The sequence below is a fragment of the Larus michahellis genome, chromosome 11 (assembly GCF_964199755.1).
Source record: "Larus michahellis chromosome 11, bLarMic1.1, whole genome shotgun sequence".
In the NCBI taxonomy this organism is placed as follows: domain Eukaryota; kingdom Metazoa; phylum Chordata; class Aves; order Charadriiformes; family Laridae; genus Larus; species Larus michahellis.
The window spans coordinates 3,344,731-3,405,678 of record NC_133906.1 but is presented as its reverse complement, the minus strand read 5'-3'; the positions used below and the strand labels follow the sequence as shown (position 1 = coordinate 3,405,678).

General features: G+C 49.6%; 2 protein-coding genes and 1 non-coding gene across 4 annotated transcripts; all 3 read right to left on the bottom strand.

The window, feature by feature from the left end:
- Positions 1-1,116: 1,116 nt before the first annotated feature.
- ETF1 (eukaryotic translation termination factor 1) lies at positions 1,117-30,731 on the bottom strand. 2 transcript variants are annotated; one of them, XM_074603902.1, is made up of 11 exons: positions 30,598-30,731; positions 29,419-29,554; positions 14,327-14,502; positions 13,354-13,493; positions 9,873-10,011; positions 8,731-8,921; positions 8,070-8,199; positions 7,122-7,277; positions 6,476-6,540; positions 4,887-5,034; positions 1,117-3,380 (listed from the first exon to the last, which is right to left on the bottom strand). In XM_074603902.1, the coding sequence occupies exons 2-11, from the start codon at positions 29,502-29,504 to the stop codon at positions 3,298-3,300; spliced, it is 1,314 nt and encodes a 437-aa protein (XP_074460003.1). In that variant the 5' UTR covers positions 29,505-29,554; positions 30,598-30,731; the 3' UTR covers positions 1,117-3,297. The 2 variants fall into 2 exon arrangements, with proteins under 2 accessions (XP_074460003.1, XP_074460002.1); XM_074603901.1 differs by lacking the exon at positions 30,598-30,731 and adding an exon at positions 29,644-29,780.
- A 5,067-nt stretch (positions 30,732-35,798) lies between these two features.
- On the bottom strand, positions 35,799-58,057 carry HSPA9 (heat shock protein family A (Hsp70) member 9). Its single transcript, XM_074603495.1, has 17 exons — positions 57,897-58,057; positions 56,541-56,599; positions 55,043-55,130; positions 54,750-54,931; positions 54,143-54,267; positions 52,541-52,614; positions 52,345-52,451; positions 51,370-51,532; positions 50,588-50,680; positions 48,681-48,890; positions 46,131-46,358; positions 45,195-45,299; positions 44,028-44,145; positions 41,595-41,689; positions 39,253-39,345; positions 37,413-37,553; positions 35,799-36,584 (listed from the first exon to the last, which is right to left on the bottom strand). The coding sequence occupies exons 1-17, from the start codon at positions 57,972-57,974 to the stop codon at positions 36,525-36,527; spliced, it is 2,019 nt and encodes a 672-aa protein (XP_074459596.1). The 5' UTR covers positions 57,975-58,057; the 3' UTR covers positions 35,799-36,524.
- Positions 45,805-45,875, bottom strand: LOC141750082 (small nucleolar RNA SNORD63). The gene has a single exon (XR_012589560.1). It is a non-coding gene; the product is annotated as a small nucleolar RNA SNORD63 (small nucleolar RNA).
- Positions 58,058-60,948: the final 2,891 nt, after the last annotated feature.

Sequence of the window (60,948 nt, the reverse complement as noted above, 5' to 3'; positions counted from 1 at the left end):
ATAGCTTCTCCCGTGACGGGAGTGGGATGGGATGACAATAATCCATGATGGGATTATATATTTATTTATTTATTTAAATATTTTGTGCTGGTCTCAGCCCGATGCTTTTATCTGCGCCACGAGCGGAACGGCGATCGGTTTTCTGTGCCGCGGTGGTAGACAGCAGGAGACGCGTGCGGCAAAGCGCTTTGGCCGTCAATTCTTATTTCTGCTCCAGCAGAAAAACGTCACATCTCCAAAACTTGGGCTATCCGGAGACGGGAGGACCACCGTGAGCCAGGGTTCTCCCGGCTGCTGCAACCGCAGATCAAAAGCGGCGTGAGGACAAAAACTGGCTTCCACCCGAGCTCCCAGGAAGACCCATCGCTGGATAAGCCCGGAATGGGAAGAGGCAGCTGCACGGCACAGATCCCGCTCCGTTCTGGCGGCGCGAGAAGGCGGATGCTCAGCTTCAGGCAGAGCAAGGCCAGAGCAGCTGGCTGGTGATTTAAAGCAGCCATTAATATTCATAATAACTTTTACATCTCGCCTTCCCGGCTAACAAGAGGAGGCAGACCCTCTCCGGGAAAGGCATCCGCACACCCGGCCGGGGCGCAGGAGAAGCGGAGGGGGCAGCCCCACGCAGCCGGCACGCTGGGCTGGATTTCTCCCGCACTAAGAGGCAGCGCAGCAAAGGCTTCTTAAAAAACAAAAACAAACAAACAAACAAACAAAAAAACACCCCACCCCACCCCCCCCAAAAAACCCCCCACCCAGGTGTTCTGGGACTGGAACATTAAGGGTAGGTGCAGGGTATTTTTCGTCTGCCTGGGTTGTTCAGAAGACCACCTTAGGCAACACCCGCGGCACAACTCGCTCTGAACTCGAGCTGTTGGGTTCCCCCCGCCCCCCGCCACACACCTCCCCACCCCCTTCTGAAGCCAGATTTCTGCTGCAGCTTAAAAGAACGAAAAAAAAACCGAAAAAAAACCCCAAAACAAACCCCAAACCACAATGTTCAAGCCCAACTCTTGAAACCGGCTACCTCGAAACTCAAGTACTGACCCCAAGCTGGCACCGAGCGGGGCGTAAAGCAGGCGCTCCCTGCGCTAAAGAAAAGAAGTCAGGAGTCCGTACTATATTCTTAAATATGGTTTAATACTCTTCTCCATTTCTGTACATCACAACACCAAGATATCACTGCTTGGGATCTCTCTGCAGAGGCTATATAGTATGCGAAGGCTAGGAATTTTCACCCCCGTTTAACGTGTTTGTATGTGTAAGTGTAATACATATCAGTATATATTGATATACACATCAATATATAATGCAATATATATCACTGAAGAGAACACATTGATTAAAGAAATACAAAAATTTGGCATCATTTCCAAACTTAAATAGTAAAAATAAAAACTACAAAAAGGAGCTGCATACCCTAATGTATCATGTGAAACAACAAGCAGTATATTCAAAAAAAAAAAAAAATAATGTAAATTTACATCCAATTTTTCTGGTCTTGTCATGTCACATTAGACCCATTTACAATGGCAAAAATCCAGACCGCACCCCGCTGTGCAGACCGCAAACGTGCTCAAACCCGGGGTTTGCACACCAATCTACGGCGGACCCAGTCACGCCTTCCGTGAGAGATTCCAGCTTCCACGTGAAACCGACGGCGGAGCCCTCTGCCAGGTTAGAAACCGGGGTTACAAATCCCACCGCTCACCGCGACAGGCATTTTGGACCTGCGAGAACAGCGTGGCAGAAGTTTGAAGACAAACCCCCCCGCCCCCCAGCACCACCACCTGGCCCCCTTCAAGTGAAACAGGATTATTGGAAAAAAAAACCCCAAAAACCTAAGCAGACCAATAGGCAGGTATGCAACTTGGAAGAGAAGCTGCTTTTTCGAGGGATGCACCAGGAGCGACAGAGCCAGCGAAGGACAGAGCTCCCGGGGCACCGTGACAGCGGGGCGCCCCGCGGAGAACCCGGTCACCCCCGCAAAGAAGCAAGACCTGCGCCTTCTCTCGTGCCCATCGGTGTTCCCTTCACCCCTCCCCGGCCCGCGAGGCCGCCTGAAAACCCCTTCGCCCTTTTCTAGCCGGTTGAAATGCATTCTATATAGCAGGCACGACAAAAAAAAAAAAAACAAAACAAAAAAAAAAACCAACACAGCTGGAATTTTTAACCCATTAAGGGCGTTTTAAGAGCTCAGCATCAGATTTACAGGACGCTTGTGAGCCAAGAGAACGGAGCGCCTTAGTGCTGGGAGACGGAGGCCCCAGTGGGTCAGGCCAACATTCAAGGTATTAGTATCAAATGCTCCAAACGCACCAGCACTAAGGTTTCCATCAAGGATTCCCCCTTACTAATTATTCCCGTAAAATTACCCGCTTCCGCTAAAGCGCTGTGGGTTCAAAATTCACATAATCAAGGAAACCTTATGCAGTCCTAAAACAAAAATGCAAAAAAAAAAAACCACACCCTACTGAGGAACAAAACAAAGCAAAGTGTACCTTACTTCACTTCAACTGTATTTTTATTTTTGTCAAGACTGGAAAAAAAAAAAAAATAGTAAATCCTGAAGGCTGCACTGCTCAAATCCAAATTAAGCCCAAGACTCCAGCAGCATTTTCAGCGCAATCAGTGAAGTGCGTTTCCTAGTTTGTCAGAGCAGCGCTTCCGCAAACAGATTAAAGCACGTTTGGCCGGTGGGCCTCCCCAAACCACCTGAATTTGCAAGCCACGCGTTACAAGCCACCACTCGAGGGAAGCGCCTCCCCGCTCTTTGTGAAGAGAACGAATGGCTCCAATTTCATTACGTTTCTTCTTCCGCAGCCTAAGCTGAGGATGCCATGTAAATGGGTCACGCGGCCGCAAAACGCGGCGGTTGATTTTCTCCAATCAAAGGGAAAAGAAACAAACCAGTAGGATCTTACTTCTATTAATTTTTTTTTTTTTTTGGAAGGAAGAGGTTTACAGCAGTTAATGTATCATGAAGGTTAAAAAAAAAAAAAATCGTTTTCATAAAATACAAGAGCAACCAATTTCACCATCGAGTAAAAGTAAAAACTGGGATTCTTTTTAAATTAGTCCAGAGTGGCATATAGGAACTTAGTAGTTTGCTGCTGTACTGACACTATGACAAATCAAAGTGTAGGGTTTTGCTTTTTTAAATCCAATGCTTGTGGATCAAGTTCTGGAAATGTTCCAATTCTAAGGCAGGGATCTGTTGTGTTTTTCTACCATGAGTTTTGCTCCTTGGGTTGGATGCTGGAGGGGCGAGGCACGTTTTGCCGGACCCAGGTCGACTACCTAGTAGTCATCGAGGTCAAAAAATTCGTCGTCTCCTCCTTGGTATTCCATTCCCTGGAAGTCCACTCGGTACCGCAAGATACCTGGTAAAAACAACAGGGTTTAGCTTCTTCAAAACGCAAAGAGCTAGAAAGGCGTTTTAAGCAGTTCACTGAGCCCCGGCTCTGCGCGTCAAGCGGTTTCTCAATTAACATTTTCGGAAGCTGAGTTAGCACTTGTATGGCAAGTCAGGCTCCAACTGGCAGCGGACGTGCAGCCCGAGTGAAAACGCCACATCCCTGTTACCGCCTGAGGTCACTTATTGCCAAAAGAAATACCTACCTGCCCAGCACAGACCAGGCTTCTTCCGGAAAAGCTGGTCTAGGAGGACCCCCATCTCCAAAAAAAAATAAAATACCGGTACCAGATCACCTGTCCTAGCACAACCGCTCAGAGGGAGGCCTATCAGTTAAATTCAGAGGGCGCCTGGCACCGAAGTACCTTTTACAATGGTGTAAAAGCAGGATTTAACGGCTGTCTTCCCGGCCTCTTCCCACCCCAAACACCGACCGGGGTTTTCTGGGAAACCTTCATCCCTGGAAACGTTTACTGAGGTGAGGGGTATTCAAGGAGTTATTTCCTTTCAAGTCTGCAGGGACTGGAGCAAAGAGTACCCCACCACGCAAAAAGGCTGGCTCTGGCAGGACAGGAGGGACTCCTGGAATTACAAACCCTGAAAACTTAGAAACCCGTTGCTCCTTATGTGGCAAAACAATTCAAAGCTCGTTTCCTTCTGACTGGCGTTCTTCAGCCCCTAGAAATGCTTCTTTACGATACACTCATCTCTGGTTTACGTCCATCGACCTGAACACAGCAAGCGGCAACACTCGGTTTATCAGCAAACAAGCAACAGCTTTGTCCCGGAGTCCCTGCTCCGGGGAGGACAAGGGGCACGGCAGGCGTTTTTGCGCTACCCCGCTAGTGATTTTTGTCAGACTGAAACACGCGAGCTATCGGCACCTCTGCCAGACTTCGCTGAAACTGCTCAGTGAGCTCCAGAGGGGGACTGAAGGCTTTCCAAAGCCTCATTTCTCCCTGGAGTTGGGCTAAAAATACTTTTCTTCCGCAAAGAAGCGGAAGACCAGGGGGCAAAGTACAGGGAAGCTCCGAGAGATGAGTAACAGACATCCAGCTGCTTCAGAAACCAGGCTGGCGTTTGTCATGCACCACTTCCACGCAGCAGGGCATGCTCTGCCCCAAAACACCACCAGCGCAGGGACGGAGCGAAGCAGCTCAGGGCCCTTCTGGAATTCAGCTGGAAGGAAGGACAGCCCACCCTCTGAGCGCTCTGAAGGACAAAGGGATCTGAGGAACACAGCCCGAAAGCCACGGCCGCCCAACACGCAGCATCACCTTGCTGAATCTGGAACGAATTCACCTGGAGACCCCTGCTGAACACGATAGTTTCTTAAACGGGTATTGTGACTAATAGGAGCAAGATTAATCTGTGGAGCTTTCCGCTTGTGTTGGCACCAGATTATCAATTCATCCATTAAAAAAAAAAAAGAAAAAAAAAAGAGAGACAAACATATTTTTCTCTTGCACTTTACCTCCAATTCCTCCAAATCCTTTCACAAATTGGGATCCTTCCTGTGATTTGTCTGTCACAATTTCCAATGTTGCTCCAAATTTCTTGTAGTTGTTTGCAAACCACTCCAGCAGGGGCATACTTTCTATCAGTTCGTGTTCCTGGCCAGTCTACGGCGACATTTGAGGGAGGGGGGAAAAAGAAAAACCAAAAGTTACGGTCATTGCATGTTAGGTATTGAGAAAATTCATATCAAAAGCTGTCTTTAGCTTAACCACCGGCTTTCTAGTCCCAAGCCGGACACCAGCCTCCCTGCTCCGCAGCCCGACACCCTCGCCAGGGCCCAGGCGGTTGGCGTTCCTGACACATCTGTGTCAGGCAAGCGCTGGCACAAGCAAAAGGCTCCTGGTGCTAAGAAATTCAATACTGACAGGCCTTGCTTTGGGCCTCCATACTAGAGAAGTTGGTGCAGAAGGGGAAAGGCCTCGTTTATTCCTCTGCTCAACCGTCACCTCATGCTACGCTCGTTAAGTTTTCCGTATTTCTTTGGATTTACTTTACAAACAGTCCATCGCCACTCATCTAACTGTTTACTCTAGGAAAATACAGAGGCAAAAAGTATAGTTTTCCCAAGTAGGAGGTCAAGCGATGATTGGCACAGAAACGCTACCTCATTGCGGATAACGTTACAAACCTTCCGCGCGCAGAAGGAATTAGCCATTACCCCACCAGGAGGGAACGCAGCTGGAAACGGCTACCCTGGCAGTCCTCACGCCAGCCAGAGGTGACCACCCTTTTTGCAAGGGACAGGCTTTTTTTGCCCACCTTAATCTGCAAAATAATACAGCTCCCCTGGCCCGCCAGGGTCTTTCGGCCTGTACAGGCAAGAAAGTCCCAGGCAGCGAATGACAGATCCACGTTTCAAATACACTGAGAAGCAAGCGCTCCCTTGCGCTGAAATCCACGTAATAGTTTCTAGCCTCGCAGTTGGTTTGTATTGACCAAATCGGTGCACAGTAAGCAGGGAGTAACGTGCGGGACCTCAGCCTGTGTGTTGCACGGTGGCTACCAAACCCTTTCAGTGGACAAGCTGGAAGAGGGGAGGTTTAGATTAGATCTGAGGCAGAAGTTTTTCACACTGAAGGTGGTGAGCCCCTGGCCCAGGTTGCCCAGAGAAGCTGTGGCTGCCCCATCCCTGGAGGGGTTCAAGGCCAGGTTGGCCGGGGCTTGGAGCACCCTGGGCTGGTGGGAGGTGTCCCTGCCCAGGGCAGGGGGGTGGCACTGGCTGGGCTTTAAGGTCCCTTCCAGCACAAACCGTTCTACGATTCTCCGGATGGTCTGGTGGTGGTCAAAGGCCCCATATTGCCTGTCACTTCAATTCATTCACACAATCTTGGAGGTGGTAGCAGGAAAGATGGGAGAAAAGCGAGTCTAGAATCCAAGGATTACAGTGAAGGTGAACAGGAAGAGCCACAGGTGACTGTCTTGAAGTCTCATTTGAGTGCCAAAAGGTCATCACGGCTCTCGTGCTTGCAATAATCTAAGCTCAGACATTCAGAATGCTGCACCAGTACACTGGGAATAAACCTGCGAGCCCCAAAGCTGAAATACCTCTTTATCTGTGAAGTGGGATTTATCCTTCTCTTGCTCTGGTGTCAAATACAGGATCTTCTCCTCTGCAACGGGAGAGAAAAATATTATTACATTGAATAAGACGACCAGATGTAGGTTCAAGACAGCAAGAGACTGACAATTACAGCACAGAGGGTTTGACGGTTGACTCTGCCGTCTCTTTCTAGCTGAAGCTCTACGGGAAACCAAACAGGGCACACCAGTAGAGAGTAAGCGTAGTGCCAAAACCCCAGAAAGGCAGAGGTCCTGCTGTAGGCATGTGGTTTGGCTACAGTCAATAAGCATTGTGTTTTTGGCCAGAGGGGCCAAGTCAGTCTCCTCTCTATAATGCACTGGTGTCACATTTACACTTCCACAACTGAAAGGCCGGTTTCGTACTAGCTCTGTGACAAACTGCCACGCCAGCACTGCGATTCTCCACAGTGGAAGCTTGCTCATTTCAGACTCTCCCCCCCGGCCCCGAGTAGCTGGAAAGCTGCAAGTTAGTGCCCTGCCTACACAACATTCCCTTGACCAAGTCCTTCAGGATCTACTTAGGGAATTCCTCCAGCGTGATCTATCCAAGTGAGATGGCTTAGGTGTTAAACCCTCACGGACCTTTAAGTGTCACAGAAGCGCTACCTACCCTCCGTGCCTTGGCAGTGCAGAACGTATCTCATTATATCCAGATTTTCATAGACTATCAGGATCTCTACTGCTCCCATTTCCAAAGCTTTTAATGTATCTTCAACGCCAAAACAGTACTTCCCCGTGTCCTGACTGATTTCGTCGAAGTATCGTCCTGCAGCCAGGATACAAAGAGACAGATTGTCATGAACACCGATCACGCACCTGGATTTTTAACAATCCTGATCTGAATGCAAGAAACTGGAAAAGGAGATTGCAATGCTGCTGAAGGAAGCAAGGGATACGGTAACATGTCAAAGCATGTAATTGAGGACATTCATCGGCAGGAAGTCTGCTCTAACTGTCAGGAATTTGGAGGGAATGGGAATGGAGGAAACTTCAGTCCCTGTCAGGAATCTCACTCCACTGAAAGGCTTACCTTGGCAGTGAAACAATCAGTTGGACTAACCCACCAACAAGCACTATTTAACTTCACTCTTTGCAGTGTCCGGTAGCTACTCATGCCCTCTTGTAGGCATGCCCTCAAATCAGCAACGTGTGTCTGCTGACAGTCAAACAAGGGATCGTTTCTACTGCCAGCTTAACACAAAACTAACCTTAACTCTCTTCTTGATGAAGGTGGAACCAATCTGAGAAGACATTTTTTCCCCTCCCTCCCAAACGTCACCGGAAGGCTTCAAACCAAGGCGATCTCTAATGAAAAGATTATCAGAAGACACAAGAAGCTGGGGGGGGGGGGGGGGGAATCAACAAAAATCCCCACTCCTTAAAGTCTCCTTAAGTCCTGCAGCATTTGAGGCGGCGTCCAAGTAACAGAAAGAATCACTCCAAGTCATGCTCTGCCCAACTTCAAAAGCATCGCAGGGCCGAGGCAGCACCCAAAGGCATCAGCACATGCAGTCAAGCACATTTGGCTCGGGAGAAGGCCAAGCATGTAGCGACATACCTATTAGTTTCTTCTCTTGAATGAATTTCACATTGGAGAGGACCTCAGTTGACAACTCGATTGCTTGATTGAATCCATTTTCTCCTCCATACGAAATGTCAACTAGTTTGAGCACTTTGGATTGCAACCGCTAAACAAGAAGAAAGCGGAGACATGAGAAAGAGTCTATTAGGCAGCACTGCCACAAGACTACTTCACAACGCCACGAGAATAAGTACCTGGTAAGAGTCAGAGCATTAATCTATTTTGCTTCACTTGCAAGCAGAGGTTCTGAGCCAGAGGGACCTCTGAATGCTTAATATTGAAGCCCAGTTTTCAGGCAACAGGGACACAGAGATTAGGTTTAGTGGAGTTTAATTGCAATAAAGCTTCTGCTTTAGCTTTGGGAACACAAAGAATGTGAACGCCAGTTCCAAACCAGGGAGGACAGGTTTCTTATTAGCACTGTTATTGAGAAAGGGAGATCTCACCTCCTTGCAGGAGGTATTAGAAAAGGGAGACCTCTTTAGGATACATCAGCTTTTTAGTTTTGATCAAATTGCTTAAGACACCAAGGTTACATTCCTCCCCAGATGCATCTTGTACCAGAGCTACCACCAATATCACCATGTTACTACTGACAGCTTAAATATTTGGGCTTTGCTCAGAAAAGGTCACTCACCTGATCAAACATGTCGGATTGACTTAATTCAGTTTTGAAGTCAGCTGATCCAGCTAAAACGAGACCAGCCACGTTCACCTTGTCGCCAGAAATGAACAGTTGCACAGCCGTCTCCGCTACCTTCCTTACGTAGTTGTGTCGTTTTTCCATTCGCAAACGAGCAAAACGCAAGGCAGACTGACCTCCTCTACCTTTACGAAAGAAGAGATGCGAGGGTAACAATTTGGAAGTAATTTCATTTCGGGGAGGTTATTAGTACACGGTCCCAACTGGGCCCTGAATAACTGAAGCCAAGGGCAGATGCAGCCTTTGGAATTAGTTTGCCACGAGCAGAGCCAGGGGCACTCACTGGAACAGCAAGTGAATAAAGAGGGTTCATTCACAACGAGAGATTCTTCTCCACGTATTCCACAGAGGGAAATATGTTGTTTGTGGTTGTTGGATTTTTTTTTCCTATACAGACTCACAACTCTCTATAGAAATCTTGAACATCTGTGCACATTTTCTATGTCCTGTACCTTCGTTAAAAGCCATTTCCTTTGTTACGCTGCCTCACACACTTCTCTGGCTGATGCAATGCACCCCAGCAGTCCCGGCTGCACAGGCTTACTGGGGGAGACGTTTCTATTTCATTTCGTCCCATCCTAATCTACAGAGAAGGACGGCAAAGCGGGAGCAGCTAACAGACAGCCTGCTGAATCCATCAGTGGCTCACTACAGCACAGCATCGTGTAACGGAACCACAACTCCGCTCGCTCCGTCGGGCTTCGGTGCTTCTCGCAAGGAACAGCTTCTTGCTTTTCACCGTGGTTTGCATGCGACACCATCAGACACAAACTTTACAGGCACTACCAAGTGCCATTACTACTTGCGCTAGTAATATTTAATTAAGACTGTCCCAAAACCAAGGAAAGGATCACACGCACCAAGAAATAAGAAGCGTCACTTTAAGAATATCAACCGCCTATTACAGTGATTCATTAATTTTGACAGAAGGCTCAGACTAGAGGCTTTGCTGTCAGATTTCAGGGGAGCAAAGACTTGAGCAGAGCTGAACACCTACAGGCCAAGTCCCCTGCTTCTACCCTCACATCCCACCCCGCGATATCCCGCGGCAGTCTAGGGAGAGACCAGTGCGTTACCGTGCTTCTTTGGAAGATCCACAGTGAATTTGTGCAGGACTTCTCTTGTGTTTCCTTGAAGAGTTCCAAAGAGTGCACCGCTACCATCTATTACAATAAAGCCAAACTTGCTGTCGTCGGAAAGCAGCGCTGTAAGAGCCTGGAACAGGAAACGGTGTTGTCAGCAGTAAGCACCAGTTTATTAAGGACCTTGGTTCAGAAAGGCTACCAGAAACAACACACCGCAATAAATTTAACTCCACGGGTGGTCGCTGCTATTTTTTTTTTTTCCCCCCACAAAAAAAACCTAGAGGAAGAGCAGCAGATTCAGGAGTTGAGACTATTCCAGATTATTATCTCACGCAATGCTGCCAAGAGCAGAAAGAAAACTGATGTTTAAGCTTGATAACTATTTTCACAGCACTACCAGTTCATCGCATGATGTCACGGGCAGGTGTAATACCAAAACCCTAAGGACCAGCTCTGGAAAGTATTAATTGAAACGGATCACACCTCTACGAGGCTGCATCACCTCTTCGGTTGGCAAAACTGGAAAAGTGATTTTTCCCAAGCATTCCAGCCAGGAAAGCAGAACTTGCTTAGTTCACTGACCGGGCCATTCGTCAGTTGAGTTTTATGCTGCAAAGCACCAGTACAGACCAGCTTTCAACTCGCCAACTACCACAAAGGCTGGTTTGCCGCACCTGCTGACTTCCAGGAGTCCCAAAGGTAGGATGATGAAATCTACAGTGGTTACGACAAATTCAGCCTTACACGGCAGAATTAAATTACAGCAGCAATAATTATCCCGTGCGTAACTGGCTATAGAGAAGACAGCCACAATATTTGCTGGAAAATGAAGTTATCCTTCAATTTTCTTCCCTTTAAAGAAGGCAGATAAATTTACCCTGTAAGGATTGTTGACTAACAACTAAAGCACTGCTTGGTATCAAGGCTTTTGACTTACTTTTGTCCAGTTCCCTGCCCGGCCCTGGTTTTGGTGGTGTGGGACATCCACAAGCACCCAAACTCCACACTCTTTTTCCAAGAAAATCCATCAGCTACTGTTCCCTCGAGGGCAGCCTGAGCACATAGGCCCATTCGGCACACACGCTTCTGTTCACTTATAGGCGCCCAATAAATGTAATAGCAAGAATCCCCTTTCTGGCTGGCAAAAACACATCAGCAGGATGGAGAACTTGTCAAATTCCTGACTGTTTTAAGTCACCAGTTTAATACTGAAAGAGCGATGGTGTTGGTGTACTGCACAGGACTTAACTGCCTGCACGCCTGCCAGCTTGATTATCGGGCTGGATGGAACGAATAGAAACCATCAGTCATCTTTATCCAAAATCCACACCACCAAGTCTACAGCTTTCAAGCTTAAAAGAAACAGACACTAAGGTTTAATGGAATCTACTGGCCAAAATAAATATTCTGTATTAATTCCTCAGCAGTGGGATGAATGAGAGGAGGAAGTGGCATATTACATTGCAATCTATTTCACTGGGGCAGAGCCAAGCAAATCGTGTGACTGGAATGAGTGCCCCAGCCAAGGTATCAAAATAAGTCATTGTAAATCCTACCCTTCAGACACACATGAGGGTTCATATCCCTCTTGGGAAGTTCCTTCGGTTTCACACAGGCAATAAAATATCTAGAGGAAATCTTATCAGATACTCTTGCCAGGCAGCAGATGACTACAGCTCCGATGTTCCTGATTCCCTCTTATTTTAATAAAGTATCCCATGATCAGTGATTCCCCCAGTTTCGCCTTCGCTAATTCCATGTCAGCGACTCCACTGTTTGACCTATCAAGCACAAAGAAGGGACTATTGCATTTATTCTGTTCCTTCAGCCTGGGCCAAGTTTCCTCTTTGCAGCTTCACCTAAAGGTGAAGATCACGTCCCTTTCTGGCTCCTCGACATGCCCTCACTTTCATAGGGAATTTGTTGATGTACCGAGCCCAATGTCCTATCTGTTGAGTTCTTGTTGCGCACTGGGGGGGAACCACTGGGTTAAAAGCATGGCTCTACAACCAAATGAGACATACACAAGTCGAGACTTCAGTGTAACATCATCTCAAGACAGCATACAGTAGGCTTTTACAGGTAGATGTGATTCGGCAGTGCAAACAATACCAAATAAAACAACTGCGTACTCAAAAGGCACAGGAGAGCTAAGAGCCCATGAAGAAAGGTGCCATTAGTAATCACAAGTGGTAACAATTACCACAAATTCCCCTCAAGTTATTGCCACTCTCTTGCCGAGCAACGCTACACACCAGCAAGAGTGTATTTACAGCTGCCTCCTGGGAACAGCCCACTGGGTAGCAGCTACTTTTTTTTTTTTTATTGAATCAATGCCCTGAGGCTGTAGCTGCAGCCAAGACCAAATTAATCCCTTTCCTGATAGGGCAGAAGGCAACCTACCACTGTCCACCCACTGCCAAGAACTGCAGGGACAAATATCTCCCTTGGCTTTGCACCCCTGGCTCTCGCCCGAGTTCTCTTATTTACCTCCTGCTTTCAATTGCCGGTGGACATACGGGCTCAGCAGAACTCGAGAGCTGTACCTGTGCGCAGTTTTGTATTCCTGCTAGGTCAAAGATGTACTGGGATTTCATCCTTGGTGGGGAGACAGAATAATAGGGACGTACCTCACCTGTGCAACAAGCACACCTTTCCTTCCTGTACTCCTACCCTTTGAAACCCAACCATGGATCAGACCCCCAAAACCCCAAGCAAACAAGAGCTACATCACTGAAAGGCCTGTCACGCCCATGTCACACAGGTTTGATCACAGGCAATTACGTCTCCATCCACACATTTATCCTGGTGAACGCCATAGACACGAAAGGCAGTCAGTCATCTACTACAAACATTGAGACCTCGGCAACTGCCAACCCAGCCAAAACAGACTTAAACGCAATAAACTGACGTCATGGAGTCAAGACTACTGTAATCCACATTACTTTAAATATGCCTCAAACCGTTCGTTTAACTAAGATAAGTAGATGTTGGATAAAAGTAATCCCACTTTACCCCAGATAGATTAGACACACGCCAGCTCTCCATCAAGGGTCTCAGTTAACACATCTGATATCAAGACTGGCAACACTAATATTATCATTACTTTAAGGCCTGGCTTGGAGTAAGATCTATGGGCCTCTGAGGTTAAGAAAAAAACCAACAACTTGCCTCCAGTTAGAGAGAAAAGCTTATGTCGGTGGGTTACGCAAACTCAGCAGTTACTAGCTGGGCCATAAATTCAGCTGTAGTAGGAGCTGGACAATATCTCAACTCCTTTTAGCAAATATCACACATTTCTGAATACTGGCCAGTCACAAGCCATCCAGTGGCTTCACCAGCAGGATGTCTTAATTAAAGCCTGCTGTTCTACAGACCACGGACCCAAGCACACCAAGGACTGTTCCAGTGAGCCTAACAAAGCAGCCTGACTGACTACTACAAGACCAGCAGGCAAGAGGAGACTTCTTACCTCCGTGTGGAATTTGTTGTCACACAAATACAACGACGTATTGATTGGTTTGAAAGGTTCGAAGTCAATGTTGACTTTCTTCTCTTTTCCTTCTTCTGTCACAATTGTTCCACAGTAAACAACCAGACCATTTGGAGGTACTACAAAGGACACAAGGTAATTTTAGATCACCAGGAAATATTGCAAGCTGTACCCATCCAAAACTAACTCCTAGGCCTTGACAGTAGAGGCAGAGTTGAAACTGAAGTTCCCAAGTTTTTTTACTTTCCATTTCCACCCCCCCCCCCCATTCCCTCCCGTATCTCTACAATGGAAAACAAAGTAATTTAGTGCACCTATATTGAACAGCTTGGAGTGGGAAGCTAAAAGGTAACGCTGATGGAAAGACTTGCAACAAAGCCGCAAGAACGTGTGTACCTGTCCGTTAAACCCATCAGCTTGCAAGCTCAGAGAATCCAGGAAAAAGCCGAGCATGCCTGTGAAGCTTTCCTAGTTCTTATACAGTGATTTATAGACCGAGCACCTCAATGAAGGCCACTGGCCAGCGTAAAGACAGTAATGACGAACTCTTTTCTAGTACTCATTTTCGTTGGGTCTATTTCCTCCCAAAACGGTGGCAGCTGCATAGTGGCATGCAGAAGGCATACACAAGCTTCTGCTTGATGGAAAAACCACTAGTTTAACACGAATGAACTATTATGGAACAGCTCTTAAGGCTGGCCAAGTTTAGAAGGGTCAGCACCGCTAAGGACAGAATCACGAGCCCGTTTATTAAAGGCAAGGACCATCTTACTATTCTAGTCCCAAGGTCTACCCCTGAAGCAGCCATCCGTGGGCAACATACCTGGAACATCAGTGCAAAACAGCAGCACAGGCCAACAGATTTGATTAGCGGAAAACTGCATAACGCAGGAACTTAAGGCTGCTTCCATGTAAGGGAAGTTTGCCAGCACCCATAGAAGCTAGGAGTTACCTTTGTTATAGAGTTTCAGTCTTTGCTGTACAGATGTAATGGCTCCCAGTACTGAAAGGCGATTCACTCGAGACTTAATGTTGGAGGCAGTGCCAAACTCATCCGCTAACATTTTTGCCACTCGCGAAATCTGGTCTTTGGGGGGAATGATCAACGATATCATGCTGGTACCATTGCTGAGAAAGGAAAAACAGAGGGGTTGTGAGCAGCCACCAGGCCAAGCAGCAAGTGTATTTACACCATATTCCACGCGCGCAGCTGTCTCTCCTCCCTCCCCTCGAGGATGTTGTTGGTGTAATTCCCCTTCCGCTGCACAATAATGGAGAGAAAAGAGAACAAAACAGGCTCTTCAGAGGATTTGACTCCATAACCAAGCGTTCAGGTTAGCCACTACCAAGCAGGTCCTCCAAAAGCTGCTTGTCTAACCTGGGATACTCCTCTGGAAAAAAAGAGCATACGTACAGGCTAAGGGCTGCAAGCTAAAGGCGTGTAGGCAGTCCCTGGCAGAGATTATTTAAAACAATGCAGCCACATACTTTAAGGACATTTTTAAGCCCATTCCATTTGTTCTCAGACAGCTGGAGCGCTAACCAGCCCAAGTGCTGTTTTAACACTTTGTTCTCCTCAGATTAAGGCAGAAAACCGAACTGGAAGGATCCTTTTGCAGCAGTTAGTCTTTTCTACTTTCCCGCTAGCACTTTGCTTTATAGACAAGCTCACCAACTCTGGCAGCTGCTTTAAATAAAGCACGCTTAAGTACATGACTGATAGCTCAGAAGCGCCAACCCCAGTCACCGAGTCAAGAGATAAGACCCCACAAATCACAGAACTGGCTTAAGTTAAGTGAAAAGTTGGATATTCGTTTCTCCTATGGCTTTGGGGTGGATCCTGCAGAGGTCTTAATCCCCAAAGCAGCCTCATGGTTCAAATCCATCCAAAGCCAAAATGAAAACTGGGGAAGTTCCTGTCTGCCTTCCAGCAGGTACCTCGCATTTGCCATGGAGTTTCCCAGATGTCCGAAGTGCTGCTTCTGCATTGTCTCAAATTTAACCCAGACCTCATACTTCACATTAGAGTAATGGCATAAAAATCAAATACCTCATCGTGTCCTCTAGCCCTCCCAAGGGCAAGCCAGCTAAGCTCTGCAAAAACACCTTTACTCAGGATTCTGAGTCAAATCACCAAAACAAAATGCTTTTCAGCCATAAAAAAAAATAATAGAGGTTTTGCACATTTACACTTCTTACGGCAGGACGAGGCTAACACGGTACCTGCCTGCTGCTGTTTCAGATTGTCATGCACTAGCGTCCTGCCTGAAGTGTTTGGGCTACAGAGACAGCAGGGAAGTGCTTTAAAAAGCATCACTTCATTAGCCTCTTTACAAGAGTTGCACAGCCCTCTTCCAAAGATCTTCAATTCAGGCCAAGTTGAAACGGATGCTGGTAGGTCAAATAACTCCCTGACCTTAAAGGCAACTAATTGGTTTTAATATCCAAGATCTCCATACACACTAATCAAGAAAGTCGCAACGAGACGCTTGCACGCATTATTCCCAGAAGGAGCTTTGAGCCATGCTGACAGCTATCAGACTTCCAGGTCACCCCAGCCAAGAATACTCCATATACCACTCAATTAAAGCAGTTAGCTACCCCAGCGAACGGCACAAGCCTTAGGGGAGATATAATGGCCTATCATTCCCAGCAGGCTCCTTTGAGCAAGAGGCTGGTCAGAATGAAAGCAGCTCTTCCCGACTTTTCTGAAAGTAGCACTCTTGAGGCAAGCTCACGCAGTTCGTTTCTTCCTCTGAAAGAAGAATTTCTCAGCCTTCCCACAGATTAGAAAGCTCTGCACATCACGCCTGGCTTGCTGCACGAGCTAAGGGCATCCCCGTGCGGCACGCGGGAGATGGAACCGTTGGTCACTCCATGGCTCTCCTGCTAGGAAGAGGTTTCCTGTACTGAGGATTAGAGGGGAAAGAAAGAGAAGACAGTGAACTAGGTGAGAAGGTGGCAACAGCACGGAGAAAGACTGGGTGTGCCCTCCCAAGACCAATTCTTCAGTAAAAAAGCACTCGTAGAGGTACATTTCATTTTTAATGCAAGCCACCCCTCAAATCCCAGCCCCCGGCCTCGTGTTATGTTCCACCGCCCCAGAAACACTGGCATTAGCAGAGCCACTGCCCAGAGCGCAGCTCTGCGCCCTGCGAGCTGGCTGGAGTGTACCGAACCCACATCTCACAGAGGCCACTATAACCGGTGATTATTTATATTACACACAGCGTCTTATCTATAAGACGGAGTCACGTGTGTCAGTCAAATCACTGCTCCTTAGCAACACCCTGCCCAAAGCGCCCTACCCGAGGTAACACAGCAGACTTCACAAGCCCTCTTGATTTATTACTGCAAAGAAAAAAAAGGAAAAGGGGCTCTTAGACGATGCATGCTCCCTCATTTAAGTCTCAAACTAGTTTAAAACAGCACACTACTGTGCTTGGTCCAACCCTTCAGCAAATTCCAGCCTGGATTTATATCCAAAAGCACCTTCCATTACCAACATCAAGTGCATTTCTTGGGTTTGACGTGCTTTCGCCACTATTTACCCAGCCAAAGCTATTTCAGGCACTAACCGATTCCAGCAGAATCCAGCAAAACAGCAGGCAAGCAGCTTGACGTGGGAGCAGCGGCAGCACCTCACGGCACCCCAGGCTGCCAGAGCCTGGAGCACAGGGAGCCAGCCGGCTTGTCACCCTGCATCCCCGGGCACCCAAACAGCCCAAGGGGGCAGCCCTGCCGGCATGCTGCTGCTGCCGCCTGCTGGGTACAGCTGATCCACCCAACTAGGAGTTCGTTAGGCAGCCAGCTAATTGAAGGTAACAGTCAGCATCCCCTGCTCATCTCCCTCTTCCTTAAACACACACGTGGTCAGGATCTGCTCGCTAAATCAAGACAGGTTGAGACCAGCAAGACACCAGCTCAAGCAGATCTGCACACCAGTGACCAGGATGGCTGCAGAACTTCCTCACACATCACTAACACCATTTTCTCCTACCACAGAAGAGCGGTTTTCCCCTCTCTAAGCAAGCTTGTACCTGTATGTGACCTTTCTGCAGGATGGCAAGGTCTAAAAAAAAAAAAAACCAACCAAAAAAACCCCACACAACTGGCTGCATCTGCTCAATTCACCACAATGAGAAAAAAAAAACGTAGCAAAGAGTTTCTAAGAAAGCTGCCATTCAAAAACACTTAGGAAAAAAATAGGTTATTCTGCATAGTGATACGATTTGCAGCTTTCCTATCGGTCTTTGCAGCCACTGTGCCTGAAGAAGACGACAGGTATTTCTGCAAAAATCCCATTCCTCCTCCTCCGCTGGCAGATGAGCTGCCGCTGGGTTCTAGAGTACATTTACTCTGGGAGCGAGGAAGGGGAAATGATGCTGGCTACGGCCTCCAGAAAGGGACCTTCCCAAACAGCAGGCTGAAACCCAACAGGCTCTGCCGCGCGTGAAGCACATGGGACATTTGCTGCCTGGCAGGCCACTGCCAGCCACGAATCCCGCAGCGAGCACACTGCCAGACAGAACTTCATTAGGGAACTGTTACAGTGAACAATTAAACAATCAATCTAGATTAAAGGCAGTGCTCACACTGGCAGCTCGGGATCGAACACGCAATGAGCTGGTTCTTCCCTGTATCATCCCCAGGAAGGACGGACCCGAAACACTCCAGATGATACGCTGCTCAGCAGCATCCCGATTTCAAAATGCTGCCTTTTAAGAGTTTCGGTGCACCCAGGACAAATTATACCAGATCAGCTGGAAGCTAATGCTTTCAGACTGAACTGAGCCAGGAAGTTTTAAGCGGCTGGAGACAGTTGCCGTCCCTATTCTGGGCTAAGGAGTGCCTGCACAGCAGCCAAATAGCTGCCGTTGTAATGCAAGCGCGTGCATCAAGACCCAAAATGCTCGGAGAGGTCTTGCTTTGTAAGAAACCGGCATCCCATGCTCGGAGAGGTTTGCTTTGTAAGAAACCGGCATCCCAGACCGCAGGACAGCACAACGTGTGCCACTGCACAAGGAACTGGCAAGGAGAAAACAATTAAAAGCATCAAGGGCAGGTGTCCACACGCTACAAAGAAACAAGGGGGCAATTAAGTGCCAACCTCTAGAAAGGTAGAAACACTTCAGTGTCTGGGTACTATGGTTACTACTCACGCTGTGCCAGCCCTGCCAGTAATTGGCAATTAGCTCAGATTTAGCGTGGCCTGGAAGGTACCAGCATTAGGCATCTCTAGGATAGATGATGATGATGGTCGAGGCCCTGACTTTGCTCCTAAACCACTGCAAGTGGGCTCCAACCTTGCTCCTACAACCCGCCAGAGAGCTGTTTGGGGGAAAGGAGGAAGCAAAAACAAGCACGTTTTGCTCTCTTGAGACAGCAAGTTCTTTAGAAAATTGAGATTTGTGGATAGGACAGCCTCTTCTAGTCTTAAAACTTCGATGTTACTATGGTTTGAATTTCAGACAACCATACCACAAAACAAACAGCCTTCCCAGTCGCAGGCAGGCTTAAGAGCAAATGTTAACAAGCTCTCACAGCGAGTGGCAGTGTGTGCTGTGCCAAATCACTGCGAATCTAGCCCTGAAAAGCTGAAGGACGTTTTGCCACTATTCCTGCAAGCAGGTACTACGGCACCCAAGCATCGTTTTCCCTGCAAGATCTTCCTGCACTGCCTAAGAGATATCGTCCCACAGCACCTCACCGTGCCTTAAAACAGCTGTGGCATTGCAGACCACGAATGGTACCCCTGGAGTCTATTTAGAAGAAGAGCAAGGATTTCACATAAGACACTTACACCAGCTGGATCACTGTGTCGAGTCCCAAGCCACGTTTGGCACCAGGCGCGGTGCCCACTGTGTACACATTTTATGGTTCAGCATGAGGAAGCCACCACAACAGAAGGCAAGTGCACAAAGCGAGCAGTGTATCACATTTGAAATAAGCTGCCAAGTATATCCCGTGGATGGGTTTCATTACAGCTGACAGTTGAGCCTCCTGTCCTGGGTGGCCATCTTCATCTACAGGAATTCGGTTTCTACCCTTTTGCCCGTCAGAAGGAACAGCTGAGCAGATCCTTAGACCTTCAGCTTTCAGCTGAAACTAGAAACTGCTCTAGTGGTTTTCTAAAAGACTCCTACCATCTTACACAGCGTTACGACAGTAAGATGACTGCCTGCACGGCCGCATACCCACACAGAGTGCCAAACGCAGCAAGCACCACTGCAGGGTGGCTACCCTCGGCTTGACAGACAAGAGCAATCCCAACCAGAAGTCTGAGGAGGAACAGTCACTCAACCTGTCTCCTGGAATTTGGGATATGCGCTGGCAAGGGAGAGCATTAATTTAACAGACACGCTATAGAAATAGCAGCTACTGGCCTATCCTGTGGTATCAGAGGAGACTGGACAGACGGCAGCTGAGCTGTAGTTGTTCCACAATGAAACATTTTACACTGACAGCACACTGTGTAACGTGGAGATACAGAGGCGAGGAAGGTCAGCCATTCTCTATGACTCAAAATGAGCTTATTTTTACAGGGCACTAGCTTCATGACGTCTTCCTTTGCCCAAGAACCAAGGGCAGCACGAGGCCTATACGTGACTGCCAGAGACTGGCGGGAGCGTGGAGCAAACAGTTTTCAGATAATCTGACTGTAACCACATACCACAGCTTTCTATGAACGTACAGGAAGCTTTCTACAAAATAACTGTTACCACAAACTGCTTCAAGCAATGTTACCTTCCCAAGGTAACATCTGTCGGTCTCGGATGGAGACTCCATTCAAGAGGACCACGGATTACTGGGTGCCCATCACACGTACTGAGGAGCCCAAGCTGCTGGGACAGACAAGACTACCGGAGTTATACGATGGCTAGACCAGTTCCATCGCTAACACATCCACAGCCAGCTGCAAGACAGATGCCAGCAACACCTATGTAATCCAAGGCAGAGCTTCACCAGGCACGGACCACAGGTCCAAGAGAAGAACACTACTTCCGAACAAATACCCACATAGTCTTTCACTGAAGCATCACGTGCCTGTAGCGCTAAGTTGAGAGCACAGTCCACAGAAGCAGGGATCTAAGTAGAGATTATTTAATGTTTTTTTTTTTCCATCCTGTATCTGATCAGAGATGTTGAGTGAAGCGCTATAAGAAGTGAGCGTCCTTTGGTATAGGCAAGTACAGAATTGCTGGTTTGGATTCTCTTACAAAACACAGGCCATTAGACACTCCCTATTCATACAAGCCCTGTATGCAACAGCGATGACCTTGCTGTAGGGAAGTTCTATCCACATGCTCTTACAACTTATGAGTTATGGCTGTGAAGTACACAAACAAGTCACAGCTGTGCCCTTTAAAGACTTAATGTCTTTTAATAAGACAAAGCCTTCATCAAATAGGAAGTGGCTTAAATCCACTTGAGATGCCAAAATTAAAGAGACAACAGCAGATGCAAAAGCTACGTAACTTTTCCTGGAAATCCTGTCAGCCTGCTAGGAAAGAGCAGAGACAATCTTAAGAGCCTAGGATCCCTTCAGTGCTTCAGAGGCAACGTCATCTGGAAGCTTACCCAAAGACTGCATTGCCTGTACGCAAGAACGTCAGCTGAATGCTTTGCAACAAACACAGCCAGCACGCCTCGATCTAATTGCTGCTTGAGAAACAACAGCTTTTTTTGTGACGTCTCCATCAGAAATAAATGAAATCGCACTCCCTGTTCAGATGACGGGCTCAAAGCACTGCTCGAGCAGGAGAGAAGTGCTGCACCAATACCTAGACAGAGGACACAACACCAGTTAGCTCACAACAGGACCTACCACTAGCTCCTTTGAAGTAAAATTGAGCTGAAAGTCATGCTGTTGGCAGTACTTTTTACAGCATCATTTCAGCAAGAACCTCACAACCCCTACCTCAGAGGCATTCTGCATTTCACCACAGCATACACCAGAACTCTGGATTGTCTCCTAAAAAGCAACATCAATACGTGTTGTTCCTCAAATGTTTCCAGGTCACCCAAAGAAGGGTACGAAGAGAAGGAAGAGACCAGTTCACAAGCAAAAGTAAGGCAGAGATGACCTCTCTGGATCCAGTGCCACCTCAGAAGCACAGAAAATGCAGAAGAAGGGGGCAGGGTGGATAGGAGGGGACGATCGCAGAGCCAGGAGGCCAAGTCGTTCTTTCCTCAAGAGTACTTTTCAGCATAAGCATTAATTGGAGAAAGCGAGCCCCCCTTCCCCAGTCCAAGAAACACTCCAGGATAGCTAATTCCCCCTCAGCCTTTGAATGCCACCTCTGCCCCAGACAAAGGAAAATCACTTAGCTGCACAGCATGAGGCCATGCAGCTATTGCCACCACGGCTCACACAATGCCAAGCTCTCTCGAGCTGTAGTTCTGTCCCAGAGCCCTAGACAGGAATCTTCTATCGCATCTGCCAGCATTACAGGAAGATGATACACAAAAAGCACTCCGTGTAACCAGAAGCAGCTTGAACACAGACATTAAGACTGTCCTGAAAAGGTATTCTGCCCTCTTACTACTAACCCACTGACCTTCTCCAAGAGGAAAAGCCCCCAGATGCCAAGCAAGGTTTCCGAGGGCGAGCTAGGGAGCAAAGCACCAAGCCGGCACCCACCCTGGAAAAGAGAAGCGAGCCTGCTTTCCCCAGCGCACCCCCTGCTTCGGCAGCAAGGGAAAGCTTCCCACAGGGAGGCAGCAGATGGCTGCTGCAGCAGAGGAGCAGAAGCAAGACTAGCGTCTCACCAAGGGTCAGGCAAGGCAGTGCTTGCCCCCCCTCAGCAGTCACTGGCCTGCTGCCAGGATCTGCCTCCTGAGCTCAGCATGCCTCCCTCCCCAGGGACAGAAAGGAGGTGAAAGAAGAATCAGGTCACAGACCTCTATTTCTCCACATCGCAGAGAATTTGGCCAGGTATCACGTGTCCGAAGGCTGCACAGGTAGCAGGTGAGCCTTTGCCCATCGGTCCACCATGCGCTACCTGCACAGAGGTACACATAAGCAGCTCCACACTCCAACCTTCCTCCTATCCCTAACTGGAGCCAGCTCTGACATTGTGGCCGCTGCTCGGGCAACCACCAGCACTCAGATCCCAAGTCAGTTCTCGAGCTCCAGGAGCAGATCCCAACTTCATCCCATACTGCTGAAGAGCACTGATATCGCACACCCCACGGGGAAGGTGAATCAATGCCACTCTGAAACCCTTGGATCAAAGGCAACACATCACAAAACATAATTGTGCAGGCGTGTTTTGAATTGGCTGCATCTGACCTCATGCAGAAAGCCCGGATGCCCAATTACTGGTAAGTGGAACAGACATTTCTGCACTTCAGACATTCGTGACTCACTGGGAGGCTTGGTTTTGCCACAGCTCCCCTGCGCTCCCTCCTCCCTCTCCAATTATTAATGCTTCAAGTTTAAAAGACTTGTTGCATTATGCTAATGGGCCAGTTGGGTACAAGATGTACACTGAGGGACTGAAGCAACAAATCCAGATTTGCTTGTTAAGATGTTAATGCCTCAGAGCTACATGGGAACAGGGAGCTAAACGGGGGGTGGGAGGGGAAGGGGGGAAATTCCAGTTGCCACAAAGCCAAAGAAGTCTGTCCTCTTTTGACGTGCTCATTCCCATCTTCTACCACGTCATTAGTCTTCAGCAGGCAGGGGCTCATTCATTAGCTCTATGTGAATGACGATCTGCGTATGAATCACACTGTTCACTAATGATTCAGGCAGTTGTAAAAGAGGGTATCGGGCTGCCCGATTACCAAAGGCTATAAACACTTACTAGAGTTTTTGTCTGACACATAACCATTCTGCCAGATCGGGTCATTTTCTGCCACTTGCTAGCATGCACTCTCAGAACAGCACTCCCTAATTGTTGCTATAATTCAAAAGGAACAGGTAGAGCCGGCAGATGAGAAAGCCCAGAAAATATTTTAAGACAATTAAGACACATGGAACCAGCAGGGTGTCAACAACCCTTTGGACATCCTCCCCTGTTCCGGCTGCCTTCTCACCTGGCACAGGGCAGCTTTCTCAGACCACCCACCCTCCACGCCACAGCAACACAAGCTCTCAAGAGACACCACCTTAGTCCCGAGAGGTCTGATCAGCCCCGCTCACATGAAATCCACATCCAGCTTCCAACCCCAGCGCTACGGAGACCAGCCGCCTGAAGAGACTCAGAGAGTCGAAGCAGGGAAACAGCGGGTAGTACATCCTATGTGACTACCTGCCACACGGCCCTCGGGTATCACTTCTGCCCTGCGCTATTTCTATTTTGGCCTCCCTGCAAATGTCTCCCTCTCCTCACACTACCAGAAGCAAAAGGCAGTATTAATATCATAGCCTTCACCTCTGTAACAGAAACGTGACCTCCTTTAGAAGCTACCCTTAAGACAAGCACAACTTCGAGGAAGCAATTCAGCTTAGGTAAGAACTTAAATCTTAACCTCTTCCCTAAACACTCCACGCTTTAATGACGGATCATAAAGCTAAAGCAGGAAACTCACTGGCAGTAAAGATAAATTCCACGTGCCACCTCGCAGACGCTACTCTTCCACTCCTTGCCCCACTCATCTGTCTCATGTTCCCCACAGAGAAAGAAAACAGCCATTTACCCCAAGGCTTGCCCAGCCCAGAGTCCGGCAGAAGCAAAAGCCTTTTAGGAAAGGTAGGTGCACGGGAGACATCAGCTTGCTGTGGAGAGATCCTCAAGGCTATCCCATGACTGGCACTAGCATGAAATATCAGCACTGCAACCTAATTCACACAGCACAAGTTGGAAATCCAAGTAGTACCTTGCCACAGCACTGCCCTTCACAGATCGACCAGCCCACCCAGGCCCGGTTCAAGGTCCCCATCGTTCTCCATGTCCTAAGGTGAAAGCTTCAGCTCTGCAGAAACAGATCCTGTATCAATGGTTAACTGTTTCCCAGAGCCCAAACCTGAGGCACAGTCACAACGACAAACAGATCTCAATAAAGAAGGTAGGGAAAGAGATCTGCTGCCAGCCTGGGAGCAGGGGAGGGAGCCTCTGAACCGACACATCTCTGGCAGCGTGGCCAGAAACCAGTCACAGCAATGAAGGACTACACCAAATCCTCCTCCTGACGTATGACATCACTTAGAGACAAGATAGTTACGCCGGTACTTGCCTAGACATGGTGGCGTTGTTACACTCACGTAAGATAACAGTACACCACTATATATGGTGTAATGTATCTTAAATGCATTTATGGTACAGTAGAGGAATTCACACCGGCACTAAGACTCAACAATTCCAGCACACCCAACTAATCAACAGTTACTCCAGCACAGTTGCAACTTCACTACAGCACCCGCTACCAGGAGAACAAGCCATCTCCAGTCAAGTGCTGCAGATGCTCCCAGGAGTGACCGAGTATTCGCACTGCCTAATTCAAGAGAGAAATACAGCTCACCAGTGCAGCACAATGTAACCCCGGCATCACCAGCTTCCCAGCACTTTGTTCAAAAGCAATCAGGAACACGGCAAACCCGTACAGGACATCTACTTGCAACTAACCCCAGTTATTCCCTAAATGCATCCCAGCAGCTAGCACTGCTGCAGCATTCACAGCTGCAGTGTTAACCCACAAGAAGGTGGGCTCTCAGGTCACTTTTGGAAAGGCCCACCCCGCTAACAGTAGGACACGCCAAGGCTGCCTCGGACAACCTGGTGCTTTTGGAGAACAAACAAGTCTCAGCCTTGCCAACCTGTCTGGTCACAAAAGTGGCATCATCCCAGGACACCCCAGAACAAGGTGCGGAGATGCGCAGCCCACCACCCACCTTCACCCAAGCAGCCTCCTGCCCCTGTCCCACAAGGCTGGGAAACAGCAGCAGCATGAGGCTAATTCCAAAGTTGGGCCCTTCCACCGGGATCAGCAAAGCTCCAGATGGACTGCAGGAGAACCCAGCTGCAAATGATGCTTCCTGCAACACAAGCCGGGTAAATCATTTATGCCTAAGCAACAGGTCAGCTTTTCCAGCCTCAAGGAGAACTAGTACGTGTTTCACTTTGCAGGAACTCCCATGCACCTTCAGGCCTCTCTCCTTCCTGGTGACTTTTTATTTGCCTCACGTTTGTTTTCTCCCACATAGCAGATGGAAGTCTCAACTTCAGAATCCAAACCCTAGAGGAAATTGCATCACTCTGCTTTCTCATGGCTCTGGAGACACCAAGACCTCCCCTTCTCTGCCATTTCTCCATTCCCCTGCCTTGATACATTTCTTCCAGTTAGAACCAGAATCAGTTCAGAGTTAGTTTCTGCGTTTTGCCTGAGCCGAGCTGTTTGCAGGAAGAAAGCCCTCACTTCTAAGACTTTGAGAAGTTTTCCAAACGTGATTCAGATGGGATATCTCAGGCCTAAGCCTGCAAGGAGACTGCTACTTGTTGCTGATACTTGACTTTGCCAAGCATTTACAGCTTAGATTAGCAGAGAAAAAACTGACCGTAGCTCTGCAAACTATTCAGAACTGCAAAGACCAAAGGAACAAAGAGTGATTGTCAGTTTAACACTGACACTGGAAAACTGCATGAAGCAACAGCAGAAAGGCCCCGAGTGAAAGGATAAGGGAAAAAACATAGCAGCTAATGACACTTCTCCTTGAGCTGCTGCAACATCCACATGCAAAGACATTGCTGCAACTTCTGGGGGGCACAGTCTTTCACCAAGGCTCCGTTTTGCAAAAACTAACTGTGGACTGAAAGCAGAATCCCTTTGTAGGGGAGAAGCAGAGACGAAAATCTGAGCACTCCAAGCTACCAGAGATGAATGACAAGGCTAGACTTCTCACGAGGGCTTAACTTGCTTATCACCAGCCTTTTACCCTCATCATCTTCTGGCTAGAAAGGTTAATTGCCTGTAGCACAAAACTCAGGCCCCATTTGCTCTCACTCCTAATAGACTGGAGGTACCAGCTGCTCCCCCACCCTCCCCTTCTCACCAAATCAGAACGATCAGCTCATTAACTTTGTACAGCATCAGACAGTTTGCAACCCAACTTTGGAAGAGCTAGGAGTAGATAACAGACATTTCTGGTTTACGAAGCAAGATACAGACAAAAGCTCCTTCTGCTCTCTGCCAGCAGAGATAGGGTTTTTCGGGGTGGGTTTGGAGGTTTTAAAAGTTATTTTTCATTGCTCTGATTCGCCAGATTCCTGCTACCCAGAGATCAGCAAGAATGGCAGCTTTCCTAAGCAGGGCTGGAAAAATAACACAGGACATTCTTGCTAGGATGTTACCTTAAAGTTTGAGAAGCAGTCTTACCCTCGCTGGCCTCTAGCTGATCAGCTGCTGGTAAAGCTGAAGCTCTAATCTTCTCCCTTGGTTTTCTGACCAAATACTGCCACTTACCTCATCTATCCCAGACACGATAAAAGCATTTCCTTGCTCTCACGCTCACTTAACATTTTGATAACATTCTGCAGATTTCATTGAGATTTTCCCAAAATAGCTGGGTAACAGGAGAGGTGCCCCAACTGCCACGTGTGAATTGAATGTCTAGCTCCAGTTTCCTCCATTTCCCATCCCTTTGATCCACGGCAGGAACAACCAGCACATGAAACTGGGACACTGCTGCTGGGTCACTATTAGGAGTACATGAGTAAGGGAAGGTGGAGACGCTGAGGAGTCCCTGGCCCTCCACATCACCCTATTTGAAGGCTTTGCCCCCTAACCCACCCCAGAACAGGTCTTCCTACTTCTCAGGAAGAGGAAGCGACTCTCCCAAAGGCCAGAAAAGCCTGTTTCACTGCCTCACACCTCTTGTGACGGGGAGGATAACACTTCTGGTGGCAAAAGCCGCAGCATCTCTTCCCCTTACTGGGCCCAGACAGAGTAGGATAATTTTAGCTAGAACTCCCTGGAAGCACAACGCGCATTTACACGTAACCAGCATAACCTTGCTTACAGCAAGGATTGCTAGCATCAGCAGCCTTCGTCAGGTGGCGGTTTAGCAGCTAGCACACATATTAAATTAAGGAACAGCAGTATCACGACATCTAGGAGATATGCTAGATCCAGAGGGCTCAGCTAAACCTCCTACATGCATTTTCTTGCACTGGCAGCACCTCTACCACAAAGCAGAGATGTGCCAGGGGCTACAGTTGGGGAAGAGGGAAGATACCTGGGCTGTGGCCCCAAGAGCCTGTTACCCCTAAGAGCCACCCGCTCCAAGCCACCCCTTTGGCCTCACCTCTCCCAGGAACTCTCCAATACCAGCTTTAATCTTGTTCTCGGCAACGTTCGCCTATTCCAGACAACAGGAGAGCTGCTGCTAAAGGTAGACATGCTTATGCTACCGCATTTTGCATCAGGGAGAGCCAAAACGCTAACTGTACATTTCCAAAGCGCAGCCTAGCCTCCCTCAGCGCTGTTACAGGGACTGATAGCCATTTTCACAAGCTGCAGCGGATGCCTGTAGCTCCCCAGGCCCTTTCAGCTGCACGGCAGAAATCGTTTACACGCTCCCATGCTTGCTGAGACCTCCCCGCGAGTACAACACATGTTGTCAGCACTGTGCAAAGGCACAGCTGAATGATCTGCTTTGGCAGTCAAAGTCCACTCTGTTGCGGGGAAGGAAAAGCCTGGCTCCATACCCCCTTTTCGCACACCCCCATCCCTTGCACAGCTACATCGTAAATCAGGTAAAAAAAAAAACTAGGGAGACCTGTGGCTTGGGTTCTCCTCCTCTTTCCCCTCCTGCCTGGGTTAGTTTTCAGCTGAGTGATTCCCCTGGCCTACTCTACACACAAGATCAAACGCTAGCACTACGGAAAGAACAAGACCGTGTCTCAGCTTACGCGAGCTGTCCAAAGGCAACCTACCTTTTGGGGGGCCACAGGACGATGCCAGCGGTGCCCCAGTTAGACTAACACCAGTTCAGATGAGCCTATGGAAACTGAAGCCACAGGGATGGCTAAGGAGCTACCCTTCATTTTTATTTTATTGCGTGGTATACTGAGACGCACACTTTCTCTGCTATTTTACGGCTCCAGTACCTGTAGTTCTTACAATTACTCACGCCCGACTGGCTTCCTAGCCCATGCAACAAGCCACTGCTGAGTTACCCACAGAAAACAGGCACCACGCCACCTTTGGCGCGGGGCAGCCTGTAAGAACATCCAGCAACTTTACTTCTGGTGGGAAAAAATAAATCAAAGTGTAAGGATGATATAAGCGGGATTAGAGACTTTAAATTTAACGCTATCCCAAACTTTGGAAGAGCTTGCTTTCGGGGAAATTGAGCCAAGCACTTCCACTGGGAGGTGAAGGGGTGAGAGAGATCAAGTAAGCGTCAGTAAGAAAAGTAATCAAGTAACCGCTGCCTGGGCCCCTGCCTCCCTGCCCTTACCCTTCTGCCTTCCCAGAGCCCGCCGCTCCCCTGGGAGGAGCCCGAGCCTGCGCTGGGGACAGAGGAGCCGTCTACTCCGGCTGGAATCCGCCGTTCCCCGGTGCCAGCTGGCGGGGGGGGGCGGCCAGGGGGGCACGGCGAGGCCGGACGCGGCGTGGAGCTGGTCAGCAGCGGGGCCGAGGCTGGGACGGACACCTGTGACACCCCCGCGGGGGCAGCCGGAGGGAACTCATCGGCTTAGAGGGGGGGTGTGTGTGGGGGAAAACGGCCGACGAGCGGCCGGGAACGCGGTGGCAGCGCTGGCCTTTTCCCCTGCGGGAAACACGGTCACGCTTCCCCTCTCCCACCGAGCCTTCCCCGCCGGGGAGGCCCCCCCCGGCCCCCAGGCCCCAGCCCCTGCGCGGCCACGGGGACCCGGCCGCTTCACCACGCGGCGAGACAAAAGGGCACCGGGGCCCGGGAAGGGGAGGCCGGCGTCTCGCCTTCCCCGCGCCCCCGCGGCCGGCCGGCACCCCCCCTGCCTCCGGTTCCCGCTCCGGTCCCCGCTCCGGCCAGGACACCCCCACCCCACCCCCCCTAGCCCCGCTCCCGGGGGCGGCCGCTGCCCCGAGGCGCCGGCGCAGGCCCCCGCCGCTCACCCTCGGGCCGCCTCCAGGCTCTTGATGAGCTTCTTGATCTTCCAGATCTCCACGTTGCGGTCGGCAGCGCTGGGATCGTCCGCCATCTTCTCCCTCCTCCTCCTCCTCCTCCTCCTGCTGCGGCGGCGGCTGCGGCCTGCGGCGGGCCGGCGGCATACAGACAGCGGTTAGACCCCGGCCCGGGCGCGGCCCCGCCGCCCGCCCCCCCGCCGCGCCCGCCCTCACCTCAGGCCCGCTCCCCCCCGGCGGCGCGCGGCTGGCGGCGGCGCTGACGTCGGACACCGGCTGCTCGCGCTCCCCCTCTCCGCGCTGCATGTGTTGCAATCGGCTCACATGGGGGCCCGTGACATCACTTCCGGGGGACCGGGGCGGGGCGGAGGGAGCCGCCGGCCGGGAGCGGGGCGCCTCGCCATAGGCCGCCCGCCCGCCCGCGCCCGCCCCCCGCCCGCGCCGCCATTGGCTGGCGGCTCCGCGCGGGGCACTGTGGGGCGCGTAGTCCGGCGGCCGCCCCGGGCCGGGCCGCGAAGCTTGTGCGGGGCGGGGCGCAACAGCGGCTCTCGCGAGAGCGGGGACGGCCGCGCTTAAAGGGACCGCGCCCGGCGGGAGCGGCCTGGCCCGCGGCAGGGTCCCCGCGGCGGCACTCCGGACCCCGGCCCACCCTCATACCGACCGATCGCTGCCGGGCTGGGGCCTGCACCGGCGCCCCGCTTGAGGCCTGTGCCACTCCCCGGGCCTGCCCAGCCGATGTCACCCCGCGGCCTGCACCACTGCCAGGCGGCCCCGCAGCTGTCGGCATCGCCCTCCGGGACGCCCGTGTTACACCCCGTGCCACCCTCGGTGCCCTCAGCCCGCCTGGACGGGGAGCGGAGTGTGTCCCCTCCTCCCTGGGCCAACCACCCCCCCCCCGCCCCAGCAGCACCCAGCATTTTGGGGAGTTTGGGGCATGTGGTTTTGGGGGGGCTGTGGCCAGCCCCGCACGGACTGGGGGCTTCTCTCCCTCGCGCCGTGCCCAGCCAAAGCCCACAGCCTGCACTCTGGGAACACCTGGTCCCTCCTGGCCCACGCTCACCAACATTTGGAGGAAGGCAAGGCTCAGGGGAAGGAGATGGAGGGACGTGGGAAACATTTTACGGAGCCGCGGGGTCATCTCGCGTTTCTCTTTTTCCCTGGAAATGTCACCTTTCTGCTGTCCTTAGTGGTGCCGGGGACGGGAGCCACATGCGGTGCCCACAGAGGTCTCGGCCGAGCTCAGCTGCGCGCTCGGGGTGCTGCTGGGAAGGCACCGGTGAAATGGTGGATGTCCAGAGCAGGGCAGCGAGACCGGCCAGGGATTTGGCTGAGAGTGTGGAAACGGCACCCAGGGAGCCCCAGGGTGGTGGTGGCTGGTGGGGGGGACGGTGCTCTCGCAGCCCTGTTCTGGAAGGGGAAGATAAGCACGGGGCTGGCTGGCGTCCCCGGGCGGGGGGTGAGGGCCTCCCTGCCCCACGGTACGGCCACAGCCCTGCTTGGCCCAGGGCATCCTGCAGAAACTCCCCGACGGGTCCCCGATGAGTTGGGGGCTTATGCCAGCACCCTCCCCACCCCCCCCGGGGGAGCAGGGTGTCCTGTGTGCCCCCACAGCGCCCGCGGGCTGGGGCATCTCTTATTAATGCTTTATTTGAGGTGACTCGTCCTGGCAGTCCCCGGCTCTTGGAGAGGTCTCGGTGACGAACCGACCAGCCCACCCCCGTGTCACCGCGCTGGCCAGGACAGCGGGGCCGTGGGGAGCCAACCCACACCCCCAAGAACCACATCTAAATGTATCCGCAGCCTCGGTGCCTGGCTTTGCAAACCCACAACCCACCTTTTTTGCCCCAAAGACGCCGGGCAGTGGGTTTGGGAGTGCCAGGGCCCTGCCGGTTCTGCCTCGCGGACAGCCCCAAATGGGGCCGGCTGGAAGCGCAGTGATGAAATGGCGCCGGAGCCATTTACTTGCTGCTTTTATGAAGTGGTAGCAGAGAGGCTGCTTTCCTGCTGCCCCTCCAGAGCTGATGCTCTCCCGGTGGTGCTGAGCAGGCACCGACAGCTGGATGCTGGGGGAGGGTCATGGCCGTGGTGTCCCTCCAGCCCCAGTCTGCCTCCCCGGGACATCCCAGCTCTGCGTCTGCCATCGCTCTGGTCACCACCCCTGCCCTGCCTGGCCTCTGTGCTGCGCCATGCCGTACCGTGGGGGGACGGCGAGCACTGCCATAGCCCGAGCCCGCTGCAGCCTCCTCTCTCCCCGACGCTACCCCGTGGCTCTCCGGACCAATGTGGGCCCCTGGCAGAGCAGCACCGAAGCCCTGCCGGGAGCTAGGGACAGCACGGTCCCCTGCCAGGACAGGGACCAGTCTGGGACTCAGCCTGGAGCTGGGTTTTTCTATCGACAGGGTCACGCTGGGGATTTCTGAACCACCTGCTTGGGTTTAAAGTCCTGTTTCTCTTCTGGGGCTGAGCAACTATCGATTTCAGCCCTTACAGGTATTTTTTTCCACGTGCATCTGGTCCCACACAGCCCTTTATAATCCTCCTTGGAACAGGAGGATTATGCCTGGCTTTAGGAGATGATCTGCTGAGATGGATGTTTATGTGCCTGATATGACAAGGGAGGTGTACGCAGACGAGCGGGTGGACAACAGCTTACCCCGTGCTTCCCTGGCATTCCGGCTCTTCCAACTCCACCCAGGGACTCGGCTGCTGAGCATCCCAGTTACCACCTCCCAGCCCCACGCACCTGCTTTGCCGTGGCACACTCTGCTTCCCAACGCCACGGAGGCTGCCATGGGGTGCCTCCGCGGCCCAGCAGCACCCGTCCCCAGCAGCCAGCACAGCTCCGCGGGAGCCAGGTGGGAGCCGGCAGCAGCCACGGGGGCAGAGCTACTGAATTAGGAAAAACTTTTCCACTAAACCGCTGTGCTATTTAGAGGGGCGTTTTACAAAGCAGCTGTGCCTTCTGGCAGTCGCTGTCTGGTGGAGAAGGGGAAGAGACTCCATCTCGCTTTCCTCCTGCGATCCTCGAGGAAGCCAAGCATCCCCTGCCCGGATAGGGGACACGGCAGGTCCCTGTCCTCATCAGGCATGGCCTCCAGAGACGGCACGCTGCGGCTGTCCTGAGCCGGGGGAAAATGCTTTTAGGAAAGGAAAAGAAGGCAAAGGGGAGATAGCGCGCACGGGATTGAAATCTCAGCCTTCCCTCCTCTCCTGGTTTGAGCGACGCAGGACTAATTCCTCTTCTAATGCTTGGGAAAACTGCACTTTTAGAAGACTCTAGTGTCAGAATTTGTGAAAATATTTACTTTCTAGCCAGCTCTGGGGTGCGGGTTTCAAGGTCTCGGTGTTTTCGAGCTCCCCAGGTGCAGGGACGAGGAGGAGTGAGACCCGGGCACTTGACCCAAGCTGCCAACAGGGTTATTTCATACCAGGAACCACACACTCAGTAGAAATTGGAAAGTTTGCTGAGGAGCTCCCTCCCTCCCTCCCTCCCTCCCTGGCTGCCATCCTGAGCACTCCTCGCCCCGGTGCCGGAGCCCTGAGCCCTTCCCTTCCTCCCGCAGCCGCAGCGCTCGCAGGGTCCCACCTTGGCTGTCCCTGCGGGGAGTGCACGGCTCCTGCTGGTGGGATGGGCTGGGCATAGTCCTTGTCTATTTTATATTGGTACGGGGACCAGTACTGGTTCTGTGGTGTTATTGATGGGAATTATCTAGCCTTATCCTATTAAATCTGTTTATATTTCAACCCTGGTCTTTCCTTGTTTTTCCCCAATTCCCCCTTCCTGGGTGGGGAGGGGTCATCAATCAATAACTGTCTAAACGACAATAAATTGCTGTGGGTTTCTCAAGCCACAGCACCTCCCCTGTTATGGTCAGGCAGGAGCCGAGGCTGGAATCCGCTCTCCCCGTCCCGTTTGCGTTACCGAACGCCGTTATTCCAAGGCAGCCAGGCCTGCAGAGCCCGAGGAGGCTGTGCCTTGCTCTGACCCGCTCCCCCCGCAGAGGACACGCGAGGGGACGCTCGCAGGTGGAAACACGCAGCACGAACATCGCTGGGTCACCTTTTTCCCCCCAAAGAACACGTGCCAAACTTTTCTTAATTACCGTCATACACAGACCAGGGATTTATCCCGGAGCTGCAGCGCTGCTGGGGCTAACGGCTTCCCGAGATGAGTATCGGCCTACGTGGAAAATGGCAGTGGGCAACGGACCCCAAACACCCTTTCTCCAGTGCTGACATCCCTTCCCAGCGGCCGGACGGCACCAGTTACTCCTCAGGACAGGAGTCGCTCCTTCTCACGAGAGGGAACAGCCCAGTTATTGCATCTCCTGCCTTCCCAGCGCTTTTTCCGCAGCAAGAACCTGTTCTCAGCACAACACACATCACCCGATTTCACCTTTCCCTCCCCCATTCAATAATTTAGCCTATCAAGGAGGAGCTAAGAACAGCGCATTAAAAAATAAAAGAAACACCTACGAAAGATGCATTTAAACTGTGACAGGGAAAATAATTCATCGAAGAAGTAAAGGCCAACCCTGATCAATGATTCAGGACCCCCGAGGCCGCGAGATGATGATCCATTGCCTTCGCCCCGACGGCGCTACAAGCCCAGCAGGGCGGGAAGAGCGTGCGAGTGGCGGCAGTTCTGTCCCGGGCTGCCCCCGGCTCCGCCACGGGAACATCTGGCTGCGCTTTCAGGCGGGAAAAGCTGCCACGGAGGATGGTTTTTAACCTGTTTCGCTTAAGGATGTTTCCTTTCAGCACCTGAAAGACCCAACTCGCTTTGCTGTAGAATTGCTCTTTTTCAGACCGTCGTTTTACACAGGGGATGACTTCTGACAGCGAGGGAAATTCAGGACAGAAGTCACCCGCGATCGAGTTTTGTAAAGCAGGTTATCGTCAGGAGACGCGCAGCCAAGTGCCCCCTGCCGTTACCAAACCCGCCTATGGGACAGGAGCAGGGCCACGCTGCGACAGAACGGAGGCCGTAGTTTCACACACGAGACCCGCACGGTTGTGTACCTCCATGGCACAAACAGCCCCGGGGAGCAGCAGTTGATGGGAACGCGCACATCCCCAGCCACGCGTCCCTCAAAGCTTGCAGGGAACCGCGCTGCTCGCGCGATCTGAGCGTGCCTCTGCCTGCCTGCCTGCCGCGAATCAGAGCCCTGCCGCTTAAAACAACCCAACAAAACAGGGCCCGGACCCACGCACGATGAATGTGCAACCACTCGGAGACTTGTGGAAGACCTACGCTCACGGAAAAGCCCCCCAAGGCTGCCTGCACCATACTCTGTGAGCCTCCCCCATCAACAGCCCCAGCAGGTCGGACCCCTAGACCCCACCGCCTCCCTCCGTGGAAGCCAAGCACTGAATTTTGGGTTGGAACTCCTCAGTCCTCCTGAAGCCAGGCAGCTCAACGCCCTGAATTGCTGTGAAGATCCACCCCCCAACCCCGGCCCTGCAGACCTGCGCCCCCCACCATGGCACACCAAGCGCGCTGCAGGCTGGGCACCAAAGGCATTGCCTCTCATCTCCTCCTGCGGCTGCACCAGAACTGCATTAGGGAAGCCATTAATAAAGAACACGCTCTTAGCTTTGAGGAAAGGAGAGTATGCTTCAAGCTCCATCGCCCTTTACAGTTAGATCACTCGCTACTCTCTTTAAAGAGGGTCTTTTCTCCCCCTCCGTCCACCTCATTCACTCTAAAGCAGAATCTGCTTCCAGTCTGTCTCGGCTAGGACTGCTGGGGAGAGCTGTGTCCGAGGCAGTCTTGGTCCCTTCCAGTCACCAACTTCAAGGAAAAGGAAAGGAAAGTTCAAAGGATGAAGACTTGCTGCCTTCCCTCGTAGCTTCTCTTATTTCAGAGGCTGTCTAGACTGCCAGACAAAAGGAATCCATTCCTCCCTCCTACATCTCTGAGCTGTCAGGACAAGGCAGCTGTAAAGTTCGCTTTTTCTTTCCCGCTGACTACACACACAGAGTAACAGAGGGGAAAAAAGGAGAAACAGATAAATATATTGTGGCAGGGAGACCACACCGCCTTGGAAGACTCAGTTGCTAGAAGCAGCAGTGGGCAACCGCGCCTCTGAGCCTTCAGCCCGTTTGAGAGGCTGAGCCCGAGCACCAAGTGCCTGAAGGTGAAGTCCCACTGCTCCTGCGGATCACAGATGCCCCCTGAGAGCAGCAGAGAGACTCTCAGAAGGGACGGACCCTAATCTCACACCCCATTCCTCCTTTTTCCATGTGAACAAAGCACGAGTTCCACAAAGCTGCTGCCACTACAGCTGGCTGACTGTTCCCCTGCAGGAGCTCTCTCCCAGGCAGGTAACGCGCTCGCGTTCTCCATCAAAGGCCAGGATACCAAGAACTCCGAGTTGGACACTTTTCTGCTTTTATTTTAAAAAAAATCCAGAATGGATCCAGTAACAGTTTTATTATCAAGGAAATTGTTTTACCATAAGCAGAGAACAGACAGAGGATGGAGCAGAAGGCTCAGACAAGCAAAGTATTTAACTGCCACGTAGCCTCTTTTGTAAGAAATAACGTTACAGCTAAATTTGCAGTAACCCCTCTCCTTGAGAACGCGGGTACTAACCTAGCTGCAGACCTGAACGTTCTCTAGCAACGTAACCAGCCTTCTCATTGCGCTTCACAGGCCTCGTCACCTGCTCCCAAGTACTCAGATCCACAAGGAGGGTCCGTACAGGTGTTATTCTTCTCCCAGTTCCAGCAGGACTTCCATCTCCACCCTTCCATTTAGTGACATGGTTTCCAAACTTTGCTATCAGATTTAGTACACCATTGTGTCAAGTATCAGAGAGAAATGATCAGCAAGTCCCCAGGTGCCTCAGTTGAATACCACAGGGCCAAACACTTCAGAACTTCATCTGGCATGAATTAACTTTCATCAAGTGACAATTTATCTAGCAGACACATCACTAAGTTTATACATTAAAGAATTTTATATATAGAATACTGCAAAAACACAGTAAGTCTGAATTCTGCCCATTGCTGCTCAGGAAGGTCCCCTCTCTCCCAAGCGTCAAGAAATCGACCTCTTCTTCATACTCTAGTCATGGCGAGACAGAGACTTCTTATTGCTTCTCTTCCTTCTGATCCCCTGGGCTTCCAGAACCCTCTCGCTCAGAGGCCATCTGTGAAAGAGTTGGTTTATTATTTGTAGCAACACCACCACGCTGCTTTCTCCCGGATGTGTTTTTTTTTTTTTTCCTAGCTTGCTGCTTTGGTTAGTTCTAGACTGAAGAAACCCTTCCTCCAGTGAAAAGGGTCATTGTCTAGTGGAGAGTGGAAGCCACCCTCATCTCTGCATGACTGCTATAGGAAGGAGGAAGTTATCTTCCCGTTATTTACGCTTTCCCAGTGGATGCAACAAGCTTACACCGCAGCGCTGGACGTTTCCAGTTTGATATCAGAAAAGCACCTTTCCATAGTAAGGAGAGCTTAGCACCACACCAAGGTGACCCGGGCAGAGCGCGCCACTTCCATCCTGGGAGACTCCCCCCCCAACAGCTGAAGCACACGCTGCCAGGCGCCAATGGGTGGGCCTTTCTCTGGGAAGGAGACGGAGAGGAAAACCCCGATGGCCCTACCACTGTAATTTTAGTCACGCTGAACAGCAAGCCTGCTATACGATCATCCTTAAAGTCAGTCCAGGCGCTACTTTCGGCACTCTGCACACCTAGGGGAAAGCCTTGTCTGTGCTCTTCTTAGTGCTCCTTATTAAGTATCCAGTACCTGTACAGAAACACAACGCACCGCCCGGGAAGCGGGCTACCCACAGCAGGATGGCCAAGAGTTCGGGCCTTCAACTCTACGCGGCTTTCCACAGCAAGAGTCACTCAGAGGGAGCTGCACCGAGACTCAGCGCCACCTCCAAGCACAGCTCTCGCCCTAAACATTCGGTGTCCCCACTCACCCCTCCCCAACCCGGGGCCGTAACATGGAAATGACCGTGAACCTACCTTCTTGTATGCCATTTCGAAGAGCTTCAGGGAAGCCTGCTGCAGGCTGGTTGCCGCCTGCCTGATGTTTTCTCCCGTTTCACTATCTTTACGAGCCAGAAGTTCCCTCATTTTAGCAATTTCTTCCTTCAATTTGTTGCACTGCAAATAAGTCACAAACAAACATGAAGAAATCCCGCATTTGGTTCGCTGAGAATCTTGTTCCTGTCATTTCACCCACCTATTGGCTGCAGCAAAACTGGTTTTTGCCAGAAGCTGCAAAGTTCAGTCTCAAAGCAAGCCATACGGGACCAGGGCTGTGTTCCGCTCCCAACGGGCACCTGTCCACTTCACTAAACATGCCACAGTTGGCATTAATCGCTCCCCTTGTTTGCCATCTCAGCAGAGGCGCCGAGGACAGAAAGCCCTGCAGAGACTGAACAGCCCGCCAAGGATGAGAGCTGCTCTCCCTGGCACACCTCACCGGCGAGTCAGTCACCCCGGGAACCAGGGTAAAAAGGGGGCGGAGGGAAAAAAAAAAAGCTGGTTTTCAACTATATTTAAGGCATGTCAGAAAGCCAACAACTAAGGCTGTTCACCGCCCTGTTTAATCCCTTTGTTGCACGTGGGAGAAGGAGCGGAGAGGCAAATAAAAGCAATGCGGTCTCATCCCAGCCCCTGTAGCCATCTGTCAAACGCTCCGCGCAGTCTGGCGTTTCTCTGTCAGACTGGCACGCTGCTGGAGAGGCAGGCCTGGAGAAGCGAGGTTACCGGGGGACAGCTGCGCCGGCAGCGCTTGCTCAGCAGCGTTCCCAGTCAAAACGTGGGCAGAGTTCTCATTCAGGTAGGGGGAAGGGGATGGATGCCTTCTCTGTCAGGCCACCATCTCCGCCCAGACAGCACAGGGCTTCTTCCAAGCTCTGCTACCCACTTCCCCTCGGTATTCCCCAAAAAACGTTACAGGGAACAGGGATTTAGGCTCCGTGCTCCTGAGAGATAAAACTCCAGTGATCATAATCCCAGACACAGCCAATATCCATCCTAGAAGAGAGGAGCTGGGCTGAAAAACAGCATTTGAACTGATCAGAGGCTACTTACCAATGAACTATAATCTTGTTCCCTCGAACGCCTCACAGAGGCCCTAGGAGCCCTTTTATTCTGCTTCCGAGAGTTGTTAACTTGAAGACCGTGCAATCTGTTTTAAATTTGGCTTTTGAAATTCATAACGCAAAAATTAAACTGTCCCTTAGAACGCTATGAGAAAGCACTCTCTTGCTACTAAATATCCACTTCACTCCAAAGATAGAAGAAAAACTGGAGTTAAGTGGATACAGTAATTTTTGTTGCCTCTGAGTTCTTGGGTGCTGCGTTTGTACTAGGGAGGCTGCTGAGACCGCACAGCGGCTTTGCCTTTATCCTTCTGCTAATACACTGGTAGGCTCTGCTCGTAATCTCTAGCTTTTGAGCAAACCCTCCTCTCACACAGGCCACAGAACAGTTCTTATCAAATGACGGCAAGGACAAGTCAAGGACGTAATTCACGCAGAAACCTCTCATTAACAGCTTCTCAGGCTCTCAGATCTTCAGTGACACTGAACTCGCACTTTGAAATAGGATATTTGCTATTATCTAAACCATGTTCTTCTAAGCATGTCCTTACATCCTCCCATCAGCCCCATCCATCCCACTCATCAAGTGCAAAAACCAGAAGAGTTGATGACTGTGCCACCCTTCCACAGCACGGAAATACACCCAGAGTCGGTGCCACTGGCCAGAGCCAGCTGAGTTCAGTGAGAATCTGAGCCAAGATACAGTAAGGAATCTCACCTCCTGTACTGGTGCAGGACCAGAAACTACCTACCTCATCTGCGGGCAGCTGATCCTTGAACTCCTCCATCTTCGACTCTGTGTCATGGATGATGCCTTCGGCCATGTTTACAGCTTCCACACGTTCCTGGGTAAGAGAGCTCGTAAGTGCCTACTGCATACACTGGCAATACGAGTCATGTACATATGAACACGCAGCTGACGTGTCTTTCCTCGAACTGCTGAATCCCACTCTAGCTCCCACCCAGGGTCTTCCTTCATGGCAAGGCAGGAAGAAGAAATGCAAGCAAACCATTTCCAGATGCACTCCGGCACCAGAAAGCCCAAAGAGGCAGCCTGCACGAGGTAGCCCTCATGCTTTCACACGTAGCAAATCCCACTTCCCTGGAAGCAGAAGCAACTCGCACAGCACTACTGCTGACACACTGAAAGAGCCAGCAACTGCAGAGACAGGACAGCTCTCTCTGCTCCTCGGGAAAGCAACGGAACTTTCGGAAAATATTCTTAAGGTTCTTCAGCAACAAGGACATCAGAGACAACTAGAGTGCTGGGTTGCTTTACTCATGTCTCCTCCTTACAAATGCTTGCAGCATCCCAAGAGTGGAAAACCCCCACTGTGCTAGGTAAGAAACACCAGTTCCTAACGTTACTGTCGCAAAGACAAGCAACGGGGGACAGGGTAGGCTGGAAGTACAGAGGAGCAGTACTCCTTCCGAGATATGATTCGGTCCCAGTGTCAACATGAACTATTTCCCCAGCAGGAGGCTCTGGGACACTCAGCCCCCTCCCATCTGGAAGAAGAGTCTACCTGGATAAGGGTGCGACAGTACTCTCAGGAGGCTGACCACTTACAGTGGAAAGCTGATGAAAAATAATTTTGTTTCTACACGATGCCCTCACTCTTTGTGGGATGTCAAAGTTCACAGCAGGCTGCTGAGTCCAGCAGAGTTTATGCACTCACGATACTTTCATGGCAGTAAAACCGTGATCAGAAAGGTGTAATGAGGGAGTTTTGACAATTATAGTTATGCGTCAAGTAAAGAGAAGCGTTAGTTAATAAAGCAACGTAATCACCTTCCTCTGACAGGCCACTGGACAGAGATGAGTCCCACTTCAGGACTGTGACAGGGAAGAACTTATTCAGGGATTTAAGTCACAAAGTCAAAGTAAGGTAACAGGAAAGAGTTTTCAGTGCAGCCTCTCCAAATGGAAGGCACCACCTATGCTTCAAGGCACTGACGCAATTATTTAAACACTGGGACTTTCAGACCAAGGTCTTTAAAGGTTCTCCATGTAACCTAAAAATGCTAATAAGCCAGTGTTTTGTGGCTTTAGAGCTTCTGAGGCAAGGCGATGCTGCTTCACATGAATTTATTCCAAGCGTTTTCTCCTCTAGTCCCCTTCTGATCCTTCAGTACTGAGGGTAAGTGTCACAGCACTGCCTGAACACCTGAGATTGCGTTCTTCTAGTCTGTAGAAACCTAAGTGGATAAATTCAGTGTGCCAGTTTCAGCAATCGCTAACTATATGCTGGTGCCATATCTAGAGTAGGCCTTCACTGTGCCTGCTTAAAAATCAATGCTCTATATTTAGTAGCATAATTCATTAGTACTACCCTCATTAAACCAATTAGCTCCAACCATTAACCCTAGGTTCAGTCACTCATCCGTGGCGAGTGTCAGTCTTTTCTTGACAAAGTCAGTGAGGCTTGCAAACACCTCCTGATGGCTTCACCTGCGCTGAGGGCAAATACTGGGCTCAGAATACAGCATTCAAGATGCCCCAGTGAGATTTTAAGCACTATGGAAAGCAACTTCCCACTCACGAAGGAAGAGGGCGAGGCGCAGCTTTGCTTCACAGGTTCTATAAATTAAGCTTTAAAATAAACTCATAGAAAGAAACTTAATATCCCATACTGGCCCCATTTAAATGGAACATCACTGTGAGAACCCAGCTGTAGTAGGCTAGCTTCAAATAAACAGCCAAGATAACAGGCAGGTGGTCAGTCAAGAGATCGATGACAAAAAGCAAACTAGAATTGCCAAGCTCAAAGCTTTTTTGCCATGAGTATTAGGCAGGCACGTTTGCTTACTGCTGCCTCCATGTCCCGGTAATTCAGGGAGGAATTAAAATGCTAGTCCCACAGGGCAAATAACCCAACCCAAACCCAAGATCCACGTGCCTCTGCGTACACCTTCTTGCAAGTCTGGAGCGTAAATTGAATGTAAGGAAGCAAGCAGACAGTCGGGTAACTGCAGAAGCAAACAGCTGAAGACTGTACAGACCAGAACCTACAGCTCCTCCAAAGGCGGACACAGAACGGTAATAACCGGCAGGTATGCTACTAGCTGGAAGATACCATAACGATCACATTACCTTTCTTCGCCTGTCTTCCTCTGCATATTTCTCTGCATTCTTCACCATGTTCTCAATTTCATCTTTGCTAAGGCCACCAGAAGACTGGATAACAACTGCATTAGAGAAGAAGCATTAATAAAGAACGTGCTCTCATCTTGGAGATGAGACTATTACTTCCCAAACCCCCTCAACGGCAGCAGCCTCGCTCAGGGACTCGGCACCTGTGAAGACCCCGTGGGCAGTACAAAGACAGCCAGTCTTTGAAGAGGCAGTGATGCTGCTGGCAAGATAAAAGCCTGACACCTTAGATCTATGAAGTCCCCAGCTCTGCCAGACACTTCCTGTCCTCTGATCTGCGAGTCACTTTGACCATTCTCCAGTTACTCCTCCTGGAAAGTCAGTGTGCGTACGAAGCCCCCAAACCAAAAGGGCATTCTATCAGGTTAAAACAACTTAAAAAAAAAAAAACAAAACCAAAAAAAACCCCCACCAGCAGAAAACCAACCAAAACCAAAAAATCCAAACAAAAGGAATTGCTTTACTGGGATGCAGAGATTCCTGTCACTGCTGGAAAGCAGCCCAGGCTGGTAGCAGGATAAGACAACATTCTCCACCCAGCTCCTCACACTGCCCTTAGTAAGTGAAGACAGCATGATCCTGGGGGTAGGCTCTTAAAGGTGTCTCCCCCTCTTTTTTTTTTTTGTCCATTAGTGGCAAAAAGGATAGTCTGGACTTAAGGTAGTTTCTGCAGTAAAGCATGATTTCATTGCGAAGGAGAGGACCAACACCCAGGATGTCACAAAGTCCAAAAAAAGGGTATACTACAATCCTCATTAGAAATAAGTTTTCTACGTAACATTTCTCAATGGTACAAAACCCTGAACAGAGACACACAGACGTGTCCTTTGGATACGGATGTGGGACAGGCAGTTCAGCTTTGTGATTAGGACCATGCCTGCATACAGGTAGGCAGCTAAAAAATTCTGGTTGCCTATTATCAGGAGGTGGCTATTCAGAGGTAGGAGGCAGCCACAGATTGAAAATCTAGAAGGAAATCAAAGTAACAAGCAGTGTGGGTTTGGTAGCAAATTTCTGCCAAAAGCCAAGCAGCAGGATTAAGAAAAGCATATACCTTCAAGCCGCCAATACAGAGTTAATATTTTTCTTAACTGGACATGCCATTGATTGCTCAAGTGGTTGTCTCCAAGAAATAAGTGAAGGGCAGTATAAAGATTTCCCAGTTAGAGGCACCTGAGAGATCTATTTTCTATCAGGGGAATCTACAAATGCTTCAAATTAATTTAGAAAATGTCAACCGTGTCGTTAATTACTCCAGACCAGCGGGTCTAATACTTCATTGCACTACAGAGCAAAATATACTGACAGCTTGAAGTCCCCAAGCCTCCTGCCATTTACAGACATTTCCAGCCTAAATGGATGGAAATTAGCAAGGTGGTTAGGCAAAAGACCTGATGCTTCAAAATACTTAAATTTCAAGACCTTTGTAATGAAGTAATTAGAAACAAAGCAGGGTCTCAGCACAGGGCTGATCCGTTCAGCTGTAATTGACATGCCTCGAATTCAACAGAGATCTTCCTAATTCGATTTCTCCATTAAAAGCTGGCACCTTCACGCAGGCAGCCTCAGACAGCAATCTCTTCGTGTGTTAGCAGGGAGCACTCCCAAAGGAACTGCGTGCCAGGAGCACAGCTCAAGAATAACTCATACAAGGTGCTGGATTCTCAAACCCCAACATCTGTCCTTTCAGGGTAACGTAGGGCAGAATGTCGCTGCTCCACAACATCTGTGAGCCCTCAGTTAGCCAACCTGTACGTCCAACACCTCTCCGGGGACTGAAGCACAGCTGATACATACATGAAACCCCAAGGAACAGTGGCACTCTGCTCAAACGTTGCTACAGCCATCGCAGCAGAGCGCAAGATGAAGAAGGGACTGTCATACAGCGCAAAACGGCTTGGAATGTAGTAAAACCCTGCCAGTGAGGACCTTCTTGACCTTGCTATAGGAGGTGCTTCATCTCTGCCTGATGTGCAAGGCGAGAGCATCCATTGTTGGCAACCTCGGTCAGCAGGCTAACAGAGTGCTATGTGTTTACAGAGGCTTTAGTTCCTTAAAAGGAAGCTACAGGCCAGTTGTCGCTTCCCCCTTTCCCTATTTCGTTTTGCAGTAACCCTTTGCCCTCCTTTCCAGAGGCTAAGATGACTTCAACTGCATTTATGCCGCACTGGCAACAGATTGCTTGTGTCATCCTGAATCCTAATCAAGCGACATGCATCATGGTCCCCACCCCTGGACTGCAGGATGCCCATCAGGGCAGCACTCCAATACCTTTGGAGTCACCGTGTCACCCTCAGTGCCCAGCATGCTATGGGAGCATCATTGCTCCACACTTCTCCTCCTCATCCCTGGGCAGTATCCCAGAGCACTTACTCTGCTGTTCGCGTCCAGTGCCTTTATCCTTGGCTGACACGTGAACGATACCATTAGCATCAATGTCAAAAGTGACCTCAATCTGGGGCACTCCACGCGGCGCCGGAGGAATCCCAACCTGAGAACGAGAAGTGCTTAGCCATTAGACAGGAGTTCAGGGTACGACGCTCCAGTGTTGGGCATGTTATCTTGGTGATCCATCAGTTGAATCAACTATCAACTAACTCTCAGAGACAAGTTCTCTAAACTGTCTGTTGGCATTATGTGGTGAATTAGCACTATCTAGATTTAACAGGCCACAGATTTCTACTCAGAATAAGCGCACCAAAAGCACAAGAGGTAGCCCCCAAGTTTGGTTTGGAAGTGACACGGGTTCTGCTATATTGCTAAACTCTTCCCCTTCAGGACGTGGCAGGGTACTCTCTTTCCTCAGTTCTGGACATGACTTGACTTCACTGACTACCTCAAGGCTACCATATTAAAAGCGAGTGACCGTCAGTCCAGCTTCCTTCAAAACAACAAAAGGCAAAGCCCTTCTTTTCTGGATGGTGCTTCCTAGCAACAGGAAGTTTGGGCAAACAGGTAAAACAGTGCCAAACTTTGCCAACACTGACCAAACCACTTCTGCACAGGGAGCTGGCTAGGCAGCCATACACCGCACGCGTGAATCCCTGGAGCATATCTGTTCCACAGGCATTCACAGCAAAGCAGTATCATGCTAGAAATGGGTTTCTCTAGGAACTGCAGGTATCATGGAGCCTGCTCCAAGCGTTGTCTTTGCCACACCAGAGGAAAAGGCCCACATTCAGGTTATGTGCTGCGCGGGCCTGGTACTACAGAGCTCTTTTTGCTCTCTGTGCCCAGAAGTGGAGATGGCCCTTCTGGGTGATCAAGCCCTAACGCTGTAGCAGCCCCCGCACCATGTAAGACTGCTTTGAAACTTTTGAGCTCCATCTCAAATGCTAGTTCCACCCCTGCCACTGAAAGGCAGTCCCAGAATCAGGCCGTGCCTTTAGAGACTGCTTTTTTACCACAAATAGGGTCAGATGTCTTCCGTAAGAGGACTCCCCCCAACACTGCCTTCAGAGGTCAACTGAAACGGAGAAGGCTTTGAACTTCTCAAAGAAGGTCAAGTCTAAGGTCATGAATACTGAGTAGCCAACGTACCAATGTGAACTGGCCAAGAAGTTTGTTGTCACTAGCCATCTCTCTCTCCCCCTGGCACACTTTAATCTCCACTTGAGTCTGCCCATCAGCAGCTGTAGAAAACACCTGTGCAAAAGGAACAGAAAGTTACTGGATAGGTAGCAAATTGCAACACACGAAAGGATGCAGTTACGTGCTGACTAAACGACATGGAAAGGGATAAAGAGAAGGTACTCTGAAGAGATACAAGAATAATTAAATGCTTGTTGTTCCCCTGTTCCTCTGACAAAACACCAAGGCACCAAGACTAGCAACAGCCAAGGGCACTGGCATCTTGTCTTATATGCACTTGAGCACGTGAAAACTGTCAATGCCATGTCAGCAGCAGACTGCAGTGGCAGCCAGCCACATTTCCTCCTGAAGCAGCAGGGCTCCTGATGCAACCCCACGCCCCAGAGAGAACAAGTGTTATCAGTCAGAGCACACACTAGCAGATGCAGACAAGGCAAAGTGAAAGAAAGGATCACACCCAAGTCTACTTTAGGGCCCTACAACACAGGGGGGAAAAAAAAAAACCCAAAAACCTCCTTCCGAGGTATGCAGACCAAGAATGGTGGTCTCAAAGGGGTGTGGTGCTCAGTTACAGAAGGTCTCCACACAATTCCTCTTCAGAATGATGTGTTGACAGTTACATCATGGCACACACACTGTGGTCGTGACCAGGCCACAAACATCCTGGGGTATCTTGGCACACATTAACGCAACTTACCTCCCCTCTTGGGCACACTAGTAATCAATAGAGAGACACAATGGCTGACACTAAATCTGATTTCTAAGATGCTTCTCCTTGCCAGATGCGGAAGAAACAAGACTATCTACTGGGATGCTTTGGGTAGGCTTCACTGGGCATTTTGAGACCACCACAAAAGACACCCCCCATCTATAGTCAATTTGTACCTGGCTCTTCTTAGTTGGTATGGTAGTATTCCTGTTGATGAGCTTTGTGAAGACACCTCCCAGTGTCTCAATCCCCAAGGAGAGGGGAGTTACATCCAGCAGCAGCACATCAGTAACATCGCCAGCTAACACGCCGCCTTGAATAGCTGCGCCAATAGCAACGGCTTCGTCAGGATTAACTGCTTTGCTAGGAGCACGGCCAAACAAATCCTGTACAGTCTGCTGCACCTGAATGGAGAGAAAGCACAGCTTGTACGCAGACTGAACCACCACTGCCCAGTGCTGTGGCCACAAGAACATGCCAGCCTTGGCTCAAGGTCTGTATCTTTATCCTCCTGCTGCCATATAATCCTGCGGCACGACAGAAATACTAAACTTCAGGCTTGTGACTGCTGCCTAATTCCCCATCTTCCATGCACCCTGTTAAACGCACTCGTTTCAGTCTAGGCAACCTCTTCTCTGGAGACTTTCTTGCAATCATGTTTGCCAGCTGGAAGTCAACCTACATCAGTCCTTTCACGTAGCCCAGTGATATTCAGAAGGCATCACTCCATGCTTATCAAGCAGGAGTCAAGGACTGCTCCCCGGGACCTTGTGCAAGCCAGCACCGGGCAGAAAACAGCTGTCAAGGACGGTACAGTTGTGGAAGCAGAGTGCAGGGAAGGTAAAAAAAATCCAGAGCAGGACAGTTCATCTTGCTTGTGTGTAATAAAGGAGAGAAAAAATAAAAAAGGAAGTTGTATGACGTACAGCATTTTCAAACTCTTTATTTAATGCGCTGTTTCACCCAGAGCGGTAGATTTGCTATGTCAGCAGGCAGCCTGTGCTGTGTTACTAGTTTTTCACTGCTCTGCCCTTTTGGAAGGATGCGCTCATGATTGCAACAGATTTATTGCTGAAGTATCCAGATGGGAACGCAACAAGGTCTCTGCACCAGAGCACAGGCTGTCTGCTCTGCTCCTCTGCCTTACAAGAAAAGGGTGTGGGACTTCCTTGCCGCTCGCAGCTCCCTGAGCACACCCGTTAGGCACACATCAGCACAGGTGAGTGTGATGTGCCGAGAAAACTGCGCTGTAAGCAAATGTTCAACTCCTCTGCATTTATGCCAAGAGATATCTGCCCGGAGTGTTCACTAGAGGAAGACACTTTACGTATGAGCATATAATTAAGTGCAAGCCTTTCCCTCTGGAGGCATGTTTTACAGTCCAAAAGCAACATTACTTCTAACCACCCACTGTACGTTTCCAGAAGCACTGTTCACGTGACCGCCCCACAGAAGGCACGTTCTCTCCTAACATGGGGAAAATGAACACAACAACGCACACAAGAGCGGGCTCTGCGCTGTGCGCAACATTTAGGCACTGATCTTGGCCCAGAGCTGTAACTACAAGCACTCAGGAAAGCATTCTATAAGCTCAAACCCACAGATGCTGGGGGTTGTAAATAGGGCGTAAAAAAAAGTACAAATAATCATTAAAAAAAAAATATTTAAGTACTGCCTCCCACCCCCAAAGGATACATAACAGTTCAGAAAGGGCTTCCCCACTTCTAGAAGTGTTTTTCATCATTTTATACATGGCTAATCACACCGTTTTTCCTTTACCCAGCTGGAACAGCAGGAACTTTGGGAAGGTATAACACAGTTACCCCACTTGAGCTTTGGCCAAAGCAGTAGCTTCTGTTTATCTTGTTGCTCTGGTTCCCCTGCCTGGGTGACCTTCTGCACACACTAATATCATCTCCAACCACCAGGCACATTTAACACTTAGGGAAGAAAAAAAACCCCACCCCCAAACCCCAAATCAATCCCAAGCAGGGCCACATCCACACCTGAGAAACCTAGAAAGGACCTGCAAAACACAAATCTTAATAGCAAACAAATAGTCCAAGCTTGATGGATCCCCATGGAATGAGATTTTGATGATCTCTGTAGAAAAGGACAAGCTGTACCCTTGAAGGGAGCATGTACGTACACGTTCAGCTCTGACTTCAGGGGAGCTAAGCAGTAGTCTGCATCGCTACGAACATGAACAGTAAATCACCAGCAGACAGTACCTTATCTGCAAGACTCTGCATGTCAGCAGAGCAAGCTTTTAAGTTACCTGTTGGTGCTCATCACCACATAACACAAGGGCCAGGTATTAGGTAACAAGCGTTTGGAACAGCCAGTTAAATATGCTTGACAACACCCAGCCTCACACAGGTAGCTGAATACAGGCAACCAGCAGGTAACGGACCCGTTCTGTTTGTTCAGTGTCTTCACAGCTAGCTGTGCTCTACACGGGGGAAGAAATCCACCAGAAGGCAAGGATTCCTGATATGTAAAGCGCAACTCAGCTAGAGCCCCCAGATCCTAGCTGAGCTAATTAAACAGGATGACAGTGTCTCTTGCCACTGCTTTCATGTGACTACTCTGCTCTGGGGGTCCTTCAACTGCTGGAGCTTTGAAGTTACCAGATTCCCAACTTTTCTGTTACAGATCACCCTTAACGGTCAGTAAGCACTGGCTAGCTGTGCCAGCTTTGCCCATAACAGAGACATATCTCATACCTTTGGCATTCTGGTCATGCCACCGACGAGGATGACTTCACCAATGTCACTCTTGCTGACTTCAGCATCCTGCATGGCTTTCTGGCATGGCGCTACTGTCCTTTTGATCAGATCAGCTACAATGCCCTCAAACTGCGAGCGACTCAGCTTCATGTTCAAGTGCTTTGGTCCAGAGGCATCCATAGTAAGGTATGGCAAATTAATATCAGTCTGCAGCACAGAAACAGACATGGAGTGAAAAACAGGAAGGGGAAATAAGGCAGCTCCATACAGGTTTTAGATCAAGTTACAGGTTCTGTTCTGCCTGTACTGAAACATTTCCACGCCTGCTCACTCCGAAGCCCAGTCTTGAAGTGACAGCAGGCACACTTTTATGTCTGGCATTTCAGACAAGAGATATTATTTTATTACGTACCTCATGGTTACAACTGTTAAGTTCCCATTTTAATACTGTGTTATTTTATGGTCTTTTATTAAGAGTAACAATTTCTTTTCCATCATAGCCAGGAGGTAAGAGGCAAAACATTAGAAGTGACAACCTTAATCCTCTTCCTTTTGCACAACACAACAGAAAGATGATCTTCGGAGTCCCGAAAGATTTTGCCAAACGACTAACGTTTCATACACAGTAAGCGACTTGAAGGAATAACTCACGACTGTTTTCTAAATGCAAACAACTCATGCTTGACAGCCAGTCCACCGCCATTTAACACAAAGTTCATCAGTGCCAGGGACTATAATCCCCACTTTTCATGGCTGTTTGTGAACGATCTTACAAATTCGCATGCTAGATTTTTAAAGCAAATCTTATACTGAAACCATCTTGTTCAAGTGCTGAGTCATGCTGACATCAAAAGACATTACAAATCAAAGCAATTAAAAACATTAATGCTTTAAGCTCTGGAGATTAAGTTTACACAAGAACTAAACACACATTACTGACTACAGGTGTGCACCCACTTTATAAATAGCATGGTCAAAAATATTAAGGGTAAACAGGGCCAAAAGCAAGTTGTTTTCTCTTCACTGCTGAAGAGTTAAGGAATTCAGTTTTTCCTGGTATGAACAGACGGCATTTGCCAACTCTTGAGCTAGTAAAACAGAGCCTGCTATGTCTCTGGCAGAACTATGCATCCATTGTGACTGGCCTAAACTCCTTGCTATGAGCTCCCCACTGGCCAACAAAAAGACCACCATCAAAAAAAAAAAAGAAAAAATGTTTATTCAGAACCTAGAAACTGGCAGAGACCCCATTTCAATTACTATATAATTGACCTTAATTTCACTTAGGCAAGACTATTACACTCCCAACTTGCTGCTCCTCCAGCTCCTTATTCAGTAGTGAATAAAAGACATGCTTGAATGCATTAATATACAAAGTGGATGGAAAAAAAAATGGGCAACACATACTCCCATTTTCCTAGGCAACTCTTCTATAGGCAAATAAGTAAAGATTCTTTATAGAAATTATTTATTATTAGACAAATTAGCTGTTTCAATGGAATGAATAGACTGAGGTTTTGGAACTGCTTGCACAAAGCCGCTAGTGCTTCCAGTAACCCAGCAGTACTAGCTGCAGCTGAATTCCCCGATGCCCAGCATACTTCTGAAATACATAGGAAGTTGGGAACACGATCACATTCCCTGAAAGATCGGAAAACATGGTGCCAGAAGAAAGGCAAAACCCAGCACCCACTAACATTCTCAGCTTCCAACAACTAAATGTGCTCCTTAAGTCTACCCTGCTAAAGGGCCTTCTGTTAAAGTGATGCTGTTTGGTTACACAGAAGCTTGTTCTGCCACCACAAGAAAAAAGCAGCAATTTCATACAGTTTTATAAACACAAATAATACAAACCCCAGTGTATCAAAATGTTTTACTGGAGTGCTTTGAACCCAGCCACCTACCTGCACAGATGACGAAAGCTCACACTTTGCCTTCTCTGATGCTTCTCTCACTCTCTGAAGGGCCATGTTGTCTTTCATCAGGTCAACACCCGTCTAAGTGACAAACAATATGGGTTAACAGACTCAGCTTTTGCACAGGAGTCACAGAAACCTTTTCTTCATTGCAGTTCACCTTCCTATCACTCTTGACTGTAAAGTTTTTTGTAGACAAACTACGAAAGACAGCCCGATATGTGCATTTCTGCTGATGTCTCTCACTTCTAGCAAACATATTTAGCATTTCAGAAACATCCGTTAGCCCTCTCCGTTCTGGAAGTGATTATGCAGTAAGCTTTTCCAAGCTTTATTCTCTAACTGCTGCATCATAGAATACAAAGGCAAGACTGAATTAGCAAAGGAGCTGGAAGTACACTGTAGTTTCCTACAGCCAGCCAGGCAACCCTGTATTATATGCATCTGTGCTGACACACTCAACTGGACCACAGATTTTTAGTATTAAAAGTAACCAGACTACGTATGGGATAGTCTGCTATACTAGAGGAAAAAAAAGACAGAAGTCCTGGTATCTTATGTCTTCCAGGGAAGGAGTATTTCACCTCAAGAAAACAAGCATAAGAATTAGAAGCCAGGCTAACAGGTGTCTAATACTCTAACAAATTTCAACTGTGCCACAGATTACAAACCAAGTCCCAGTAATTTAAGAAAATTCCCGTTATTTTATAGAAGCTAAGTGAGGTTAGAAACAGTGTAACACAAAATTGAATTCTGACGAGATACCTTACCTCTCTCTTGAACTCTTTAACAATATGCTGTAGCAAAGCCTGGTCGAAATCTTCTCCACCCAAGAAAGTGTCACCATTGGTGGACTTCACCTCAAAGACTCCCTTCTGGATTTCCAAAATGGAAATATCGAAAGTGCCACCACCCAAATCATAGACTGCAATACTACAGGAACAGATAGAGAAAAAAATTACTTTCTAGACAAAGTTGTGTGGCTTAAAAATCATTCTCCTCAAGAAACAAAGTGTGTAGAATTCATGTTGCTGTCCACACAAGTTAAAAGCCTCTCTAAAGAGAGCAATAAACAAATTACACAGCATATACATTCCTTAAGCACTCTGAGTCTACGTGGAAGTGTTCTCTGAAAGATGTGCTGCACGATGCCTAACCTTGCTCGTTATTTCAGAGAGGGCAGTACCTCCTTCTTCCAAAAAAAGGACACACTCATATCCAAGGACAGGGACACCAGAACCATTATGAAACATATTTTTCAAAATGTGAGGCTTTCAAAGCACTATAAGAAATACAAAATCCGTAACAAACCCCCTGCATTTATATAACCATCCTCGACAGTGGCAGAAGGCTGAATGCAGTCAGGGAAGAAGATGCAAGCTGTGGACACCAGGCACCAAACCTCAGCGTTAACTCTTGTGCTACGCTTCAGCACCAACGGTGACAGCCTCTCATCCAGTTGTCCTTAGCCACACCTATCACTGCTACCAGCAGGTCGGCTAATTAAATTGACACTCAGCTTCAATAATTAAGTTGTAGCTGCAAGTTAGGAACTCACTCTCTTTAAAAAGTATGGTTGGCATAGAACAGAGGTGACATTACAGAGCACCGACTCACAGCTGCGAGTCTACTTTGGCAAAATTCCAAACAATGATTTTAAAAAACAGAAAGCAGAAGATGCATTTACTCAGAAAATTACAGCACGCTTATTTAAGAGAGGGTCGGTGTTATGAATAGGCACTTACACTTTGTCTTCAGACTTGTCCAGGCCATAAGCAAGCGCAGCTGCTGTCGGTTCATTAATCACCCTCAGAACATTCAAGCCAGCAATCTGCCCAGCATCTTTTGTAGCCTGAGGAAAAAAAAAGGGGAAGAGCGCTGAGTACTGAGAGAAACTAAATGCAATGTATAAGTCTGAAAATCTTACAGCTTGGTGAGTACCTGTCTCTGAGAATCATTGAAGTAAGCAGGGACTGTGATCACAGCATTCTTTGCTGAATGTCCCAGGTAATTTTCTGGAGAAAAAGGGAGACAAAACAGAAAGTTAGCCTTATAAGAACATCAAGCTATTTTTATGTAGTTTGAAATCATTTTCCTGAATAGACAGAAGACAAGCTTGCTGCCCAAGCGCTTGCTGCTTTCTGTGAAGAGGCTGAGGGAGCTGTGCAGAAATCAAGTCCTTCCACAAAACACGGAATAGCCTCTAGATTTCTGACAGAGCAGCAAAGCACCTCCGCAATTCAACCAGTGACTGGATGCCACTAGTGAGAGAGAATTCATCTGAGAGCTCAACTTGCCTTTTTAGTGCGAGACTGAAGTTGTTTTCCATTTCTTTGGAGTGTTCAACACGTGATACACTTAAAACTTACTCGTTTTCATTCTATTTATAGAGTCTGCTGTTGGTAACATTTATAGAGTACAAATAATGTACATATGTTAACTTTGTAAGTATTCGAGACAGCAGGTCAGGAAAAATATGCATTACACCCTAATGGAAGGTCACAAACTTCTCTCAAAAAAGAGAAGGATGTCATCAAACAGAGATTCAGACCTGCTAAAAGCTAAAAATGCGTTCTCACTGCATCATGCGCAGAGGCAGGATTTATGCTTATCCATTAGCCCTGCACAGACCTTACACACTGCATTATTCTGTATCACTTGCAAAGCCAGATTATTCCACAGCTGAATTTATGTTGCTTCCAGGCCAAAAGCTCACAGACCTACAGGAAGCAAACCCCTGCTTAAGGCAGAGGAACACCACCCTCAGACACAGATTCATGCCATCCAGACGCTCACGTAGCACGTAGTCATATTTTATTCTTGGGCGAAGCTTTAGCAAGTGTCTAGGACCTAACACTGGAAAAAAATAATCTTTGGATGAAGCTTCACTAACAACCTTTAGTCCTACCCTCCAAACACTCATCACTGGATGCAGAATGTTTACCAAACAAAGCTGGGGAAGGCAGCTACTGACTATTATCTCCAGTTTTCCCAGAAACCACATTAGGAATTGAAAAGGAGAAAAAATAAAAATCTCCAGTCCAATGGCTACTTTCCTCTAGTGAAGACGTAAAGCCACCACTGGCTAAGAAGCTATTCATTCAGCCCAAAAATTGGGTCCCTTTGAACACTCCCTTTCTTGCTACATATCTAGCAGGTGAATAAAAGAAAAGCCACTCAAAACCCTGGCTGCCACAGCCTGGGCTCAGCTGCAGCCAGGGAGGCACAAGGACTGCAGCTTACAAGGAAGAGGAGCTCCCCCTTCTGAGTGAGTGTGTATTCAATTCGGTATGATTTAAAAAAAAAGCACTAGTATCTTGCCAAAGATCCGAGATTGAAGTAGGCACTGATCTTCCTTGAGGCTTCCTAACAGCCCATCGCTGTACCCTTCCATGATCTACCCCATATACAAGGATTCTGTCTGCTATACAAGGATTCCCATACCAAAAAGGTACCTTTATAGCTGCTGCACTTCCATTCGCCATGACCCAACACCAAGGTCACACTTGTGCTCACACACGGCAAAGACCAAACTGTACCAACCTGCAGTTTCTTTCATCTTCATTAGTACAAAGGCACCAATCTGGCTTGGAGAATAGAGTTTCCCATGAGCCTCTACCCAGGCGTCACCGTTGGAGGCACGGACAATTTTAAATGGAACGTTCTTACTGAAAAACAGAAGAATTCCACACTCAGTTTCCGTATCAGCATACTGCACAAAACCTCTACAATTAGTATTAGCGGACGAACATGTGCAAGTTCTAAAGAATACTGAACTTTATAACAGCAGCCTCAGATCCAGGGAATCCCAGAAGTACCAATATACTACTACTGCTTTTAATCATACATCACAAGTTTTAGGTACGATCATACAGCTTTGATTGTAAACACCCTCCAGAACGAGAAAAGTCTTCATTGCTAGATGCTGACCATTCTGCACAGCATTAGCAAGGCTTTTTTCCTCTTTGCTGAAAACCTGAAGATCATCAGCAACATCGCAAAATACAGCTTGGCCCTCAGCATATAAGCAATGAAACTTTGAGACACAAGGGCATAACTACTTCACCCAAAAATACAGCATGTCATGTCATGCAGTACTATATTTTATGCATTCCTGCTGGTACTGGAATTGCTCTCCACTCTCACTTACATATCCTTCTTGACTTCAGAGTCATCAAAGCGCCGCCCGATGAGACGCTTGGTAGCGTAGAAGGTGTTGTGTGGGTTAGTTACTGCCTGCCGCTTTGCTGGCATTCCAACCAAGCGTTCGCCGTCGGCCGTGAATGCAACAACCGAAGGTGTTGTCCTGGCACCTTCAGAGTTTTCCAGCACCTATGTATAAAATGTAACAGGATGCCATCAAAAAACATTGATGAAGAACACTAATTTGGACATTCAACTTCTAATAATGTTACTGCAAACTGGTATTCATTTTTTACTTACTTTTGCTTGCTTTCCTTCCATAACTGCCACACAGGAGTTTGTTGTACCCAAATCAATTCCAATAACGGCACCTTTAATTGCTTCTGAGCTGTAAAGCACAGTGTGGGAAAAATAAAATTACTGCTAAAGGAAAAAACCTAGCTCAATAGCAAAAGGCTTTCTATCCTGAAAATACGATATGATTTTGTTTCCAACAGATGTTGAAGCAATATGCACTGTATTTATTCTGACCTAAGGTGTTCTCTGACTCTTATACAGGAATTTAACCTTCTGCCTCTATATTCGATCAGATCACTTATAACTAAACCTCCACTTGTTTATTTAAACATATAAAACGCTATTCTTCACCAGAATAATCTGTACTACATATATTCTCCACATCCCTTAAGATTTTGACATAAAATAAAATCGTAACTAATTCTGTCCCTACACACATGAAGTTTCCTGGACTTGATTTGGGTTATTTTTCATGTACAAACATGTTTGAAAACATCCACCTGGAGTCAAAATGCTAATAATAAATTGTATTAGTTTATTTACCAATGCTTAGCATGAAGAAAAGAATACACAAAACCAAGAAATTACTAAACCCACGTGCAGGGTTCTCTGCGCCAGAGCCAATGATAACCATCTTTTTGATCCTGATGAGCAACAAATTAATTTAATTCTGAAAAATGGGAGTGGTTTTTACGTAAAACAAATTTGACTCTCCTCCTCCTTTCTAGGAAGTCTGTATTACTCTCTTCAAGGCTACAGAGAACTCCTGAATCATAATTTTGCCTTACAAAGACATGTTCTGGGATGAAGAAAGCACGCCGGCGGCAGAGCAGGACCATGTTTATTACCAGGCTATGGCCTTTTTACTCCCCAAGATACTAAGTCACCCTAACTCCAGTGCAAATAACATAAAGCAGTGACCTTGGAAGTTTGCAACCGCTCGGTTTCTCTCTACTAACCAGAACCGGGCAGCTTTCCTAACACAAACAGATTTCCCATTCTGTGTCCTGAATCAGCATCAGCCACAAAACATCTGACCAAGTTACACAACTAACTGCTACTCTTTTCCCATTATCTTTGCAACAAGAAAAGCAAGCAATTAAAATGCATGAGCTGCTTGAAATAAAGTTTATCTGTAGTGAAACAGAGCCATGCATCATTCTTATTTCATGTCAGTGTAAAACAACTTGTTCCACCATTTTTTTTAATTTTTTTTTTTTTAAAAATCAAACAAATCTCAACAATCCACATTGTGTGGATGCTGCTGATGGTAAGAGGATGGGGAAAGAACAATTTTTCCCTTGGAAGAAAAAAAAAAAACAACAACAAGTAAAGAGATGAAGACACAGCCTTAGAAAAGTGACACACATAGCTGCTATTTTTGTGTTGCTCGTTTTGCTCTGTTATTTCATCTCTGATTCCAATAATTAGTTCTGGTATCAGCAGGAGAGTAAATACAAATATCAAATGGCCAAACATGAAAAAACAAGGAAATACTTACGCATATTTTCTGCTGGATGCTGCTCTGAGAACATTTTGACTGAGGCCATTCCAGAAAGTCTATAAAATAAAGACATTGCAATGAAAAGTTAGTTTTAAACATTATGTGACCTTTACACGAAGACTTTCAAAGGTAGACAACACCGCAACGCAGCCTACTACAATGTTTTATTTTTAAAAACTTACGTGCAAACTAAGGAAGAGTTTAAGAAAGATACAGACTGCCATAAAAAAACAATTCATGGAATCACAGAAGGGTTTGGGTTGGGAGGGGCCTTAAAGATCACCCAGTTCCAGCCCCCCTGCCCTGGGCAGGGACACCTCCCACCAGACCAGGTTGCTCAACGCCCCATCCAGCCTGGCAATTACTACACTTACTCATCTGACTGATTTGTGTTCCCAGAACTGAACTATTTCCCTCATACAAAATAGCCTACGAATATGCTACCAGGCAAAAGACATTTCAGTAAATTAACTTTGAACCTTCAGCTTTCCATGAACAGCAGCAGATAAACATTAACTCCTTTCTCAAAGCTTTATGCGTGGTCAGCGGCAAATGATCTACTACATCTCCGAAGAATCTACAGTTGAGATTTTGCAGCAATTCCTTCCTAACTTTGACCATAACTTTGCACGTGCGAATCAGTATCTTAGTGAACTCTGAAAGTATTATCCCCTTTTCTGTTCTGAAAATGAGTTTTTAACAAAACGCCTTCATAAATGGGAACCGAGACATGAATATTTTCCTAATTCCTCAATACGATCGGCCTTGCCGCACTCCAGGAGCTGCCATTTCCACACGGGGGGCGAGGAACTGAGCAACCTGACCATAAACCTCCCCCAAAACAGACACAAGCGCGCACCCGCGCTCCCCCCTGCTCCCCAACCGGCGGCTACACTGCCATGAACACCTTTCTTCACAAAATCTCCGTACTTGAGGCAGCCCAGCGGGCCGGCGGCACAGGCCCGCCCCCGTAGACCCCCACTCTCCCCCCATATCCTCTCCCAGACTTCCCCTGTCCCTTCAGGGCCGCTGACCTCTAGACCTTCCCTAAGACTCAGGTCTCCCCAATCCCGTCAGAGCTACAGACCCCCGGGCCTCCCCCACGCCCGCAGGGCCGCCGACCCCTGGGCCTCCCCCATCCCCTGAGATCCCTCCCCATCCCCTCAGGGCCGCCGACCCCCAGGCCGCCCCGTCCCCCCAGGCCTACTCGCTCCCCTCAGAGCCGCCGACCGCCAGGCCCTCCCCATCCCCTCAAGGCCTCCCCCGTTCCCTCAGCACCGCCAACCCCTTGGCCTCCCCCGTTACCCCGGGCCTACTCGATCCCCTCAGCGCCGCCGACCCCCCGGGCCTCACCTGGGCCGGGCCGGGCGGCGCGGGGGCGGGCGCGGCGCGCGGCAGCAGGCGCGGGAGGCGCGCGGCGGCGCGGAGCATGGCGGGGCGGCGGCGGGACCGGGGCGGCGGCGGGACGAGGGGGCGCGCGCTGCCGCGGCTCTTCTGGAAACCTCCACCCACGTGCGCCGCGGGGGGGGGAGATCACGCCGCAGGACCCCCGTCGCGGGCTGTCCCGACGACCGCCTGATCGTTCCGCTCGCTTTCGGCGCTCCGCTGGGGTACCGACACGCGGGGCACGGCTGCGCGCTGCCTTTCGGAGACGGCGAGAGAGCCCGCCGCCGCGGCTGGGGCTGACTGAGGCGAGACACGGGCGCCGAAGTGTCCCGGTGCGCACCGGCACGGCGAGGACAGCCCGGGTCCTGCGGGCGGCCGCGCACTCAAGGTCGGACAGGATAAAGCGCAGGGCGATTGCAGTGGCCTTGCGTCAGGCCGGGCGGAGCGCATGCGCACTTGGCTCCAGGGCGCCGCATGCGCTGCTGGCCCTGCCTCCGGCGCATGCGCAGGAGGAGGCTGCGCAGGCCGGGTGATGCGCATGCGCGCTGAGGGGCCGGGGCCGTGCGCGGCCACAGCTGCGGCCTCCGCCTCCGGCTGAAACGGTCCCCGGAGCGCGGGACAAGGCCTAGGCCAGTGGCGGGCAGTGCCGGGGCTGCAGCCGAGCCGGGCCTTCTGCTTCGGCTGAAACGAGTCCCGGGGACGCGGAACGCCGGGTAGGGCCCACCCCGAGGCCTTCACCTGCAGGCGGGGGAGAGCCCGGGCCCGACAAGCGGGGCTTGGGTCTGTCAGTGCAAGAGCGCTGGAGGCACAGCCACATCCGAGGCTGTATGAGCTTGGCACGTAACAGGCCTCTGACTGCCGCCTGTCCTCCTTCCTTCCTCAGTCCTGTCAGCCTTAGTCTCTGACTGCCACATGTCTCCATTTCTTCCCCAATCCTGCCAATTTTATACCTTTTTCCCCAAAGGCACGTTCAGCTAAATGCCTCTGACAACAGAAAGCGTGGAGCCCGGTGCTGATGCTCCGCCAACAGGCGCTCCGGGCTTCACAGAAGGCTGGTTTCTAGTTTGTCAGGGAGTGCTGCGTTGCACATGGAAGCCCATCGTTTCACTTCCCGCTGGGTCTCCAGAGGAGGCGGTGTGGGCCGTGGTGGCCTTTCACCGCCAGCACCGTGGATGTGGAACCTGCTCCTGGAGAAGCACAGGGCAGGGTATGGCCCCATCTCCTCCTTGCTGGGTTCCTTCTTTAGGGCCAGGAACCATCGCTGGGGCCCGCTAAATCCCAGCCAACATAACTGAGCCAGGATTAGCTAACACCCATGATTGACAACTGTTGGGATCGTTTCTGCATGGCTCACAAAAGCCTTACCTCATCCCTCAGGCATCTTTGCTTCTGTAAATACCTAGTCCTGGGACGGGGCACCTCTGATCCAGCAAGGCAGGAGGGTACATACCAGTGCCACCCTCTCCTGTCACCAGAAAGGGGCAGCAGCCAGCCGTGCTAGTGCTGCTTTCGGGCTGTGCCTGTGAATCATAAACCCGGGAGAATGACAGCTTAATTCACATCACTGACAGCTCCCAAGTACTGGCAAGGCTGCAATTAAAACACTAACGCACCGAGAAGCGGCTCTCCGGGAGCTCTGTCTGCACCACTCGTCCCCGCTCTCCTTTCGTCTCCGAGGCAAGAACGGCAAGCTGTCTCACCCCGTGGCAAGCAAGCCCTTTGCTCAGGACAGGAGCCCCTCACACAGCTACCGACAACGCAACAGGCAAATCTGTTTCAGCAGTCTCTGCAGTGGTGGTAAAAACGAGAGAAAGAGGAAATCCTCCTGCTCGGAAGGTCACAAAATCCCCTCACTGGCTCCTTGTGAGAAGACAGATGTGACCCGCAGCAGCCTTGGGCACAGCACCTTGGGGTCCGGCTGACTTTAGGTGTCTGTTCCCGGGTGTTCGCCTTCCAGGCACAGCAAACCCCAGGCAGCGAGGGCCCTCGGAATCCCTCGGTGAAAGGCCAAAGTTCAGTCTCCACTCCTGAAATGTGAGATGCTCACCTTCTGCTCACTAAGAACCACAGCTTTGGGCTTCAAATAGCCCTTAGTTGTTGCCCTCAGCTGCACCACTTGCAGTGTCCTTTGCACCATCTGCTCTCCCCCCTTTTCCCGCACATGTTGATCCCTCAGAAGGGATCTGCCTTGTGTTCTCCTCTCCCTAAATCGTGCTACGCAGCCCATAGCGCTGGCACAACGCATGGCCGTACCCCTTGGAGCTGGCTTCAAGTGTCCGGCAGGGTGCTCTGCGTCAGGCAGGATCGGCCCCTGAGCCTGCACTTCCCTGCCCTTGAGCTTTCCTAGGGAAAGGGGAAAAACTGGCAGGGAGAGGACTGCAGGGCAAGGTGATGCGATTCCTGTCGGACAGTCTGCAGCGAGGACCAGGCACCAGCTGCCTACAACACAACAACAGAGAAACGGTGAGAAGGAGCTGCCCTGTGGGGACCCAATTAATTTCCTTCCTGTTAACCGTTGCCAGACGCGAGGCTGCTTTGAAGAACCACAGCGGCTGGTCTCGCAGCGGGGCAGCCCTTTGGCAGCTGCAAACGCAGGGCTCCACGTGGATGTCGTGTCCCTGCTCCCACAGAGATCGGCAGCGGAGCATTTGCTAGACTCCCGTAGGAGCAGAGCGGGGCCGTAACTCCTTTCCTACAAAGCCTCAAGACACTTGGCTGCATTTGGCAGCTCCGTAGGCATCTGTCTCAGAAGGATGTGACTGTAAATGGCAAAAACACGAGGAGGTTACACGCGGTTTTCAGTGGAAGAAGCACATCAGAGGCATCTGCCAGTGTAGAGGCAGGCCGGGGCTGCCAGCGGCATGACAAGGCCCGCGGGGAGCTCTGCATTAGCTTCTCCACCTTCATTATTTCCCAGCTGTGGGGATTTGAGGGCAGTGCCTGCTCTCTGGCTCCTAGATGCTTTGGAGTTACCCTGAGCGATGACGGTATATCTTCTGGTGACCCGGTGTGAAAAGGC

Coding starts and splice junctions, on each gene's coding strand:
- ETF1 (XM_074603902.1), bottom strand. CDS start 29,504: ATGGCGGACGATCCCAGCGCTGCCGACCGCAACGTGGAGATCTGGAAG. Junction 8,922..9,872: donor GGATCTTCCAAAGAAGCACG/GTAACGCACTGG, acceptor TCTTTCGTAAAG/GTAGAGGAGGTCAGTCTGCC. Junction 3,381..4,886: donor AGGATTTGGAGGAATTGGAG/GTAAAGTGCAAG, acceptor TGTTTTTACCAG/GTATCTTGCGGTACCGAGTG.
- HSPA9 (XM_074603495.1), bottom strand. CDS start 57,974: ATGCTCCGCGCCGCCGCGCGCCTCCCGCGCCTGCTGCCGCGCGCCGCG. Junction 45,300..46,130: donor TACCAACTAAGAAGAGCCAG/GTACAAATTGAC, acceptor CCTTTTGCACAG/GTGTTTTCTACAGCTGCTGA. Junction 36,585..37,412: donor TCGAAATGGCATACAAGAAG/GTAGGTTCACGG, acceptor ACTCTTTCACAG/ATGGCCTCTGAGCGAGAGGG.